The sequence below is a fragment of the Nuphar pumila genome, chromosome 9 (assembly GCF_984573655.1).
Source record: "Nuphar pumila chromosome 9, dmNupPumi1.hap1.1, whole genome shotgun sequence".
Classification (NCBI taxonomy): Eukaryota; Viridiplantae; Streptophyta; class Magnoliopsida; order Nymphaeales; family Nymphaeaceae; genus Nuphar; species Nuphar pumila.
The window spans coordinates 30,112,237-30,184,325 of NC_143257.1; positions in this window are offsets into that span (position 1 = coordinate 30,112,237).

Below are 72,089 nucleotides of genomic sequence, written 5' to 3' on the forward strand. Positions count from 1 at the left end.
AAACATTTGGATTTTGAAGGACCAATTGGGATTTTGAAGGACCAATTCATAGAATTGGAATTTGGAAGGACCAATGAAAACATTGGAATTTGATGAAGGACCAATTGGAATTTGAAGGACCAGCGTGAAACTGGAATTTTGAAGGACCAATTTGTGAAAATTGGAATTTTGTAAGGACCAATGTAAACATTGGGATTTTGAAGGACCAATTGGGATTTTGAAGGACCAATTCATAGAATTGGAATTTGGAAGGACCAATAAAAATATTGGAATTTGATGAAGGACCAATCAGAATTTTGAAGGACCAGCGTAAAATTGGAATTTTGGAAGGACCAATTTGTAAAAATTGGAAATTTTGAAGGACCAATGTAAACATTGGGATTTTGAAGGACCAATTCATAGAATTGGAATTTGGAAGGACCAATGGAAATATTGGAATTTGATGAAGGACCAGCATAAAACTGGAATTTTGGAAGGACCAATTTGTAAAAATTGGAAATTTTGAAGGACCAATGTAAACATTGGGATTTTGAAGGACCAATTCATTGAATTGGAATTTGGAAGGACCAATGAAAATATTGGAATTTGACGAAGGACCAATTGGAATTTTGAAGGACCAGCGTAAGACTGGAATTTTGAAGGACCAATTTAAGCAATTGGAATTTGGAAGGACCAATGTAAACATTGGAATTTTGAAGGACCAGTATAAAACTAGAATTTTGAAAGACCAATTTGAGCAATTGGAATTTGGAAGGACCAATGTAAACATTGGAATTTTGAAGGACCAGTGTAAAACTGGAATTTTGAAGGACCAATTTGTGAAATTGGAATTTTGGAAGGACCAGCATAAAACTGGATTTTTGAAGGACCAATTTGAGCAATTGGAATTTGGAAGGACCAATGTAAACATTGGAATTTTGAAGGACCAGTGTAAAACTGGAATTTTGAAGGACCAATTTATGAAATTGGAATTTTGGAAGGACCAATGTAAACATTGGAATTTTGAAGGAGATAGGAATCCGAGTTAAAGCTCGGATGTTTAAAAGGAAGATGGAATATATAAAAGGGGAAAACCTGAGTCAGAACCTGGATTTTCAAGATAAAAGATAAAAGAGAGAATGGAGTTGAAAAACTCGAATTTTCGACGCAACGATTGGTTCCAACACGAGCATTGGATTCAAAAGAAAGTCTGAGTCGAAACTCGAAACTTCAAACGAAAAGATAAAAGGAAGACCTGAGTTGGAACCCGAATCTTTAAAAGGAAAAAAAGAAAACCCGAGTTTTGGAACTCGAACTTTTAAGGAAAACGATTGGTCTAATGCGAGGATTAGAACCAAAGGGAAGCTCGAGTCGGAACTCGAAACTTCGAAAGAAAAGATAAAAGGAAGCCGAGTCGGAACCCGAATCTTTAAAAGGAAAAGATAAAAGAAAACCCGAGTTTTGGAACTCGAATTTTTAAGGAAAACGATTGGTCTAATGCGAGGATTAGAACCAAAGGGAAGCTCGAGTCAGAACTCGAAACTTCAAAAGAAAAGATAAACAGAAGACCCGAGTCGGAACCCGAATCTTAAAGAAAAAGATAAAAGAAAACCCGAGTTTTGGAACTCGAATTTTTAAGGAAAACGATTGGTCTAATGAGAGAATTAGAACCAAAGGGAAGCTCGAGTCGGAACTCGAAACTTCAAAAGAAAGATAAAAAGGAAGACCTGAGTCGGAACCCGAATCTTTAAAAGGAAAAGATAAAAGAAAACTCGAGTTTTGGAACTCAAATTTTTAAGGAAAACGATTGGTCTAATGCGAGGATTAGAACCAAAGGGGAGCTCGAGTCGGAACTCGAAACTTCAAAAGAAAAGATAAAAGGAAGACCCAAGTCGAAACCCGAATCTTAAAAAGAAAAAGATAAAAGAAAGATGATTGGTCCAATCAGAACCAAATGGAAGCCCGAGTCGGAACTCGAAACTTCAAAAGAAAAGATAAAAGGAAGACCCGAGTCGGAACCCGAATCTTTAAAAGGAAAAGATAAAAGAAAACAATTGGTCCAATCAGAACCAAAGGGAAGCCTGAGTCGGAACTCGAAGCTTCAAAAGAAAAGATAAAAGGAAGACCCGAGTTGGAACCCGAATCTTTAAAAGGAAAAGATAAAAGAAAAACGATTGGTCCAATCAGAACCAAAGGGAAGCCCGAGTCGGAACTCGAAACTTCAAAAGAAAGATAAAAGGAAAGACTCGAGTCGGAACCCGAATCTTTGAAAGAAAAGATAAAATAAGATTAAGAATTGATGAAAATTAAAGAATTTATGGAAGATGATTCAGGTTTATCCCTTAACCTGAAAGGAAAAAAGAATAAAATTGACAAATTCGACAAAATTTAATAAAAGGTTGATAAAGATTTAAAAGAATTGATAACAAATGAGAAAGAATCAATAAAATTGATAAAGAATCGGAAATAAAGAATTGACAAAGATTGACAAAGATGGTAAAATTTGGTAGAAAATTAAAGATACTTGGAAGATGATAAAGGATTTCAGGATTATCTCTGATCCTGAAGGAAGAAGGACCTCGCGGGATGAGGTTTAGGTTTATCCCTTAACCTAAGCGGGAAAAAGAAGAAAAAAAGGAATACCTCATGGGAAAGAGGCATCAGGTTTATACCTTATCCTGAAAGGGTAATTAAAAATAAAAATGACAAGAAGAAAAAATGAATGAAAAATCAATAAGATTGACAAAATCGATAAAGATGAATAAAATTGATAAAGATTGATAAACGAAAAATTGATAAAAATTGAGAAAAGAGTTTTATTTGATCCTGCCTGCATGTAAGATCTTTGGAATGAGATGAGAATAGGAAGAAATCATTTTTGGAAAGAAAGATTAACCGCGAGAGCTGATCTTTGAAAGGGGATCATTCACGAGAGATCATCATGAGGGTTAATTTTTGAAGCAATGATTTAAAAACCAATTTTTTAGAAAATATGATCAACACGAGGGTTGATCTTTGAATGCAATGATTCGAAGTCAATTTTTAAAAAATATGATCAATCACGAGGGTTGATCTTTGAATGCAATGGTTCGAAACCAATTTTTAGAAAATATGATCAACACAAGGGTTGATCTTTGAATGTGATGGTTCGAAACCAATTTTTAGAATATGTGATCAACACAAGGGTTGATCTTTAAATGTGATGGTTCGAAACCAATTTTTAGAAAATATGATCAACACAAGGGTTGATCTTTTGAAAAAGGTTGGACTAAAACATGAAAAATTTTCATGATTTTTGAAAGACTCTCACAGGTAATATCATTTCTCTCATGAATGATGTCATGATTGTCCCGCAAAAGAATAGAAATCTAATGGCAAAAGACTATTTTGGAGCGTAAATGTAATTTTAACAATAAAAGGTGCCCCAATATGGTGAAAGAAATAAGAATTGAACAAAAATAGGAAGAAAAATGCCATTTCATTGATAAGTAATGACTGAAAACAAAACTTGGATATTTACAAGTGATAAAAAGATATCACAAGAGACTGGGGCTGACTTGCCCCTACAAGATGACTACTAAGAAAAGGAGAAAAAAACAGGGAAACTTCAGCATCATTTGGAGTGGTCCGGGAAAGGCTTGGTTAGGATAGCGGGTTGTTCTTCTTCTTCGTCCTCTATTAGAAGATTTTTATCGATGCAGTACTGGATGATGTTCTTTAGGACAAAGCAGTGCTCGGTGTCGTGCCCCACTGCTCGGTGGAACTTGCAGAACTTGTCCTTCCATTTTCCCAGGGCGACCGGAGGATCAGCAACTCTCGGAAGTTTAATCATATCTTTACTCAACATATACTCCAAAACTTGTTCGAGGGACTGTTCCAGAGCAGTGAATTGGCAGTCATAACCCCAACCTTCACGTTTTATATTTTCCTTCTGCTTGGCCTGAACCAGCTTGTCATTCTTCGTAGAGGGTTCCTCTCGCTGCCCCCATCTGCTTGTTTGTGCTATCCTTACTGCTACTGTCCCCAGAATTAGCTGAGAATGTATAATTCACCTTCTTTTTGAGGTGTTGGCCACCCTTGATGAGAGTGATACCCTCATAATTCCCATTGTCCATCCCCATCTCGAGCCACTCAGCTCGTTCGATAAGCTCTATGAATGATTTAGATGGGTAAGTGGAAATGAGGCTTCTAAGAGGCTGCAAAAAATTGTTCAGGATAACTTGGAGTGCGTGCTCCTCTGAAATGGGGGTTCTCATCTTGTTGCAGGTATCTCGCCACCTCCGAATGAATTCTACGGCCTTTTCCTTATCTCCTTGTTTCAGGTTGTATAAGTGATTGAGGGTTGGCAGTGCCTCAGTATTGAACATGAACCGTTCCACGAACAGATTAACAACTTTATCAAAATTTTGCAGCTCGACGGGGTTGATGTGCTCCACATACCATTTAGTTGCTATGCCTTCTAGACTACAAGGAAAGCACAAGAAGAGGGCCCGATTGTCTTCACTGAATCTGGCACACTCGACGAAGAACATTGTGAGGTGGGCTTTTGGGTTGCCGGACCCATCGAACTTAATAAATTTTCGGAGGAGATCTTCCAAGTTGTTGTCCCCATCTAAACCAAGGTAGAAGTCCTGTCTGGTATATACCCTCTTTCCCTTATCTCGGATCTGTAGGTCTTTGACTATCTTCGTCAATATTTGAACTGAGTCTTCCGCCAGGACCCCATCTTTAGGCTTGTTCACTGATTCAGGTTCCTCTGCCACCTTCTTGACTTGTCGCAGATGTCTCGGGACGAACACAAACTGTTCTTCCTCGGAATCCTCCTCTCCTGACTCTGTACCTTCAGAGGTGTTGTCTTGCTGAATTTTCTTTTTGTTAATCCCGACATGTTTCTTTACTGCCTTCCTCTTGACCTTGGTTTTAGAGGATGTTTTCTTCGAACCTGCCCCAGTTTGCTCGGACATCATTTTTGCCATCATCTTTTGAAAGATCTTATACATCGCTGGGTCAACATCATCTTCATCAGAATCATGTTTTCGGGACATCCTGGAAGAGTTCATCTCTTCCACTTCGCTGTCATTGTGCTGCTGAGCTGCCCTTCTCCCTGCTCTCGTTTGAATCATGATGGAATGTTGGTATTTTCTGTAGAATGAAGGAAGGATTAAAACTCGAGGAGTTTTTAGGAAAAAGAGACGATGAAGGAGACACTTAAAAGGTTCCGATAAGAGATCTCTTTGATAAAAAGGGGTCTTGGATGGGAAGATAGAGATTAAAAGACATATTTTTGAAGATAAACGACAAGACCCGAATATTTTGGAGAATTGCAAGCAGGATCAAAAAGAATTAGAAGAAAAAAGTAGAATACACCTGGGTTTTAAAAGCAAAGAGAAAATTTTGAATAATATATACCTAGGGCTTTTAGAAATATAAGAAATATAAAATATCATACAATCACAGATGTACAAACAAAGATGCAAAAACAGCACTCCCTAAAGCTGACTCTAAATGCAACATTTTGAAATGGCTTGTAGGACATTAATCCTAACTCTAGGGTTCAGATCATCTGATTCCCATCAAGATACGCCAATATACTCAAGCCAAAGCTCGAAGTATGTGGCATAGAAATATTTCTCCGGTTCTAAGGTAATGGCTTCCCAACATCCTTGAGCACCTACCGATATACCTCGGACTATGGCCCTTAGGTACGTGGTAGGGGGGTGCGAACCCAAATAAGTGGTCCAGTTGTGAGGCTCTCTCCCAAACTATGGTTCAGTGAGACAGCCCAGCAACGTGAAGATCGGGACAATATAGGTAGGGATGTTTTTGAAAACATGTTCAGCATGCAAAAAATCAGAAGGCTCTAATGCAAGTCCTAAAAGAGATAGATTAAAATGAAAAGAAGCATACACTTGCATACATTGTTTTGCATTCAATCCCTAGAATTGAGGAGAGTTGTGTTTCAGACCTAAGTCTAATGTGAGCATAGAATAATCTCCTCAATATGGTCCTACCAAACCATACTTAAATCCTATATGCAATGATGTCAGCTTAGGACAGAGTCTAGGATCCTAAGGTTTGCATGAAAATGAAGCTGACATTTGAAGAATAAAGACTTAGATAATATCAAAGCAAAGGAACAAGGCATAGATTCAACCGGACGAAGACGAGTCCCATCACGATCGCCAAAACTGTAATCATCGCAAAAATTTTCCTCTCGTAATGTTCTCTCTCTTCCTTCTCTTTTCCTTTCCAACCTTTTATTTCCTCCTTTTTGAAGGGAGAAAAATAAAAGACGAAAAAGAAAGAGAGAAGAGAAAAGAAGAGAAAAATGAGAGAAGAGGAATTCTTTTGCGGGGTCTCACTTGACCTTAATTTTGAAAATATTTAAGGAAATAACTCGCCTCTGTTTTGAAATATTTGCGGGAAAATTGGGAGACGGGATTCGCTCGTCGGTACGAGGTTCAACCGTTCCTGGCGCCTTTACCAGGGGTAATCGAACCAAGGATCGAATTTATGTCTTTTGCTTTGCCTAAATATTATCTAAGAATTTATCCTAAGTCTAAATGCACAAAGAATCATGCTTGTGCGAATGCAAAGATGTATGCTCTTTTTGAAAATGATTTGAAATTTTCCAAGTGTTTCTGAGATGAAACTGATAAGGGAGTGAAGAAATGGTTTCTAACTTAGAAATTAAGATTTAAAGTTCTAAGTTTTTGGAATAATCGGAGTTTGGAAAAATGAATCTAGACTTTTGAAAGGAAGGATCTTGATTTTGGGATAAAGGAGAAGAAAAGAAACTTCAAAGTCATAAATGGACTTTGAAGTAGAATAGAAATAAAATGGAATTGAATTCTAACTTTGAAGTTTTGAATTTAGAATGAGATTTGAGAAATCTGAATAGATTTGAGAAAATAGGATTGGTTTTTGGATTCAAGGTAAACTTGGAATGGAATTCAGATTTGGAGATAGAATTTGACTTGAAATTTAGAATTCAGAATGGAATTTGAATCAAAAGTTTGGATTCCAAATAGAGTTGAAAATCCGAGATGAGATTTGAAGTTTGGATTTAGGAGTCTAAATGGGAATTGGATCTAAAATCTGAGATTTTAAGATGGAATTGGGATCTGGATCCTAGAATAGATTTTGGATCTGAAATCTGAGATCCAAAATGAGATTGGATTCTGGATCCTAGAATGGATTTTGGATCTGAAGTCTGAGATCCAAGGTGAAATTGGATTCTGGATCCTATAGATGGGTTTTGGATCTAAGACCTGAGATCAAAGATGGAATTGGGATCTGGATCCTAGAATGGATTTTGGATCTGAAATCTGAGATCCAAGATGAGATTGGATTTTGGATCCTAGAATGGGATTATTGAATATGGATCTGGGTTTTGAAAACCCAGATTGAATTTAAAAATTTTAAGAAGAGTCAAGTTTTGAGATTCAAAATCAATCTCAACTTTGATTTTGAATTTTTTTGAAGATGAACTTGATTTTGAATGTGAAATAAGAAGATAACTCAGAAGTTTTCAAAGTTAAATTGAACTTTGAAAAAAATGAAAATGAATTGAATTTGAATTTTGAATTTGAATATAAGATGATTTTTCTTTTGAAATTCCAAAGTCAAATTGGACTTTGAACTTGAGATAGAACTAGAATTTGAAATAGAAATTGAAGAAGAGATATTCACAATCACTTGGACTTTTAAAAAAAAGGAATTTTTGAAAATATGATGCAATTCTATCCTAAATGATGAATGAATTCAAATAATTTTGAATTTGGATTTTGAAAATCATATTTCATTCTTTACATGAATTGAAATAAGATGGAAAATATAATACATCCTTGACTATGGTCATTGAATGTATTATATAATAATCTATATTTAAATTCAGGTGAAGAATAAAACATATTTTTGTGCTTTTATAGAGTTTAAAATGAAATTAACTCTCAATATACCCTGACTATGGCCATTGGTATATATTTTGAGCCAATTTTAAGTTAAACTCTAATAAAAGAAAGAAACATTTGGAAATATGATGATTTTTGAAAAAGATCCAGTGTGGATCCAGTGTTATTTTATAAAAGATAAAAATACTAAGTCTTGTTTACATCCCGACTATGGCCGTTGATGTAAATCATCAACTTAGGATTAATTTACCTCTTACGAAATGGTGCACGTGCCATTCGTGTTGCCATTTGTGAGAATTTGAGAAATAAAGAAAAAATGCATGAAAAACAAGTAATTCATGATATTACAATGCTCATTCATTCTATCTAAAAGCTGGAAATGTAAATTTCTCATTATCATCTAGTTATTATAATCTTGAAATTGGGATTGAATTTATAATTTCTAAGCTAAGAAAGAAAACAACATTTCCATGAATTTCCTGCAAAACAGGGTTAGCATAAACAAAATATGGAAGACAAGGGCAGGTATTTACACCAAAAACCCATGTATGCAAATGGGATGTCTACATAGAGAGAGTACATATATACATATGCTCATAAAAAGAATGATGATGCCCATATGATATCTTATGTTTGCATGAGAATGAGTTGAGATATCGTCATACATATGAATCAGCCACCATAAATTTCGGAAAAGAATGCTCAACTACATTGCAATCCAAGTTTCAAAATACATATAATTTGTGACTTAGGTGTTAGTGATACATTGGCTGGAGTTAATTGGAGGAAGATGCTGTAAGTGACAGCAGAGCTGTTATGAAGGCTTGCGCACAATGGTGAAGGCGATGTATATTATTGGGGGAGTGGTAGCATAGGGCGGTATAATGGAGCTAATAACTGACACATATATATAGAAAATTCTGTAGCGCAAGGAATAGGAATGGGACTGATATTGTGCTGCAGGAAATAACAGAGGATTGAGTGCAGGAAACGGGTGCAATGTGGATGTTACTGTGATAGAAGTACAACAGTGTATTATCTGTAGGTGGTGATAGATAACAGGGAAGGGCAGCTATGCCGATGATGGCAGGGCATAGATGGCAAACGCTGGAATGAATGTAAGGAGTGATGACGGTGGTAAAGGTTATGGTAATGAGCGTGCTGTAGGTATAGGTTGCTTGTTCTAATAGTGAAATGGAGATGTATTTGAAAGGTTGCAGTTGGGACAACATCCAGCTGATGGAGGTAGATGCAAGTGGCTAAACAAAGGCGTAGCCACAGGCATATGGGTATTACCGGGGATAAGATGTTTACCATAAGTGTTGTGTGATGGGCTAAATGCATATGGGTGTTGACATAAGTGGAAATATGCAGGGGGTAGTGTTGACTGTTGTGGGTGGCAGGGCGAGACTGGGATTTCAGTGTATTATGGAATATACTATGAAGGTGTTGAGTTTGGCAGGGAGTATGTGTTAAGAAGGATGCTAAAAAATTATATCAACAAGTATGTTATATAAGATGATGGTCATGCTGCTGAACTGTGTGTGGGATGGTAATGATATATATTGCAAAGATAAGACTACAACCACTGTTGGAGGTTATAGCAGGACTGAAGAGTATATTGGCCTGTGCAAGGTGCATGTTTATAATATAATGACAAGACACAATACAAAATGTGATGTGAAACAAAGATCTAAGATTTGTAATGAAGAACAAAATAGCTAGATGCTGAATTACAATGCTGATGGAGCGTGATATGTTGATGCTCCGAATATGATAACATGCAAACAGATTTTCTACAGGGTGACAGATAATATATGAACACCATGCACCCGTGCATAGTGAGAGCGGTAATAATTGCTATGCTATAATGAATATTGCAGGGTGTAAAAGGTGAAGGTTGTGCATGTTGGAACTGACTGATGCTATAACAAGGTGATACTTGTGAATAGTGTCATTTGCAACAAGTGGGTGTTGCGTGATTGAATGAAGTGGGGTGATGTGGGTTTATGGAAAAGCTATGCAAATTGAAAGGGGCTGCTGGGCGCTGCAAATGGGTTGGCAGCAGGACATATATGATGATGAAATGATGACATGTGCATAAATTAAGTGTACCTGTGTGATATAATGGGGGAACGCAGGATGCAACAGGACGGTGAAAGATGTTGGAAGTCAAGTGTTATGGAGTGTTTGTGGTGCTATGCAGCATATGGTGGAAGGGTGTATTGCAGGAAATGGAGGGCAGCAGGGTGTTGAGTCAAGGTACAGTGGAGATGAAGATAGAATGGCTGGGGATTAGGTGATTTGCAGCAAATCACCGCAGCAGTTGTGGACAAAACTTGATGTCGTAGTGGAGGCAATGAAGAAATTGTATGGGATGGTGCCAAAGCAGCGGGTTGCACTTGTGCAAATTGTGCCTGCAACCTTGCCCTTCTATCATCTTTTACCCTGTGCAAGAGCAACATAAAGGGGTTGAAGGTTTATTATACAGGGAAATGGTGGGTGTAAATGCAAGGGTTGCTGCAAATGTACAAGTAAGAGTTGTGCACAGTGGAAAGAAGGTGGCAGAGGCTGTGAGATTGTGGGGTTATCGCAGCTGTGTGAGATGTGGAGTTTGGGACTCAAGTTCAGGTGAACAAACATGCCTTTCAAAATTTACGTATTAGCTCGAGGGCAACACCACACAAATTCTTGTGGTCAATGACAACATGCAATCATCACATGCACACAAAGTACCACCTGTACAGCCACTTCCAATCAGTTTATGACACAGATGCCTCAAGGAATTTCCTAACTTAAATTGTTGATCTTTCTTCCCTTCTAAGAAACTCCAGTTTTGTTGCAGCAACTATCTTTCGTTGCCCCCCTTTTTTTCTCATATAAACATTCTCCACACTAGCTAGAAAAATCTTGTCGATACTTTGCCAGCTCTCAGAAAATTGTTTGCCCAAGCACACATTCAAGGTCACTTCTGAGTCATTCACATAGAATCCCAGTGCAATATCCTTGCCTTCTCCATATTCAACAACAAAAATATGATGTGAATCTAAAGATGATCCACCAACTTCTGGAAAAAAAAACTCTAGACATTAGGCAAACAAAGTCATACATAAGCATGGGTTCCATACCAAAATCATCAAGCACAACTTTATACTTGTTCATTGTATCTGCCTCATTATTTTACATCTGGATTCGTGAACCCATTTTTTTTTTTATTTCTCCACCTCAGCAAGCAAAACATTTCACAAAAACCTGGCTGAAGCATTGAAAATGTATAGATTCCTGGGGAGGGTTCATGTAAGATACTTCTCAAAAGTTTCCTCAGTATTCTTACTGATTGCACCAATGAAAGATGGTACATAGAATGCTGGAAAAAGAAAAAAGAAAAAGAAAAAGAAAAGAAAATACAAACTAAGCCTATAACACCAACCAATGCAAATCACACAAGGACAATGCAATAAGGTATGTTGTAGTGGATTTACAACACTACGAGTGCCATTTTACAATACGATGTTCTCCAGGGAATAGGGAAACATGCTAGGGTGACATATCTATATAACATGATAATGATGAAAATCAGAAGATGCAGGGAAATGAAACATGCTAGGGTGACATATCTATATAACATGATAATCCAAATGAAAACTGGAAGGACTCTTTAGACACCATGATCAACCAAACGTCCTAAATACAGCGAAGATGACAAAAAAAATCATGAGACAAGTTGAACAAAAAGCAATTAGATACTATTGAATATAAACAAACGATCAAAGTAAAACAGAAATCAGAGAAACAATTTAGTAATTTAATAAAATGGCTACTGAAATTGTAAAAGAAAATGAAAGTATAATACTGCAAAAGGGTGAAAACGAGAAGAGTTGACGTCCTGTTGCAAAGATGCAGGTTGATGCTGCTATGGACAGATCAACACTGCATATCGTGCTTTTAATGGAGCAGAGGCGTTGAGCCAATGCCATAGAAAATGAAAAGGGGGAAGTGAAATCCAGAAAACAAAGAGGAAGAGGGTTTAAAATAAAACAAGACATAAATCAGAATTATAACATGCATATATAAAACCACTGAAATTCAATAACGAAAAGAAGAGAAAACAAAAGAAGAAGAGATAATAGAACAATGTTGGAATGTATATTCCGTCAATGTTGCAATCCGTAACTCAATGCTGCTATATGTAGATTGACATTACAGCAGATACTTGCAGAGAGCAAAAACAGAGGAAAATTAAGAGGAACGACGTTTAACAGAAGGAAGAAGGAATAGCCCTTACCTTAGATGTTGTTGGCGAAATCGGGATCCCTTTTGTCGCTCAGAAGGCAGCACCAAAGAGCAGAAAGAGGGGGAATCGAAAGAGGAAATAAAGAAGAGGGAAGATCAGATCAGAGGGGATGATGGGGAGGCGATCATGGATCATGAAGGAGAAGAAGGATGCGAGGGTGAGGACGGACGGATGAGAAGAGGCCTGGATGCTTCTTCTTATAGAAGAGATGGAAGGATCGAGAAGGAGGGAGCGGCCCCTGCAATTTTCTTTGTAACGGAAAGCCGTTAGGCCTATTTTCAATGGAGGTCCGATATTTTTTAGGAAATTTTCAAAAGAGGATTTCATGTTTTAATGTTTTTCTAAATAATGCAAGAGGCTATTTTCTCCTGAGAACCTTTTTTCCATTTTTCTGGGGGGAGTTCTAAAAACCCCAGGGATTTTTTTAGGGAAACGGGACCCAAATAAGTCTTTTTGAAAGTTTCTTGTAAAAGAATATTTGTTTTTGAAGTTTAAAGATTTTCTGAAAATGAGGTTTTTGGCAAATAATAGAGTTAATTTTGGAAATCAAGTTTCAAAAATGGATGTGGGTCCGAGAATTTTGATAAAACATTGAAATTCGGATTTTGAATTGAGATCGGACCATGAACTGAGAAAAACTTTGAGAAATATAAAGAATTTAAAAATTTTGATTTTTTTGGAACAATAAGAGATCTCCAATTTGGATCCAGGATCGGGTCAGATAGGAAAATTGAGTCTAGATTCCAACGAATCTGAGAAATGAATAAATTTTTTATCAAAAATTGACCTGATTATTCAAAGATGGACCCAGGGGCAAAATGGGAATTTTTTAGAATTTTTGGAAAATTTGGGGTGTTCACACCACCCTAATGGCATCGTTAGAGAGTCACCACTCTGACGGCATTACTGAAGAATCACCACCCCAGCAGCATCATTAAAGCATCACCACCCTAATGACATCGTCAGAGAATCACCACCCTGACGGCATTACTGGAGAATCATCACCCCAACAGCATCATTAGAGCATCACCACCCTAATGGCATCGTCAGAGAATCACCACCCTCACGGCATCACTGGAGAATCACCATCCCAGCAGCATCATTAGAGCATCACCACCCTAATGACATAGTCAGAGAGTCACCACCTTGACAGCATTACTGGAGAATCACCACTCCAACAGCATCATTAGAGCATCACCACCCTAATAACATCGTTAGAGAATCACCACTCTAATGGCATCCCTGAAGAGTCACCACTCCAACGGTGTCATTGGAGAATCACCACTCCAATTATCTTCATTAGAGAATCATCACTCTAATGGCATCGCTAGAGAATCACCACCCTAGCGGCATTACTAGAGAATCACTACTCCAGTAGCATCGTTAGGGAATCACCACCCTAATGGCATCATTAGGGAATCACCACCCTAATGGCATCGCTGAAGAGTCACCACTCCAACGGCATAATTGGCACTACCAGGAATCACCACCTGAGCCAACTCACCACAATCCTCCCGACTGTGGTTGGGAAACAAGAATTCTCGCAACGCTCTCTCAAGAGCAACAACACCCTGAAGTCCGGTGTTAAGTTGTCCTCAAGAATGACCCTCTTAGGAGTCAATTGCCATCATTGGCAACACAAAAGCCATAAGCTAGGTGCTCACTATCATACATGTTCTCATCACCGAGAATGATTGGGGATCAACAACATCCTCCAACGAGGAACTCAAAGGCTCAACCAACACAGACAAGGCTTTCGCCTTCTGTCCGAAGATCACACCCGAAGAGATACCCTTTATCCAAGACAAGGTGATGAACATCTCTAACGAAGTTGGAGAAGGAAAAACACGAACTTAGAGCCTCATCCGACGATTCTCATCAAAACCACATCGTCTTTAACACGATTGGTGCAATAGTTCGATATTCGTTATGATTTGTCCATCCTCTCCACTCAAGTAAGATGGAACGAGAAGGTGAAATATGCAAGAGGTCTCTAGGTTAGATCAATGACTTAAACTCTCACAGGAGTTGACATGAACTAGCTTGAGCAACTATATTCGCAAGCATAAAAGCACTATCGTTCATGAATTTCTATACCAACTTTAACTGACACTTAATCTCTAAGTGTCCTCTCAGGCCACCATATGCACGTATACTCAGTTCACCAAGATAGATTCACCTCACAAATCTATCTTACATAATAGTCCGAACCTCTTGGTTCCGACACTCGATACCTTGAACCAAAACATATAAGGCTTTAAACATAAAATTGTGTCTCGTATCGAACAACAATCGCAATATCATACAAATTTATCTAAACATGTATGAAAAGAAATAAAGCAACAAAAACTCAATTCTACTAAATTAAGCATACTTACAGTGCGATGGTCGATGCGTACAGAGACTTGAACCACACTTCTAAAACACTGCTCTGATACCAAAACTTGTAATGCCTCAAAATCCCAGCTTGGAAAATCCTTTAGATTTTCAAAGTAATTTTTTTTTTAATACATTGTGCGAAGCGGAAAAACCAAAAGGAAAAAACAAGTGAAAATTTTGGGTGGGTTATAGAGGAAACAACAAGATGAAACATTTTATTTAATATTGTTTACAAGATAATACAACAATTTAATATTGTTTACAAGATGATACAACATTTCTCTTTTTACAAAAACATCTGCCAAGATCTTTGACGTTCTAGAAGTGTGGGTTCAGTCCTCTGCCGTACATCGAGCTCCATCGCACCACGAGAAGTCAAAACACCTTTATCCCCATAAAAAGGGGTCAGTACTCTTGCAAGCTGGTAAGAAATCGACCATGACAATCCATTTGCACAAATCATAGCATTTATAACATGATATGCATCTAATAACATAATTAACCAGAGTAATAGCACAAATGAATTTATCATGACAGAACAGGTAAAATATCACAATCAATGCATATATATAAGTGAACATATATGTGCATTGTGGTGAGACAATTAACATAATTGAAGTGACTAAATAAGTGTAACTGCAATAAGTAGAGAATAATGCCAAGAAATAAACAACAATGTCAACTACTAACATACTTAGGCAATAACATCAATTATCTAGCAAGTGAGCAAAAAAGATACAGCTCTAGCATTATGATCAAAGATAAGCAGTACGATCATGATCAATCAACTAACATGATTGACATTAGAATTTAACAATGAATATTTCATTAATTATTTAACCAAAGAAAGATCTCTCTAGAATTATATCGCATGAGATATTTATGAGAAAAAAAGTATGGGTAACAGCATATTTCTAACATAAGTGAGATCAACTCACAAGGTGGGTCCATTGCTCACACTAACTCGTTACGGAGTTTTTAGTATTCCATAAAATTTCACCGACAAATGCACCCTTACAAGGTGCCTTGAGTCCCCTTTATACTTACGGGACAGATTAAGTGCCAAAGGTGAATCATGTGATCAATGCAAACATACACGAAACATAATCAAATATTCATTAAAGGCTAGGACACTTGAATTATCAATATGATTCATGCAATTACTCTAAGTTTGGTGACATGATGTGCAAGTGAAAGTACTCATTTGCGTTATAACATTTATGTCACATTGTTCTCATGTAGTATGTAAGTGTACATAAATCAAAGCAATATGAGCATGATATTGCATGTTGTCTAATCTCAATTCAACCATATTAGATGATAAACTAGCATAATTAGGCCATTTGAGTTCAGTGACTTGGTGTCTCAGCTGAGCCGCACCCAACTCGACCCTAAAAGAAGAGATATTTAAAACCGGTTAAAAGAAAATCATAACTTCCTATAACAGCAAGAAGATTGATATTTTTGAGATATTTCAACAAAAATTCAGTCCTGACCCTAAACATAAAAGTTGTAGAGTTATCTCTTAGCTTTTTACAGAATCAAACCAATCAATTTTTCATGGAGGGAGTCAGGAGAAATCTGAAAAATACGGAACACTGTCCAAAACATTTTGGACTGAACAAGGACTAACAAAAATCAGAATGTTTTATATTTTGATAGAGGATTTGAGGGACCTTGCAAACCGAATCAAGAAATGTTCTAAACTATAAAGTGGAAGGACTGTGTCTTGGATTTCTAAAATGTCCAAAAACATAGAAATACAACATGTATCCAAGGAGATACAATTAGTTTATCAGAGGTATCTCTGACAACTCTGCATTCGAGAAAAACCAATATATGCAAAAATGACACTTTTAACAGAGATTTTAGAGGACCATGAGAACCGAATCAGATCACACCTTCAACTAAAAAGTTAAAGATTTGCATCGGATCTTTCCAGAATGTCCAAGAACACCAAAATTGGACATGTATCTAGAGCAATACAATCGATTTATCAGAGGTATCTCTGACAACTCTGGATTCTGGAAAAACCAATGCATGCAAAAATAAGATTTTTAACAGAGATTTTAGAGAATTAGGAGGACCAAATCAGACCAAACCTTCAACTACAAAGTTAGAGATTTGCATTTGAGCTTTCCAGGATGTTTAAAAACACCAAAATTGGACATGTATCCAGAGCGATAAAGTTGAATTATCAGAGGTGTCTCTGACAACTCTGGATTCAGGAAAGATTCAATGCATGCAAAAATAACATTTTTGACAGAGATTTTAGAGAATGTTGCACTCTGAATCTGGAAAAGTCTTCTACATCAAAGTTGGCGGACTCTGTTTGGGCTTTTCATAATGTCCAAGAACATTAAAATTTGACCAGTATCTAAGGAGATACGATCGAATCTTCGAAGGTGTTTTTGATAATTCTAGATTCAGGAAACTCATTTTTACAAAATACATATTTTTTTTTTGAAATATAAGTGTATGTGTTCACGTGACGTATCTCACACAAGTGTTATAAACTGAATATAAGGAACAACACACAAATCTAATACACATGCAACTAACACACATGCATTTGGAAAATTCGGTTTCATAAAGAAAGAAGATACAAATGGACAATGAAAGAAATCTCACCTTCAATGGATTCCGGAATGATGGAGGGGATCTCTTCTTGCTTAGGTGTGTAGGATGGAGTCTCGTGTGGTACCCAACCTTACACACTAGCAAAGTGGAGAGAAAGAAGGTTGGCTATGGTGGGAGCCCCACAATTTTGGGAGAGAGAGAGAGGGGAGAGAGAAAGAAGAGGAGAGAATGACTTTCTCTCTCTTCTCAAAGGTTAAATATGCTAGGGTTTTAAATGAATGGCTGAGATTAAAAGTTAGAAATGAATGATTAGGATGTATGTCACACCCTTCTAGGTGATGGCATTCTTGTAATACTTTAGTTTTACTTTTCCTGCACCCAATAGGCTTATTTCATTTGAATTCTCTAAAAAGTCTTTCAAGAATGCCATTAATTAAGGTCTATTATGCCCTCTTGCCATTAAAATTTTTCAAGAAGTGTCCCATGGCTGGAACCAATCAGAATCATTTCTGAGAAAAGTCTTTCCTTAAATTACAAAATAGCCACCTCCCAGCTTGGTCAACTTGACCAGCTGGTCTCTAGGGTTATCCATGTCCACCTATGGTCGACCATGGGCTAGGTCAACCCCCACCTAGTTGGTCTCAAACCCGACAAAAATTTAAATATAACCTGAATATTAAAATATATTCTAAATTATTATTTTTTATGAAAAACCATCTTTGGTATGACCCATACCTCTTTGAAATTTACATTCCTTGTTAATTTACATACAATGATGAGGTTTTAACATCGTTTAAATTTCTCGATTTGAGATCCGATTGATCTCATGTAATTTGGATAAAACTTAGGGTTTTGATGGCCGATGCATCAAAATATGCATGCATGTGCATTTATTTCAATATGTATATAAACACTTGTCCACATTAGGGTTTTCGATATATATATATATATATATATATATATATATATATATATATATATATATATATATATATATATATATATATATATATATATATATATATATATATATATATATATATATATATATATGAATGCACATACACACATACATATGCATATACATATTTATATACAAATACATAGATAATGACAACTATGAAATTTCATCTTCTATTGGATAATTTTTCTCAGAAAATTTGTGGGTCTTATAGACACGTCTTTTACGTCTAGTACCTTCACAACCAAGAGTGTCTCTTATAGCTTTCGATAAAATGGTGATCCGACAAAGTCTAAACCAAGAACTGGTTTAGACCTAGCTTAGGTCCAATTAGGTTGCAACTTTCGATGAAATGGTGATCCGATGAAGTCTAAATAAAGAACTGGTTTGGACCTAGCTTAAGTCCAACTAGGTTCGAACCTACCTCAACTAGGCTAGGTTTGGTCGGATGGCTTAGACTTAGGCAAGGGAATGGTAGAGGAGGTCAAGCCATTAGGACCAAAGGGTCTTGTCCCGAATGGGTTCGATCTAGGTCAAGTAGGTCTAGACTCACTTCAAGTAGGCTAGAGAGGAGAGAGAAAAGCTAACCTGGTAGGTTAAGTGGATCTTGACCAGTTGGGCTCAGCCTAGGCTAAGCAGGTCCAGGCTAGAACCAAGTGAGAGGAGAGAGGGGAGAGATGCTAGAGAGAGAGGTTAGATGATTTTCTAAGAGGGGTCTCCTCTTATTTATAGGCAAAATTTATGAATCTTGGATCCACATGTGGTGTGGATCCGATCCAAACCACTTACTTGATCAAAGACCCAAACTTAGTGATAAAGTAATAAAATAACTTCTATATCCCTATGGGGCCCACCTCATGATTTCATGAGATATTTTTGTGGGGCCCACAAGATATTTTTGGTGAGATATTTTCATGGGGTCCATCATATATTTTTGTGGGTCTCACGTATTTTTGGGGTTTCGCCTATATTTTTTGTGAAAAAATATGAGTACACCATTTTCTTTGTATCGAAAAAACTAAGCGAGTTGGCTTGTTGAAATCTTCTAATTTTGTTGAGGGAGAAAGTTATGGCTCCCTGACAGTTTGAGCATATTTCTGGAAAGATACGTACATCCAATGGTCATCGCTACATCCTAGCTTCCCCTAAATGCTTCACCAAGTGGGTCAAAGTTGTATCCTTGTCTCGAATAGAAGGTCAGCATGTAGCATCATTCATCTACAATAACATAGTGTGTCATTTTGGTGTACCCAAAGACCTGGTGAGTGACAATGGTTCTCATTTCAAGAATGAAAAGGTTAGAAAGAAGTTTAAAAAATTGGGAATTTCTCAGCATTTCTCAACCCCCTATTACCCCCAGGGTAACGATCACGCTGAAGCCACTAACAAAACCATCATCTGCATTATTATGCAAACCGTAGAAACAGACTGGGATTGACATGAAAAATTGCATGATGCATTTCTAGCATATCGCACCAACATTTGTACTCCCACCAATGTCACTCTTTTCGAGTTGGTATGTGGAACTCAGGTTGTGTTGTCTCTATATACTCAACTTCCCTCATTGAGGATGGTTGTTGCTCTAGAAATGCCTTTAGATGCCCAACATCAACTTAAATTGGCAGAGCTAGATCTCTTAGATGAAAAGAGACTCTTGGCCGTTGAGCACAATGATGAATATTGTAGGAGAATCACGAGGTACTATGCTAAGCATATAATTGAGCGATCTTTCTACATCAACGAGTTGGTTGTAAAGTTCATCTAACATACAAGACTACACCCTTTGGAAAAGTGGTGCCCAAATTGGGAAGGACCCTATGTTGTCAAGCAAGTCCTACCTGAGAACTTGTACTATTTAATCAACCCTAATAGAGTTGAGCTAGCTTATCTGATCAATGTCATGTATTTGAAAGTTTTTTGTTATTGAGCTTTCTCTTTGTCTCTCGAGGTTGTGTTTTTTAAATAGTGAGATAAAAAAAAGGAAAACTATGAAAGCCTGAAATCCTGATGAAAGTTGTCTTGAGAAAAAGAAACTGAAGATGAAGTCGAGATGTCAAAATCACTGTTTGTCAGAATAGGGTCATTAGAGGCAAATCATGAGAGTACATAATTTGAGATTCATAGAACTGAACCATATGGGATTTTTGTAGATGACCAACTTTGTGAGTTCAAAGAACGGAACTGGGTTACCTTCTGCTTGACCTTGCTTCTCAACTTTCTTTGGTCGGTCCTAGAGAACCCCTAGTCACTAACCTAAGGTGAACTCTGACTAGTAGCCAAACTAGTCAAGGGATTATCATGGTTGAAAGTGCTAAAAAGCAAAAAACATGAATTTTAAAGTAGAAAAGTTTAAAATATATATGTAATAAAATAAAAAACCAATATGGCCACAGGCAGAAAAATCAAAAAAAAAATTATGAGAAAATCCTATGCAATATAGAGGTTAATAGTTGGAAAAAACCATGTAAAGGTAAACTGGTTTAGGGTGAACCTAGACTTGTCTCCTATATTCTCTTTCTCTGGGGCATAAAGAAGATCCTTGAGGTACTCTCCATGTTTGGCGACAAATAGAGCTCTAATTGTAACATCCAAAAAATTTCAATGTTAAATAAATTCTGAAAATCGTCTTTATGAATCCTGAATCAGTTTAGATATGATTTGAAGTATAAAAATCCTGATTTGAATAATTATTGTATCTAAACACTGATCTAAACTTTTGACAGATCCAAGTAGAAGTTCAAAATCCATAATTAGAGGACATACTCATAAATAACTAAATTACTAAGGGAAAATGGTAATTTGCTACTCCAATGGCATATTCAGGTAAATTCCTTAACTATAAAGGAGTAAAAAGGTAATTTTCATATCAAGGGTATTTTTAGGGAATTAATAAAATTATCAGGAGTAAATGGTAATTTTCCATCCTAGTGGCAAGTTTAGGTAAATTTTAAAACAACTAAAGGGTAAAATGCTATGTTTGTGTACGCAAGTGGTAATTTGGTTATATGGGATATGAATCAGGATATTAAAACACAACAATTAAGGTATTAAAATATCATTTAATATTTTATTATTTTTTAAAGGATAAAACATGGTTTTCTAAAAACCAGGTCCTTAAAAACCATGGGAGAACATTGTTTTCCAAAACCATGTTCTTTAGGTGTTGACATTTTAAGAAGAGGGTGCCACTCTCCCTCTCTCTCTTGCTGACACTTGGCAAGAGAGAGGGTGAGTCACCCCCTCCCTTCTCAGAAACTTGACACATAGGGTGTGTGTGTGTGGGCCCCATAGGGGGCACCACCTCCTCAGGATCCTATAAATAGCCCCCACCCCTTTTTCTCTCCATAACATTTCCCTCTCCAATTTTTCTCTCTAACTCTCGCTCCTAAATCCCCTACTCTCTCTAACCATAGCACCTTCTCTCTAGAAATTTTAACCCAAACCTTCGTTAAATTTTTGGTTTCTTCCACCAAAACCCTTCGAGCTCCTTGTCTTTATCTAATTAGGGTCTTCAGTTCCTCAAATGAAATGTTAATGGGTTAGAATCGGCTTCTAAAGTCCAGGTAGTGGAAGTTTTGCTCAATTTAGAAGAAATTTCAAAATTTTATTGCAAAAGCATTGCCCAAATTTGTATAAATAAGGTAAGTGCTCGTATTCCTCATCTATACACTAGCATGTGCTTGTAGGACTCCCTATTCCTTCCCTGAACCCTTAGGATTTCTTTTCATATTTAAATTGAGGCAATTTTGCCAAAATTTAATCCAATCCTGCCTCTACACAGGGGAGGTTCTGTTAAAAATTTTAAAAATATCTTTAAACATTCAAAACTATTATAGTAGTAGTTCTGGCAAAATTTTTAAAAATATTTTTGAAAAATAGAACTATTATAGCAGTCATTTTGGCAAAATTTTTATAAATATTATTGAAATCTCCAATTATTATAACCAGATTTCTGGCATAGTTTTTATAAATATTTCAGAAATTTTGAATTATTTTAGTAATAGTTATATAAAAAAAATTATAAATATTTCAGAAAATTTGAATTTCTATTAAGGAAATTTTGTCAAAAAAATTTTAAAACCCTTTCTAGGCATTCAAATCATTTTTCAGAAAAACCTTTATTAAAATTTTCATGACGAAAAGTCATGTCAAAATTTTTACAGCTCGAAATCGAGTTCAGGACCTTTTTTGAATATTCGAGTCATTACAAAGGAAACTCTGTAAAAAAAATATAAGAAATAAGGTCATTTTAAAATAGCCTTTATATTTTTGTATAAATACAATCAAGATTCTTAAAATGATTTTTCTTTTAGACAAGTTCTACCCAAAAAATTATAGGCAAACATAATCTAATATGATGAAAATTCCTGCTAGAGTACTACTAACAATGATCGTTTTGCCCTACCTCGATACCCTTGTTACTACATAAAAATCAAAGTAAGTTATTATATCAAAAACTTGTAATTTAAAATGTTAAATATATTATGGATACTTGTATCATAATTGTAGATGTCAATTATGTTAGCATGAATAGTTGTATAGCTTGATCCATGTTTGCATGCTTTGAACTATGTCTACATACATTAAATCATGTTTGTATGTATCAATTTAGGTTAGTATGCCTTGAATGCTTGTTATAAAAATTATTGTTCAATAATGAGATTAGGGTTTAATGAAACCTTGCAGTCTTTGAATTAAAATGCCTAAAATTATTGTTTATGAAATGAATTATTTTGGCCAGGCAATGGGCAAAGTTTGAGCATCATTTGTTGCCATGGAGCATGTTGATAAACGTGTAGTATGTGATTATTGTAGAAAAGTATCATTGTACAGAAATTTTTCTTATGTATAAGTTGTTAAACGAATCATGCTTACACATAAACTTAAAGTGATTTTCTGCCTTTATAAGTGAAGTGCCTATATATACAAAGCAACATTGAATGGGTTGAAAACCTAATAGAAACACATGACATAATAAAGTTTTGGCTTACCTTGGAGATGGTAGGTGGTACAAGCCTCGAGTGATATATGAAAATATTTTTGAGAGCAATAGATTTCCATGAGTCTACAATCACTCGCAAGTTTTAAAGATTGGGGTAAGTGACCACCCCAACTTCTGCAAAAGTTCAAGATGCATCAGAATCAATGTTTTAGTGGCTCTTGGGGATTTATCCTGGTTGCAAACCGTTTTCCTTGGGATCCATACACTAGTCATTTGGGATAATTAAAATACACATGGCATAATAAACCCCTAGATGGTCTTGGTTGTACGACGAATAATAGCCTACGAGTACCTATAGGGTTAATAAATATCAAAACAAAAGCTCTAATATTTGAATAACTACTTGCTAAAAGGTGGACAATGTCATTATTATTAAATGCATGAATTGTTATTTGTATTAAATGCATGAGTGATTATTTGCATTATACTGAATACATGAGTTTTCATTTGCTAAATATATGTACTCATATAGTCTGAATTTGAATTGCATAAGTAAAGTTAAATCATGATTCTTGAATATGTTTTGATATTTTATGTTAGCTGAAATTGGTATTTACTTAACAGGTTGTCACAAGTTTGACCCTGTGTTATGAAAAAATACAAGTTTAGGTACAAGACACTTTCCACGATAATGAATATTAGACGAGAGTGGCATCGAAGAATCAAGATTTTCAAGATCCTAGGAAAACTTTAGGATTTTTATTTTTCAATCCCAAATATTTAACTGTCTGAACTTTTTGTAAAGGACTTTGTATATAATTCATGTTTGAATTCAATTATGCCTTGATTTATATTGTAGTTCCTAGAATATAACTCACTCGAGGTTTTAAACCGATGTTTAAAATTGTTTTCATTGTTTATTTTAAAAGAAAAAGAAAATTTTTAATTTTTACATATTTTCCAAAAGTTAAAAATCTCAGGGCGTTACAGTTGGTATCAAAGCGGAGTTTTGAAAATTCTGGTTCAAGATCCATCCTACCTCCAGCATCACACTATAAGTACTTGCTTAAATTATATTATGTATTTGCTTATATAAAATATAATTAAAAGATATAGAAAAACATTCATGCTTAAGGTATGTCAGAACATTCATGTAATAAGGGATGCAAGTATTTATGACTTTCTTTGTCATGTATAAGACAAGTCCTAACATTAATATAGTATGGGATGCATGAATGGTGGTGACTTTCTTATCCATTTAGAATTAATAACTGATGTTTGTATAGCTAAAGTCGTTCAGACAATAATGACATTAGAGTAGTGATTCTCTAACCATAGTGACACAAGGTAGTATTGCCCAATGTTTCAACAAAGGGTGATGAGACCTGAAGTTGACTGAGGAATATCTAAGATAGTTCTTTAAATGACCATAGAAAGAGAATAAGGGTTTCATTGGTTTTAAAAATTTGAGGAATAAACACCTATTTAATAGATGTTGATGTATATATTATCCTTTTATTCATTTATTAAATATGGGATGGCCTCTCGAGTATGAAGCAATCCACCTTAAGAACGGAACCAACAACAAGATTTTGTTATTGAAACCCTTAACAATTTAGCCACTACTATAAAACATCAAGCCCAAAATAGGCAAGTACCAGCCATACCTCTGGAAGCCTACCATAACTAAAATAAAGTTTCGTGTATGAGAAATTTCTTAGACTGGATCCACCTATATTCATGGAAAAGATAAATCCAGAAGTTGCTGAAGTTTGGATATGAGAAATGGAGAAGATTTTTCGTGTTTTGGTCATGCCCGAAGATTGCAAGGTAGACTTCGGAGCTTATCGTCTGCGGGAGGATGCAAAATATTGGTGGGCATCCACTTTACAAATCAAATTTGAAAATAGACCAATTACTTAGGAACAGTTTGTAGAAGTCTTCTACACTGCCTACTTTCCCAAACATAAGAGGAGTCGTAAGATAAGAGAATTCCTCGAATTGCAACAAGAAGAACTCACCTTACCAGAATGCATTACCAAATTTAAAAAATTGAAAATATATTGCCCACATGTCTATGATACAAAGGAAGAATGGGCAATGAAATTTGCCAAATGATTGAGACTAATACTTCAAACTAAAGTATTTACCAGTAGAGAAGAGATACTAAATAGAGTTGTTGAAGTAACCACCTTACTTCAGAAAGACTAGGAAGAATCATAAAAGTACCATAGTCTGGATGACAAAAGCGTTGTTTAAGAGGAAGTTTGAAGAAGAGAGGCTTGACCCACATGCCAAGAAGCAAAAGAAACCTAAAGAAGCCTCACTCCAACAACCAAATGCAAGATGTTTGGGATGTAACCATTTTCACAATGGTCAACCATGCCCCCGCAACACTGGAGGATGTTTATATTGCGGTAAAATGGGTTACTATGTCAATGATCGTCACAAGAAGATGGCAAACTGGTTGAGACAGAATATCAAAAGATCTCAACAGTAGAAATAACAACCCAAGGAGGTTATAAACCATATTAATACTAAGTTTTTTTACTCAATATAAATTATCTTTATCATTCATATGAGCTCGTGTTGTCGAATTTGAACTTTATGTGTATGTTGTGTTAATGTCACCACAATAGAACCAACAAACAATAGAAAGTGGGTACGGGATACCAAGCTAGACTTAGATCGAGTTTTCTAAAGATTACAATATTTTTGTCTGATAAATGAATGAATCAATGGAACTGATTTGAGATATGTCAGAATAAGATAAAATCGATTTATACAACAGAGTATTAATTGTGATGATACATGATAGATTATTAATATTGATGAACATGATTGACTCACATATGATCTGTGGTACCGTGTAGGATCTTTTAGTTAACCTTTGTGTTCACTATCGTTGTGTGTATCATATTTTGGCCCCGACCCAAGTACCAGTGTGATACTTAGTAACCCGTAATTATGAGTATGTGGACATGATGTGATTGTGACCCATACCTGAGGGGTATTGGAGTTTTGGCCGTGAGAGCTAGTACCAAGAGGGTACAATGTATGATGGTTGTATGCCATGTGTTTTGTGGGGGTAGTTGTGTCTTGGCCAAGATACTGGTACTGTGATAGTACAATATGTGAAACATTAGCTCAGAGTACCTTGACTATGAGAATATAATGCAATGATGCATGTTGTAAGCCTGTGTTAATTGATTTACTTCATCAGATAGAATGAACCTTTGTAGGTTTATCTTTCCCTGAATTGATATGAATTGTACTTACCTTTATGACCTTAGTTAAAAATTCAAGTTGAGACTATCTTGGCATTAGCAGAATCAGAGTGGTGCAGTGGAAGCATGATTATTGTTTTAAAAATTTTGGTGCCAATACCTTTATGGTGAGAAATTTGTGATCTTCTTTGATATTAAGAACCCTAAATTTCTATTTTCTCAAAATGAATTGAAATCAAGGTAGAAAAGATAGCAAGAATTTTTTAAGGATTATGATACATGAAATACAGGATAAATATTCCTAAATATTTGATTAAGCGTATAGTTAAATTTTGAGGATGATTTTTTTTAAGGGGGTTAGAATATAACATTCGAAAAATTTCAATGTTAAATAAATTCTAAAAATCAAATCTTTATGAATCATGAACCAGTCTAGATATGATTCAAATTCTAAAAATCCTAATTTAAATAATTATTGCATCTAAACATTGATCTGAACTTTTGACAGATCCAAACTGAGAGTTCAAAATCCATAATTCAAGGACATACTTATAAATAATTAAATCACCAAGGGCAAAAATGGTAATTTGTCACTCCAATGGCATATTCAGGTAATTTTCCCAACTATAAAGGGGTAAAAAAAATAATTTTTATATCAGAGATATTTTCAAAGAATTAATAAAATTATTAGGGGTAAAATAGTAAATTTCTACCCTAGTGGCAAGTTTTAGTAAATTTCTAAACCACAGAAGGGTAAAATACGGATTTTCCATACCTATGGGATCTGAATAAGGGCAATTCAGGTATAAAATTTGGGTATTAAAATATGATTTAATATTTTATTAATATTTTGTTATTTTTTAAAGGATAAAACATGGTTTTCTAAAAACCAGGTCCTTAAAAACCATGGGAGAACATTGTTTTCCAAAACCATGTTCTCTAGGTGTTGACATTTTAAGAAGAGGGTGCCACTCTCTCTCTCTCTCTCTTGCTGACACTTGGCAAGAGAGAGGGTGAGTCACCCCCTCCCTTCTCAGACACTTGATACATAAGGGGGATGTGGGCCCCACAGGGAGGGGGGCACCACCTCCTCGGGAGCCTATAAATAGCCCTCCTCCCCTTTCTCTCTCTACAACATTTTCCTCTCTAATTTTCTCTCTCTAACTCTCTCTCCTAAATCTCCTTCTCTCTCTATAACCCTAGCCCCTTCTCTCTAGAAATTCTAACCCAAACCTCTGTTAAATTTTTTGTTTTGGTTGAACTTTTTGCAGTGGTATTTTTAACAAATGCTTTTTCAATAAATATTTAGAAAATCGTCAACTAAAAATAATAAAAACCGACTTTCCACTTTCGTGGCGAGTATGGGTCGAATCCTTAGGGAACGAAAAATATTCACAATTATCTCTAAAAATTGCAATTTATTAATATCAGAATTGTTTACAACTAAGTTAAATACTATAAATCTAATGAATTTATAAACAAAAATTAGAAATTAACTAAAAATAGGTTGCTAAAGCCATCTCCAGATCGCTAGAGGCATTTTCATCTTTTCACCACACGTGCATTCGCACTCGCATTCTGAATACACCTGTTGACTTGAAGTTAACTTATAACCTAACAACATAAAAATAAGCAGTCAGTATGCAAACACTTATAATAGGTTCTAAATTAAAACTAATTCTATTTCTAAAATTAATTACGAAAGCTAAATTACAATTCAAATTCAAATAAACTAAAATGTCAATTCTAATTAAATTGACTAATTGTATTAATTCTAATTAAGCTAACTATTGTAAATACACTAACATTATGCAGAAAAACAATATAAACTACAGAAAATCAATTTACTAGCTAAATGACTATTTTGCCCTCAGTGTAGTGCAAAATTAAAACTGATAGGTTTGCAAAAATAGACTATTTGGATGAACAAACGAAGTCAGAATTTTCTGAATTTTCTTTTGTTATGTTCTTGACAGATTCAAGAATCTGTCAGATTTTACAGATTTCAAAAACTCATTCGGAAGCTCTGGATATAAGCATTTCAAATCTGATAAAATTCTGGAAATCGTTTGTCCTGAAATTTCAAAACCCGGAAAACCTGTTTTTCAAAAATTCTTAAAACTCAAACCAAATCAACTCAAACTGAGTTCATTTTTGGTTTGCAATCAGTTAACACCCAGATGAATGGAATAGAATAAATTTTTTGAAAAAACTTAGAAAAATTGCACATAAAATAACGAGTGCAAGTTGGTGCAAAATCTGGTTTTTACTTCAGTGCACTATTCACTTGAAATGATTCAATGCATGCACTATTAACTATAAATACATATAATAACAGTCACTATCAGTCCTAAATACTAATTGCGTTACTCGAAGAATTGCAAATTACATTGAAAATAAAAGTCTAAAACTACATGCAAGTACAAAACTATTTTAATCGACACTATAACTATGAATTAGAATATTCAATCTAATGCAATTACAAACCTAATGTAGTTAACTTGATATGAACTAACTACTTGACTTGAAAAAGAAAAATTAATTTTAAAACTAACTTTAAATTGAAATTTAAAACTAACTTAACCTAACTAGGGTTAGTTAACCTAACTAGAATTAGTTACCTAACTAAGGTGGTGGGTTTTAGGTTTGACTTGAACTTAGGCTCACGCCCCCCTAGATGGACCCCACTAAAAGACTAAGTAAAAACACATAATACTACAAGAATATACTTAACTAAAATGCAATAATACCATAAAGAAGACTATGCACTAGGTTACATGCCTAACACACACTTACCTAAGTTAGAAAATATGAATTCAATTCTATTAATCTAAATGATTCAAGAAAGGAAGGCATTCAAATAAAATTTATTATTTTGGCATTAGGTGGGCCACACACTACACTTGCCTTAAGAAATGATTTTCCTCTCCTAAAGTCAAATTCGTCAGCCTCTAGTGCCCACACGGTTTTGAGCTTGCCATAAAATTTGATTGCCAATTTGAGATCTTTCCCAAAGCCTTGTAAAATGAATTTTGGAAATACCCACATATTGCCAAACTTGTCTCGCTCTTGAATTTTCCAAGAATGTCCTTCATGAAAATTCAACATTTACAACTTGGATTACACTAAAGTTGATCTAACCCAATCTATATGATATCTAACCTAATGAATGCATGGACAAAAATGAAATACATAATAGAAATCAATAATGCTGGAATTAAACCTAAATCCTAAATTAATCAAGTATTGACTAACCTAAGAACTAACATGCAATGCACCTAGACACTGAAATGAACATTCCTAAAACCAATAGGACTTACCAAAAATGACTAAAGCTTGCTGGGATTGACCATGGCTGTCGTCTCATTGGAGAAGACGACAGCCTCCTAAGACACCCTAAAACGGTTTTGCCTATACTATGACAAACGATTTTTATTGAAATAAAAATCTAACTCTATTGAATTTAACATTGACTCTACACTACTACTGATTGACTCAGACCTAGGACTGACACAATACCTCTTAAATCTGTTGGAAGCAGGACCAACAATATTAGAACTTTTGTTATGCTAAACTAGCAAAAATCGGCTAGACAAAATCTAGCCGATCTTTGTAAGTTGACACATCCAATGACTCAAACCTAAATTGAACATAAAACTAAACTAGACTTCATCTTAGACTACATAAACAATGCTTTTTAACCTACTGTACTGCAAAAAAAATCAGAACACGAAAAAGATGCAAACATCAAAACCGACAATATTACATCTAGCCGATTTTGATATTTGGCTAACACAAACCATTGGAATGGATTGACGCCTAACCTAAGTCCAGACTCGACCTTCAAACTGCAGAAAATACAAAAGTACAGACAGTGGTTTTGTTGTCAAAAATCATAAAATAAGAAATGGCTTGGGTATGAGAAGAATGGACTAATGGTGTACTCGATCTACACTAAAAGAATGGAGGAAGGGAAGACCTACCTCAAGGGAGATTCGACGAGGGAGGGGGTGAGGTGGAGCGGTCAGTTGAAGGAGGTTTACACGCCCAACACATCTTCCAATATGCTGCACTTCTCCCTTGCAAGGCTGCACTCACATTGAAACCGAGTTGAAGAGGGTTCGAAGAAGAAGATGAAACTGCATGGGGGAAGAGACGGCCAGCCAAGTTGATATAAATGACACACCACAAGGCGAAGCTCCCTGTGATCTAGAACCCTGCAAAAAGAAAAGAAAACAACATACCAAAGAATAACACAAACAATGAAGAAATGAACAAAATGAAGAGAAGACCCACGCTCATAAGGAGAGGGGCGTGTGGTAAAGGGAGAGAGAGGAGATGAGAGAGAGGGAGGGGCGGTTTTCGAAGTCCAAAAAACAGCCTAGTTTTTTTTTTTTAAAGTTATTTAAACCTATACCAAGTTTTGCAATTTTCAAAAACAGGTTTTAAATAAAAACAATTGCTAGGCGCCACTTCCTAAGGAGTTTTCTGAAAATTTTAATCATTTGGACCTTGGATCACATGTGGATTGGATTGGTACAATTTAAGCATTGATCCATGATCCAAGATCCAAGATCAGACTCTTGGGTCGGATCTGGATTTGTTTTGCCTTGAAACCCGCTCTTAAAACTTAAAAATGCTATATCTCTCTCATTTTAACTTGGATTTGGATGAAATGTGAATTGAGACCTCTTTGCATCTAAATACATCCATTCATGGGTTCTAAACTATTAAAAACATGTAAAAATGCATGAGTATTGAATAAGAATGATGTGTATTTCATGCATCATCAAATACCCCCATGCTTGAATGTTTGTTAGTCCCTTAACAAACTAAGCTAAACTAAGTTAATATGCTACAAACTAAAAATAGACAATGCATGTAATAAACAAATAAAATAAAATTCCTAACTCACTTTTGTAGGAATTATGGTTGCATTTTGCTCATGCAATAAGCCTTTTAAACCCCTGGGTTACCCAGTGGACGAGTAAGGTCTCGTGAGGGTTTGCAGTGATGCTACTCACAAACATCAATGTCATGCAGGAAATAAAAATTCTTTTTCAAAAATATTAGGCAGTTAAGAAATCAGTTTAAGCAAATATTTCATATAATTTACATTCTAATAACAAATTTAGAATTTTTACGCCTCCACATTAAAAACTTTTTTCTTTTTACCTTTCTAAAATTGCAATTATCTATGAATTTTCTCATAAAGTCAAGTATTATCATGTTATTTTTTTTATTTATCATCACTTGTATGTTTTTTGCACAGTAATTCACAATTATTCCTAAGCAATGAATTTTTCATTAAGCTCATTCTTTTAATTTTCAATTTTTACTTTTTCTCTTTTTCTTCAATTGAGCACTATTTCAAATATCTAATGTTCGTGACCCATGTAACGAGCTTTAGGTCAGTGACTCCCAGGCCAGACGACCTTAGGGCACCAGATACAGAGTATCCCTCAGACGTAATTGCTTGAGCCACTAGACCTTCCATTTTTAATAGTTTATGTATAGTCTTCTTCATGTCATGTGTAATGTCTCTATCTATTAGGCTTTCTATGAAGTTCATGTAATGAGCCTTCGAGTCGGTGGCTCCCAAACCAGGTGGCTTTAGGGCACCAGGTGTAAAACACCCTTCAGACTATACTTGCTTGAACCAAATAGGCCACAAATATCGACTTAGACAAGAAGCAATTTCCTTCATTATCCTTTTCGTCATGAGACTTAAACACTTCAACTTGTGTTTAAGCTCAACTACTGGGAATCACGAAGATATCAACAACTAAACGTAGCTCTTTTTCTTTTAAGCTCATATTTCTAAATATTTTTCATTTGCTTAGTTTTTTTGAAATCTTACTATGCATACTTATACTTTAGTGATTCAAAGCAATTCTAACATTCAAATACTATCTTTTCTTTGAACTTTACATAAATAATCACTCTTTTTAGATTTGTTCATTTTTTTTTTCACATGGGGCTTAAAATTTTCTATATTGTCAGATTATGCAAAAACATTCGTATATGCTATAAACTTGTTTCTTAAAGCCTACTTTTCTGAGTTTTAGCTACCTAAACAGAATTTTTTTTTTGAGTGTGCATCTAAACCATTCCCCCATGCTTGAATGACACTGTCCCTAGTGGCATACAAAAAAATGAAAACATGCAATGCAGATGCACACTAAATAACAATAAAATAAATACGGGATAAAAGATAGATACAACCTGATATGTGTCGGGCCTCTTGAGTTGATGATTGACTTGAATTTCCACCACCACTATGCATATACAAATGCATAGTTTTCTACTGATCCGACCAATGATATGCTCCTGAAGTTGTGTCCTATGTTTGGTACCTATAACTCATATACTAAAGCACAAATAATAAAGTATACCTTCATGACAACAATAAAATCTGAAACAAAAATAAGATCAAAACAAACAATAATAAAAACAAATAATAATTTTATTTCTACTATGTATATATGATACACAAAAGAAATAATTAGTAAAACTAATCTAAGCAAAGTTATAACATATTAGCTAATCTACAAAATTAAAATAACAAAACTCTACACTAAATCACAAAATAAATATAGAAATTCAAAAACTATGTTCTCTAAGACTCACCTGTCTATTCGCTCCTTGAATCATATAATTCAGTGAATCCTAAGACAACAACATGTGAATCCTATATTTACTAACTATGTTAGAACCCATATTTACTAACTAACCCTACTAACTAGAACAAATAAAAAAATAACTAACTAAACAAATATTAATAAACTGAAATATTAGAAATAACATAATATAATCGTCGTTCTCCGGCAATGGCACCAAAATTTGGTTGAGCTTTTTGTAGTGGTATTTTTAAAAGATGTTTTTCAATAAACATTTGGAAAATCATCAACCAAAAATAATAAAAAATGACTTTCCGCTTTCGTGGCGTGTATGGGTTGAATCCTTAGGGAGCAGAAAATATTCACAATTATCTCTAAAAATTGCAATTTATTAATATCAGAATTGTTTACAACTAAGTTAAATACTACAAATCTAATAAAGTTACAAACTAAAATTAGAAATTAACTAAAACAGGTTGCTAAAGTCTTCTCCAGATCGCCAAGGGCATTTTCATCTTTTCACCACACGTGCATTTGCACTCGCATTCTGAATACACCTATTGACTTGAAGTTAACTTATCAACCTAACAACATAAAAATAAACAGCCAGTATGCAAACACTTATAATAGGTTCTAAATTAAAACTAATTCTATTTCTAAAATTAATTACGAAAGCTAAATTATAATTCAAACTCAAATAAACTAAAATGCCAATTCTAATTAAATTGACTAATTGTATTAATTCTAATTAAGCTAACTACTGTAAATACACTAACATTATGCAGAAAAACAATAAAAACTACAGAAAATCAATTAACTAGCTAAATGTCTATTTTGCCCTTAGTGTAGTACAAAATTGAAATCTGATGGGTTTGTCAAAACAGACTATTTGGATGGGCAAACGAAGTCAGAATTTTTTTATTTTTCTTTTGTTCTGTTTTTGACAGATTCAAAAATCTGTCAGATTTTACAGATTTGAAAAACTCACCCGGAATCTCTGTATATAAGCATTTCAAATCTGGTAAAATTCTGGAAATCGTTTGTCCTGAAATTTCAAAACCCAGAAAACTTGTTTTTGGAAAACGCTTAAAACTCAAACCAAATCAACTCAAACTGAGCTAATTTTTGGTTTGCAATCAGTTAACACCCAGATAAATAGAATAGAATAAAATTTTTGGAAAAACTTAGAAAAATTGCACATAAAATAATGAGTGCAAGTTGGTGCAAAATCCGGTTTTTACTTCAGTGCACTATTCACTTGAAATGATTCAATGCATGCACTATTAACTATAAATACATACAATAACAGTCACTATCAATCCTAATATTGTCTAAATAACAAAAAATAACAGTGATTATTCTATGAAAATGAAAGCTAAAATAACTACCTACGTTACTTGAAGAATTACAAATTACATTGAAAATAAAGTCTAAAACTACATGCAAGTACTAAACTATATTAATCGACACTATAACTAAGAATTAGAATATTCAATCTAATGCAATTACAAACCTAATGTAGTTAACTTGATATGAACTAACTACTTGACTTGAAAAAGAAAAATTAATTTTAAAATTAACTTTAAATTGAAATTTAAAAATAAATTAACCTAACTAGGGTTAGTTAACCTAACTAGAATTAGTTACCTAACTAAGGCACTAAGGTGGTGGGTTTTAGGTTTGACTTGGACTTAGGCTCACGCCCCTCTAGATGGACCCCACTAAAAGACTAAGTAAAACACATAATACTACAAGAATATACTTAACTAAAATGCAATAATACCATAAAGAAGACTATGCACTAGGTTACATGCCTAACACACACTTACCTAAGTTAGAAAATATGAATTCAATTCTATTAATCTAAATGATTCAAGAAAGGAAAGAATTCAAATAAAATTGACTATTTTGGCATTAGATGAGCCACACACTACACTTGCCTTAAGAATGATTTTCCTTTCCTAAAGTCAAATTCGCTAGCCTCTAGGGCCCACACGATTTTGAGCTTGTCATAAAATTTGGTTGCCAATTTGAGATCTTTCACAAAGCCTTGTAAAACGAATTTGGAAATACCCACATATTGCCAAACTTGTCTCGCTCTAGAATTTTCCAAGAATGCTCTTCATGAAAATTCAACATTTATAACTTGGATTACACTAAAGTCGATCTAACCTAATCTATATGATATTTAACCTAATGAATGCATGGACAAAAATGAAATACACAATAAAAATCGATAATGCTGGAATTAAACCTAAATCCTAAATTAATCAAGTATTGACTAACCTAAGAACTAACATGCAATGCACCTAGACACTGAAATGAACATTCCTAAAACCAATAGGACTTACCAAAAATGACTAAAGCTTGCTGGGATTGACAATGGTTGTCATCCCATTGGAGAAGACGACAGCCTCCTAAGACACCCTAAAACGGTTTTGCTTATACTATGACAAACAATTTTTATTGAAATAAAAATCTAACTCTATTGAATCTAACATTGACTCTACACTACTACTGATTGACTTAGACCTAGGACTGACACAATACCTCTTAAATCTGCTAGAAGCAGGACCAACAAGATCAGAACTTTCATTATGCTAAACTAGCAAAAATCGACCAGACAAAATTTAGTTGATCTTTGTAAGTTGACACATCCAATGACTCATACCTAAATCGAACATAAAACTAAACTAGACTCCATCTTAGACTACATAAACAACGCTTTTTAACCTACTATACTGCAAAAAAAATCAGAACACAAAAAAGATGCAAACATCAAAACCGGCTAGATTAGATCTAGCCAATTTTGATATTTGGCTAACACAAACCATTGGAATGGATTGACGCCTAACCTAAGGCCAGAATCAACCTTCAAATTGCAGAAAATACAAAAGTATAGATGGTGGTTTTGCTGTCAAAAATCATAAAATAAGAAATGGCTTGGGTATGAAAAGAATGGACTAATGGTGGACTCGATCTACACTAAAAGAATGAAGGAAGAGAAGACTTACCTCAAGGAAGATCCGACGAGGGAGGGGGTGAGGTAGAGCGGTCAGTTGGAGGAGGTTTACACGCCCAGCACGTCTTCTAGTATGTTGTACTTCTCCCTTGCAAAGTTGCACTCACATTGAAACCGAGTTGAAGAAGGTTTGAAGAAGAAGATGAAACTGCATGGGGGAAGAGATGGCCAGCCAAGTTGATGTAGACGACACACCACAAGGTGAAGCTCCCCGTGATCTGCAACCCTGCAAATAGAAAAGAAAACAGCATACCAAAGAATAACACAAACAATGAAGAAATAAAGAAAACGAAGAGAAGACCCACGCTCGTAGGGAGAGGGGCATGTGGTAGAGGGAGAGAGAGAAGAAACAGAGGAGATTAGAGAGAGAGATGGGTGATTTTCCAAGTCCAAAAAACAGCCTAGTTTTTTTTTCAAAGTTATTTAAACCTACTCCAGATTTTGCAATTTTCAAAAACAGGTTTAAAATAAAAACAATTGCTAGGCGCCACTTCCTAAGGGTTTTTTTGAAAATTTTAATCATTTGGACCTTAGATTACATGTGGATTGGATTGGTACAGTTTAAGCATTGATCCATGATCCATGATCCATGATCCAAGATCCAAGATCAGACTCTAGGGTCGGATCTGGATCCATTTTGCCTTGAAACCCGCTCCAAAAACTTAAAAATGCTATATCTCTCTCATTTTAACTGGGATTCGGATGAAATTCTAATCGAGACCTCTTTGCATCTAAATACATCCATTCATGGGTTCTACACCATTAAAAACATGTAAAAATGCATGAATATTAAATAAAAATGATGTGCATTTAATGCATCATCAGGTTTCTTTTGTCAAAACCCTCTGAGCCTCCTTGCCGTTATCTAATTATGTTATTCATTTCCTCAAAGGAGTGCTAACGGGTTAGAATTGGCTTCTGGAGTCCAAGTAGCGGAAGTTCTACTCAACTTGGCAAAAATTCCAAAATTTTACTACAAAAGCGCAGACCAAATTTGTATAAATAAGGTAAGTGTTCATATTCCTCATCTAGACCCTAGCATGTACTTGTAGAATCTCCTATTCTTTTATTGGACCCTTAGGATTTTTTTAAAATTTAAATTAAGGCAATTTTGCTAAAATTTAATCTAATTTTGCCTCTACACAGGGGAGGTTCTGCTAAAATTTTTATTAATATTTTTAAACATTCAAAACTATTATAAAAGTAGTTCTGGTAAAATTTTTATAAATATTTTTGAATATTCAAATTATTTCAAAATTTTTGAATTATTTTAGAAGTAGTTATGTCAAAAATTTCATAAATATTTCAGAAATGTTGAATTTCTATAAAGGAAATTCTGTCAAAATTTTTTCAAAACCCTTTCTAGATATTCGAATCATTTTTTCAAAAAAACCTTTATTAAAAAATTTATGACAAAAAGTCATGTTGAAATTTTTACTACTTGAAATCGAGTTCAGGACCTTTTACGAATATTCGAGTCATTATAGAGGAAACTCTATAAATTTTTTTATAACAAATAAGGTCATTTTAAAATAGCCTTTAGATGTTTTGTATAAATTCAATCGAGGTTCTTAAAATGATTTTTTAGGACAAGTGCTACCCAAAAAATTATTGGAAAACATAATCTAATATAATAAAAATTCCTACCAGAATACTATCAATAGTGATCATTTTGCCCTACCTAGATACCTCGATTAATACTTAAACATCAAAGTAAGTTATTATAACAAAAAACTTGTAATTTAAAATATTAAATATATTCTAGATTGTAACACCTGCAAATTTTGTTTTAACTTTTAAATTCAAGTTAAATTCACCCAAAATTCAAGACTTTAAATTGAACTAGGACTCTAGTTAGGTCCGTTGTAAGCCATAGATCTTGTAGGAAATCAGATTTGGTGATTTCAGTTATGGGTTGGTTCAAAAAATGCAATTTTTAAAATTGATCGGCCTCTATTTTGGGTTTTTCAACTTGGATAAGGTTCATAATTTGATTGATTAAAATTGATCAGCTTGTATTTTTTATTCAACACAATTAGGTTGGATAAAATCCATGACATTTGGATCTAATTATGGATGGATTGAGTTGAATATAATTCAAGATATTTTATTCTAATCTCATTTGATTGGATCCATAGGGTGGGACGCTCCAAAAAAATGTCATTATTGTTTTGACAAAAAAATTTGGTCTATCGGTTCTTCACCTATTAAATCAAAATCAACTTTGACGTTTCTCATTTTGAAGGCATCAAAATCGACTATCTACACACCCAAATTGGTGTTGATTTGAGCATTTTATCATCGATCAAAGTCCAAGCCTAATTGTAAGTCAAAAATTAACTTTTTTCGACATCGACTAAACTTTTTTACTAATCCATGTGTGTATAGTTAAATCTAAGACCACCACGATGATCTACGCTTACAGGGATATTGAATCGATTATTTAAACATCTTATTTTGTTGAGTCTTTGGGTCTCTGAGCCTCCAGAAAAGTTACCATATCATTGAAGCTCAAGCCAAGCTAAGAAAACCCCATATTTCATCTCTAGCTAAGTTAATTTTAAAATTTAATAAGTTAGGACCCATAATTTATTTATTTATTTTATTAACAAAAGAAATTAATATATATTAACCTCTTATAATAGAGATGAGACTCTTACCTAAGCCCATTTATAAATAGAGGTCTTCCTGAGAAGGGATAACAATGTTAGTTCTCTCTCCTAATTGAAGTGTACCTTCTTCTCTCTTCTTCCTCACATCTCCTTCTTCCCCCCAACCTTAAAGGTGGTCCAGACCTCCATTAGAGACTTGCACTTACATTGGTGAAGGTCTAATCTAGCACAAAATGAGCCGAGTGTGGAGAAAAAAGTGACGGTATCGTTGCAGAAAGCGTGTTTTTGGTAGGAAATCTCTACTTTCATGGTGTTTGATTTTGGGATGCATTAGCATACCCTCTTTTTTATCCAGAGCTTGGATCTACATGTAATCTATGCCTAAACATCTATGGCTATTAGATTTACATGAAAAAGATTTTTGAAAACCCAAAACAATGTTTTGGAAGATCGGTTTTGAGAAAATGATTTGGAAAATAGTAGTTTCAAAATCCTAAAAGCAAAAATTGTGTGAATAGATAAATCTGTAATTTTTTTGGATTTTTAAACATGTATAATTAATGTAAAAGCATGTTTTTGAGTGTTTTTTCATAGATCTTGATGCTTTAAATATGTCACTTGCATAGATCTTGGTTAAAAATACGTGAAAATCATTTTGAAGAAGGTTTTATCAAAAACATTTTAGGGTTTTGATGTTTTATGATAAAGAAAGTTAATCTGATCATATATGGTAGATTAGTACATGTGCAGCATGATTAAACATGTTATTACATAAATAAACCATGATTTCATGTTGTTTTTATGTTTCTTGTGATTCTTGCATAGATAAAATTGTATTTGAGATATTCCATGAAGGTTTTATGATTCTTGGATTATGAATATTAATGTTTTAGCAAGATTAACATAAATATGATAAAAATGTGTTGTATAATATGGTAAATGTGTTTAGAGCATCCAAAAATCATGATGGTATGAGTTTCACCATGATTTTTGTTCTTGCTTATGAGATCTTGCATGAGTTTGAATCTTGGTTATTCTATCCTTATATTTTGTTCTGACCTATTTCAGAAAAAAAATTAATCTCTGTATGAAACCGAGGTCAATAAATAAAAATAAAAATAAAAATAAAAATACTGAAGTGTTTTACACATCTAGGGCTTGAATTTAGAATCTTGTTTCGTCCTGTTTGGTTCAGTTTTCAAAAACGTCTATTGCAATAGAGCACAGGTTTTCTGCCCTGTCAGTAGCACTATTCCGACCAAGGATTTTAAAAGCTCTAAAACCCTAATCAAAATAAATTTTATAAAATCTGAGTGAAAGGTAACATGTATAATAAGATTCTGGAAAAAGAATTTTGTCAAAAGATTTTTCTGTAAATCTTGAGACGTTTCTCAAACTAGAATAAATTTCTGCAATTAACAAGATCTGTCTGATATTTTTCTTGAATAGGATTCAGTTCTAGAATATTCTTGATTTTCTTATAATGAATTTTTCAGTTCTGTTTCTTGGATTGTGTTCCTTAGATGATAGGGCAATCCCAGTAAAAGTGTGAGAGTTAAATTCAGTTCTTGAGATTTTTGGAGGGTTTTTCAAAATCAGGTTAACAGGGATCCAAACTGCACAGTATGGCATGTATTGATGTCAGGTTGTATTTTACTTTATGCAACATGTTTATTAATGCTTAATTGAGATATTAGACTGATATGCATATTAACTGAATGCATTTCATTATTGATTGAATTGGGCATGCATAAATATCAATAATTAGCCTACCTTGACTGTGTAAAAGCATAATGATTGCGTTATTGTATTGATTTTATGATAGAGACTAATTGAAAGTAAGCATTGAGTGCTATAAATATTGTTGCATATAAACCCTGAATATGCTTGCATATTTGCATTGGCAGTATTAACAAGGGAGTTAATTAAGAAATCAAAAATAAAATTAATTCTCTTTTGGCTTATTGAGAGAGTAAGCTTGGTATTGATGGTTCTGTAGAATATTGGCTTAGCATGGAAGGTTGCTTTTGTCCCCCATCCATAGGACCCGTAACCGGAGGAACTACCACAAATTGTCTGCAGTGTGGTAGGTAAGATTCATGAGAAAAATCTGATATATCAGATTACAGGAGTTGGGAACTCTCTATAAAATTATATTCTCTCTCTGGAGTATGCACAGTTGGAACGTCACACAACTTAATAAGACACAATTGTTTGAAAATACAAACCTAAGTCATACCTCCATACTGAGAGAGTCTGTGTTGTACCCACAGACAGATATTGGCAAGTGAAACAAGATTGTGAATTGCATATATATAGAACATGACATGCATCATTTAAGTAATAAAACAATAATTGAAGATAAGAACTTATTCATACATAAAAGACTCACAACACTGAAATGGTAAGTTCATGCATCTTGTATATGTTCATGCATTTTGTAAATGTTCATCATGTGCATAATTTATTGTATTATTGTAAATCTTAGCATGAGTGAATGTGCATTTAATTGACCTGCTATTTTGTTATGTAGCATGATTTTATGTTAATTGTCTACTAAAATATGTGTTACATGATTGATATATGACATTGTGTTTAAATGTATTCTGATATCGTGTATTTATTGCAAGTATGTTATTTCCTACCAGGCTTTCATGAGTTTGACCCGTTTTATGGGGTCTTAAGTAAATTATGATGTGCAACTGTGGAGCGGATACAAAATGCTTAGGTGGCATCAAGAGCCAGTCTTTTCCTTTCTCGAGGATAGTTTAAAAAACTATAATTATTGTTAACAAAATCCTCTTATATGTATTTTAAATTATTGAAACTAAATTAAATCTTAATGTTCATATTTTAATTCAGTTATGATGATTGATTATACTATAACCCACCCAGAATGTTTAACCCAAAGAAAAAGGTCATTCTCGTTGTTTTAAAAAGAAAAAAAAATATTTAAAATTTTAGGGTTAAAATTTTGGGGTGTTGCGTGGATACTTGTATCAGAAATGTAGATGTGAATTATGTTAGCATGAACAGTTGCATAACCTAATCCATGTTCACATCCTTCGAACCATGTTTACATACATAGGGTAGGTAGGGAACGATGTTCTTTCTTGCATGGTATGAGTGACTACTTTTTACAAGAGCTCATCCTCACACTAGCGATATATGATCATATTATTTGAAAATCATTTTTTTGAGCTTACCATTAGTGTTTCTCTGGAATGTTTCCTGGAATGAGATTGCAAATTCCATTGTTTAGCCTCATTTTCCTTCTTCCTTGTATCCTAGTTGCTACAAAAATGGCTTGGCTCTCACTATTATCCTCTTACTGAATCTCGGATTTGGGTCAAGACATGACTAGTCATATGGATTCACAATTGGATATTTGTGGTACTAATTGCCACAATTGGTCCTTTCAGAGTTAGTGTAATGCCTCAAGATTTTTAACCTTTGGAAAATATGTAAAAATTAAAATTTTCTTTTTTTTTAAATAAATAGCATAAACAATTTTAGACTTCAGTTTAAAACCTCAGGTGGGTTACATTCTAGGAACCCCAGTATAAATCAAGACATAATTTAATTCAAACACGCGTTATATACAAAGTCCTTTACAAAAAGTTCATACAGTTAAACATTTAGGATTAAAAAATAAAAATCCTAAAGTTTTATCAGGATATTAGAAATCTTGATTCTTTGATGTCACTCCTGTCCAATATCCACTGTTGTGCAAGGTGTCCTATAACTGAACTTGTATTTTTCCATAATATAGGGTCAGACTTGTGACAACCTGGTAATTAAATAGAAATTCTAGGTAACTTAAAATATCAAAACATATTCAGGAATCATGATTTAACTATACTTATGCAATTCAAATTCAAACTATATGAAATACATAATTTCAGCAAATGAAAACTCATATATTCAGTATGATGCAAATAACCACTCATGCATTTAACACACATAACAATTCATGCATTTAATAATAATGACATTGTCCACCTTTTTTCAAGTAGTTATTCAAATATTAGAGCTTTTGTTTCGGTATTTATTAACCCTATGGGTACTTGCAGGCCACTAGTCATCGTGCAACCGAGACCATCTCGGGGTTTATCATGCCATGTGTATTTTAATTACCCCAAATGACTAGTGTACGAATCGCAAAGAGAACGATTTGCAATCAAGAGAGAAATCTCCCAAGGGCCACTAAAACGTTGATTCGGATGCATCCTAAACTTTTGCAAAAGTTGGGACAGTCACTTACCCTAGTTTCCAAAACCTGCGAGTGACTAGAGACCCATGAGAATCTATTGCTCTTAAAGACATTTTCACATGTCACTCAAGGCTTTTACCACCTACTCTCTCTAAGCTAATCCAAAACTGTATTATGCCATGTGTTTCCATTAGGTTTTTCAACCCATTCAATGTGGCTCGGTATATACAGGCACTTCGCCTATGAAGGTAGAAAATCACTTTAAGTTTATGTGTAAGCATGATTAATTTAACTTGTACATAAGAAAAAATTCAGTACAATGATACTTTTCAACAATAATCACATGCTAGAACCTTGGTCAAAGCCTGGCCAAAATAATTCATTTCATAAACAACAATTTCAGGCATTTTAATTCAAAGCCTACAGGGTTTCATTAAACCATAATCTCATTATTGAACAACAAACAACATCTATGGCATCCAAGCATACAAAAAAATTATACATCATGTCATATCGTATAAAAAAATCATGCATAGTAGTTGATATTGTACAAAATAAAAATGAGGCTAAGGAGCATCTTGTGCTTGAGATACAACATGACTATCTTCGACCCCCTCTGTCGACTCTCTAATGGCTTAGAATCTTCGAGGATCTTCGCGTGATTCCCTAGAAGATGAAGAAGCCTCTGACTGATCAGCCTATGCTCGAATTGGTACTGGGGTTCTCCCTCGAGACAATCTGGTTGTTGGTATAAGAGCTTGTCCACCAAGATGCTCTATGCTCAATTAGTAGGATCTTTGTCTATGCGTGGGGCTTCTCGATGAGCTCTAGCTCCCGAAAATCACACCACAACTTCTCGCGGTACTCCATATGCTTTCATGTATGAAAAATTTGTCGAAGGACAACGTGTCAGAATTTCTAGAAAAAAAGTATGTTTTTTTGAAGTATTTGTCAAAAGTGTGAATTTCAAAAAGAACAAAAAAAGGTGAGTCTATGAGCATAAACATGGTATGATTTCTATATCATTACTCTAGGCCTACATTTCCTATATATAAAAAAAGGAGGAAAAAGAGTGACAAAGGCAAGGAAGAGACTATGGTACCTCATAGGCAATAGTGTCCCTCATCTGCTCCAACTCTACATGTACCTTAGTCCATGCAGCTATTCCACCCTCCTCAAAAGCAAAGTCCCAAGACTTTTGAGACTCCTCAAAAGTAGCTCGCAACCCATCAAGTGTGGCATCCCACATAGACATGACATCCTCCAAACTCTGAATCTGTGCCTCATATAGCTCCTCTCATTAAGACAGTCAATAAGTCAAGCGGTAAAAGCAAGAGAAAAAAATGATGAAAGCAAAAGCTTACCTCAAGGTCTTGTAAACACCCCAAATTTTCACTCACCTCTCCGACATTTCCACCAACCATCGCAAATCATCTCCTGAGATCATTGGAGGGCAAAATGGTTATTTTTTGAGCTTGGAACTTACAAAAGTCCAAATTTCAACTGCAACTCTTAAAATTTCTCTGTTTTAGCTCAGATTTTCAAAGGTTTACTTCTGACAGGAGGCTGGAATCTCCAATTCCTAGTTCAGGATTGCATTTCATAAGACATGTCTTTGCATATCATCGCATGAGCATTTCATATCATTTCACTGCACAACATATCATTTCGAGGTCCAGAACTCTCGATTTTAAAATTTTCAATACAGATTCAAATTTCAACTCTTTTTAAAATTGATTTCAAAATCCTGGGTCTTTAAAATTGCCAATTTTTCTCATTTAAACCCTAGGACCTTAGATTGTGAAAAGTTTTCTCAGGAAATCGATCTGGATAGTTTTAATATCAATTTCCAAATTTTCTCAACTGGACCGGCTCTGCCTGAAGAAGGGGACGAAGCTTCGAATTTAGCAATTTTATCCCAAATTTTACCCTTTTGTCAGCAATTTCAAATATCATTCTTTTACAAAATCGCCCTACAGAGGCTACCTACTCTTTTCAAGATTTTCATAACTAGGCCAAGTTTATTTCTTATTTGCTAGTTAGTCTAGGTTTTGATAAAAAATCCAAAAAAGAGATTTTTTTTAGTTTTACCTTTTGCCTTCAATTTCGATTTCCAATCAATAAAGAGCTAGATGTGGGATCACCCTGAGGTGATGCCACATGTCTCATTCCTTCTCATCCTATCATTTTGCCATTTGTCAAGGTGGGGCCACTCTGAGGTGGCGCCACATGTGTCCTGAAATTCCACTAGAGGAGGGGTGAATAGTGAAATATGATAAAGATCGATAAAATAAAATAATCAGGCAATAAGGCACAACACATAAAACACATAATTTATACTGGTTCGGTCAATACTCAGACCTATATCCAGTCCCCAAGCAAACCACTTGAGCTTTCCACTATAACATCCGAGTCACCGGAAAAATAGTACAACACCCTCTTCCTTAGAGGTCTTCTTCTCTCAACAGAGAAGGGGCACACCCTCTTCCACAAAGGTCTTCTTCTCTCAACAGAGAAGGACAACACCCTCTTTCACAGAGGTCTTCTTCTTTCAACAGAGAAGGGCACACCCTCTTACACAGAGGTCTACTTCTTTCAACAAAGAAGGAATACAGTGAATAACAGAGTTACAATACTTCCTATAGAACCTTCAGAATGATATGAATGCACGAATGAAGGATTCTCAGAATGTTCTGTTTGTCACTCAGAGGATACTCTTTGTCAAAGAGCTGGACTTGACTTTTTCTCTTTTCTTTCTTTTCTTTTTCTCTTTCTTTTTCAAGGCTCTTTTTTCAAATAATGAATAGAATTTTTCTCGTTGTAAGCTACACATCTATTCCATTCCCTGTTGAATAGTTTATTTGAGTGTGTTTATATAGCTTTAAAAAAGTAGTCGTTACATTTTGAAATCGTAGCCTTTTTGAAATGTGAAATGTTATGTCATTTCAAAAACATCTTTTAGAGAAATTCGAGAATGCCTTTTTCCATAAAAGTAAAATATAGGGTACACTAGTCGTTGTAATATTTTAGGCAATACATATTTTATGTAAAAAGTCTATTTCTTACAATAGTACATTGAACGTTGGATTGTAGTTTTGTCTTTATTCTAATTAATGATTTGAGGTACATAAGTACTTCTTTACTTTAAATGAGTGTAAGTACAATGAGTGCTTTGAGATATTTATTTGTACATAGTCATGTCAAGTGTTTTCTTTATGTTGTGTTTTTCAAAGTCTTCAGAGAGAATGAGGACTACAAGAAGGTCGACATTCTTGAGAAGGATTTCTTACAGGAGGTATTTAATGCTTGTACAGAGAGAATGATGACTTCAAGTAAGTCGACATTCTATGGGTTTGTAGAAAGGTAACTAGAGTCTTTATCAAAACCTTTATTATATTTGTTTTCTTTGTGTAGCCGATTTTCATGTTTTGTCTTTTACCCATATTTAAAATTATTTCTTTAAAGAAGATAACTAGAGTCTTTTCAAGAAACATATTATATTTATTTTTTTTTATGTAGCCGATTTCATGTTTTGTCTTTTACCCATATTTAAAATCATTTCTTTAAAGAAGGTAATTAGAGTCTTTTCAAAAATATATTATATTTGTTTTTCTTTATGTAGCCGATTTCATGTTTTGTCTTTTTCCTACATTTCTTTTCATGTTGTCTTGTATATGATGTAAGGTACAATTATTACATTTTGAAATCATGTCAAAATACCTTTTTCATAAATGGTTGTAAGAAGGTACAATTATTAGTTTTCAAAAATGAGCTTTTTGAAACTATCGTATACTTTTATGATATAGTTTTTATGAATGAGTATGTAATATGCAATATGCATGTTCCTGAAGGTTCTGTTACATATGACTCTAAAGAAGAAAAAAATCTTCATCTTGAGGTAGCCGATCTCTTTAGTTGAACTTTAGGAATGCATGGCTCATCAAGCTTTTTCTTCAATGAGTATGATTGCACTAGTTGTACTTGAACAGGAAGTCTCCATCCTTTTTGGGTGAGATATCCTTGCATCAAATACTCGTTAGATTTATGGCAAAACATATTCAGTCATAATATAACATTTTTCAAGAGGACATATTATCATATCATATAAAATCAAATATGACAGTGTATCATATTATGTGACATCAAAACAGAGTTTCTCAACATTCTCCCCCTTTTTGATGATGACAAAATATGCTCCCCCTGTCAAAAAGACATTATGCATAGAAATAATAATATGATAAAATATTGAAAAATGTTTAAAGAGAGTATTTCTCCAATAATGGAGACAGGTTTTCTCCCCCTTTGTCATGGACAAAAAGGAAGGGATCAGAGTAAGAGAGTTATTACAGACCAAAAGTAATTAAAAGTTATTACAGACCAAAAAAAATAAGTTTATTTTGAGCCGGAGGAAGGGTGAAACTTGTGGAGTAATGCATCTTGGCCGAGTTGGAGTGAAGCTTGATTCTTCAGAAGGAGATCCTAGGTGTTCTGAATATTGACAATAGTTGTGAAGATGTCAAGGTCATAAGTTGCTGCTTGATCTGTTTCTTGAAGGCCTTCGTCGTCAGAGGAGAGGACTCTTCTTCATGAAGAGAGGAGTCATCAATTATATTGTTTGAGTAGTAGACGACATCGGTTGCAAGAGGAATCTGGAAGAATTCAAGAATGAGTGAGATGAAGTATCCGAAGGGAAGAGACTTAAAAGAACGAAAGTTGATCATGTTGTGGAAGATGACACTGGACCAGTTGATAGGAAAGGCAGAGAAGATGGCATAAAGAATAAGGGAGACTTCATTTGCAATAAATCCTCTGGAGGGCGACTTGGGGACGATATTGGAGGAAAGAATTTTGGACAACAACAGAGCATGAGGTTGGAGATTGCTCTCATGCCATGGGAAGTGAGTGGAGCGAGTGGAGAGGAGGATTTTCTGAAACACAGAGTGGTCGAGAGGAACAACATTGGGAAGTTCAATACCGTAAGAAGAAATATTCAAAATATTGCCTAACTGAGATATGTCAAAGGAGAAAATTTTTCCATGTACCATGGAAGTGATAGAAGAGTGATCATGGTCGATAGAAAGGTTGGTGTAGAAAACTTTGATAAGGTGAGGATAGATGGGCATTTGTTTTGGAGAGGCTAGAACATGAATAAGTTCAGAAAGAGAAGTTTGTAAATCAAATGCTGGAAGGGCTTCAAGGTGAATCAAGCTGCCTGGCAGGATGGTCAAAGATTTTATGGAGTGATAATTGTGAACGAGATCAGAAAATCTCAACTCAGAAGCTTGGAGTAAGTCGGATGTGCCAGAGAATGCCATTGCAAGAGCAAAAAGAAAACGAGCAAGAGAGAAGATCTTGGAACGAGTAAGGGTTTGTAAGTGAATAGAGAAAATTGTGGGAATGAGATATGAATCAATCTAATAAATAGAAGAAGAGAAATAATGGTGACAATAATTGAATGACAATGGAAGTGAATGATTTTTGGATTGTAGTTTGAATAAGGAAATTCGTGAGTTGTAAGTTAAGGGGCTTGTGAATGACAAATCAAATCAATGGTGGAAGATAGTGTATCATATTGGTATGTAAGTTAAGAAGAACATAGATTTGAACAAATATACTATGGGAGAGTGTATCGAGTTGTGAGAAATGTTATGAATGGAGTATGGAGTGACATATTGAAGAGAGTGAAGAAAATAATGGCCTAATAAAACAAACAACTTTTACTACATGATATTACTTGATATGGAAGCATTCCAAATTCGTGAAGAGTGATTTTGGAATAAGACAAACAAAGATAAGAGAGTGAGAGGCAATAATTTGTTATTTAATAAGTATATAATTTGATATGTGTGGAAAAAGAATGACTAGACATAAAGAAGGGTGATACGGATATGTGGTTTGAAAGATATGACATTTTTGAAGGAAAAGAATGCCTTAAAAAAATGTGTCATAATTAATGTGTCTTCACATTTGTATTGTTTTATGAGTATACGTAAAGATGAGAGGGACATACTTTGACTATAAATAGTGATGAGACAAAAAGATATTTATGAATGAAGAGTAATAATTGTTTGTATAAGAAATATTTTTATGGATATGCGTGGAAGGAGTGAGAGTAGTCATAGAGAAAAAGTGAGATGACATATATGGATTTTCGAGTAGGATAAGAGGTAATAAAAAATCATGATTGATAAAAGACATAAAGTTATGATTGATATGAATTATTTTTTATTTGATAAACATATTTTAAAGAAACTCGATTTGAGGAAGTTCATAGTTAAGTTTTAAAAGGAGTCACAAACTCGGTTTGACAAGAATGGAGACTCAATTTGTATGAGAGAGAGAAAGTACTAAAGGTACTCAAGAGAATAAACATAAAAGACAAGATTTTAATGGGTCTCGATTGGAGAGAAATATATGAGAGAGTCATGGTCACGGATGAAAAGGAGCTTCGTATAATGTAGAGAGAGGGAGAGAGATAAAAAGGTGATACAAAACGTACTAATGGGTGGAGTACAAGTGTTTTTACAATACTTTTTGTAAAAGATGTAAAACATGAAGAGATGATAATAGATAGTTCTTTAGGCTATGATATAAAAGATGATATAGTAAAAATGTACGTGAGATATAATAGTGTGTACGTAATATATGAGATATCACATGATATAGTAAAAAGTTTACGTGAGAACATAGTAACTAGATCTTTTGGAAGAAGGTAAAAAAATAATCATCCGATTTTAACTAAAAATTTAAAAAGCAAGATTTTTCATAAACTAATTATGTCATTATGTTGAAGGTGAATCAATTTATCGTAAGAGAAGTTTTCACAAAAGGACAAAAATAATAAAGGAGTTATGAAATGAGTGATGTAAACAATGTCATGATAGCTTTTAATATAATTAGTTTTTATGGATATGAGTGAAAGGAGATAGGACAAGAAGTCATAATGGGTGTGTACTTGACAAGTTGAAAGACATAAAGAATGTGTCTTATAAGATTTTTAAAGTGCACGTGAATATGGAAATCTAGTTTGACTAACAAAAAATCGACAAGAAGAAAAAAACTTTTTAAAATAAGATTTTAACAAAACTTATTATAATAAGTGTGATTAATTTATAAGTCACTTAGTTTGCATATTCCTAGTTCTCTTCTAATTCGTGTAAAGTCCTCATGTTTCAATGGTTTAGTGAAAATATCTGCTAACTGTTGATTAGTGGGTATGAATTCCAGTTTAATTATTTTGTTTAAGACTTGTTCTCTTAAGAAGTGGTGTCTTATTTGAATGTGCTTAGTTCGTGAGTGTAAAATAGGATTTTTAGATAAGTTTATAGCACTAGTACTATCACAGAAGATAGTTGTATTTTCAAAATTTAAACCAAAATCTTTTAAGGTTTGTTTCATCCAGATAACTTGGGTACAGGCTAGGCTAGCAGCAATGTATTCAGCTTCAGTAGTTGATAAAGATACACAGTTTTGTTTCTTACTGAACCATGATACTAGTGAGTGCCCTAACATATGACATGTTCCACTTGTGCTTTTTCTATCAGATTTACTTCCAGCAAAGTCAGCATCGTTGTATGAGATTAGATCAAATGTAGAGGATTTTGAATAGAATAATCCAAAATCAATTGTGTCTTTTAAATATCTCATTATTCTTTTTACAACTTTAAGATGTGATTCTTTTGGATTTGACTGAAATCTAGCACACAAGCAAACACTGAACATAATATCTGGACGGCTAGCAGTTAAATAGAGAAGTGATCCTATCATACCTCGGTATACCTTTGTATCAACAGACTTACCATCTTCATCTTTGTCCAAAACAGTAGTAGTGCTCATAGGAGTATATTTTGAAGCAGTTGAGTTCATGTTGAACCTCTTCAGAAGTTCACGAGCATACTTAGACTGATTGATGAAAACTCCATCCTTGGTTTGCTTAATATGCAGTTCAAGAAAGTAGGTGAGTTCTCCCATCATACTCATTTCAAATTCTTTCTGCATGGACTTAGAGAATTCTTCACAAAGAGTGTTGTTAGAGGATCCAAAGATGATATCGTCTACATATATTTGAACAATTAGGGTATGATTATTCACTATTTTTACAAATAATGTAGAGTCTGCTTTGCCTACAGAAAAACCAGTTTTTAACAAAAAGGTTTTAAGTTTATCATACCAAGCACGAGGTGCTTGTTTTAAACCATACAAGGCACGTTTGAGTTTGAAAACATGATCTGGATATTGTTCATTTTCAAATCCTGGAGGTTGTTTTACATAAACTTCTTCATTTATAAAACCATTTAAAAAAGCACTTTTAACATCCATTTGATACAGTTTAAAGTCCATATAGCTTGCATATGCTAAAAACATTCTAATAGATTCAAGTCTAGCAACAGGAGCAAATGTTTCATCAAAATCAATATCTTCCTCCTGGTTGTATCCTTGAGCTACTAGTCTTGCCTTATTTCTTACAACATTACCTCTTTCATCTAGCTTGTTTTTAGATCCATCTTGTCCCAATGATTGGATGATCCTTTTGTCTTGGTACAAGATCCCAAACTTCATTCCTTTGGAATTGATTCAGTTCTTCAGTCATGGCTAGCATCCAGAACTCATCGATGATGGCTTCATCAATCTTCTTTGGTTCAAGTTGAGAAATGAAAGCCATGTTTGCAATCCGTTCTAGCTGAGCTCTAGTTTGAACCCCCTTTGTCAGTTCTCCCAAAATCTGCTTTTGAGGATGATCTTTGATATCGACAAATGTTCTTTGATGATCATCTTCATTAGACTTAGCTGTGTTATCTAAAAATAAATCTGTACTTTCAACATCATCATCGTTAATTTGCTTATGAACAGATTGATCAATAGATTCACAAAAACTAACATGCATAGATTCTTCAATAGTATTATAACTCTTATTGAAAACTCTGTATGCTTTACTATGACTTGAATATCCTAAGAATATGCCTTCAATGGATTTAGCATCAAATTTATCCAGGCTATCTTTTGTGTTTAGGATAAAGCATTTACATCCAAAGACTTTGAAATAGTCTATTCTTGGAGTTCTGCCATAGAATAGTTCATAGGGAGTTTTATTTAATAAGGGTCTAATGAGAACTCTATTTGTTATGTAGCATGCAGTATTAACAGCTTCTGCCCAAAAAGATTTAGCAAGATTATTGTGTTGGAGCATAGTTCTAGTAGATTCCTGAAGGGTTCTATTCTTTCTTTCTACTACACCATTTTGAGGTGCAGCTCTAGGAAAGGCAAAGTTATGAGAAATACCATGCAAGTTACAAAAATTTTCAAAAAGTTTATTTTCAAATTCTCTTTCATGGTCACTACGGATTTTAACAATAGAACAAGATTTTTCATTTTGTAATTTTTTACATAAAATTTCAAATTGACAAAACGTATCACTTTTGTTTTTCAAAAATATTACCCAAGTAAATCTTGAGAAGTCATCTACAATGACAAAAATGTATTTATTGTGATTATGACTAGCTACTCTAGAAGGACCAAAAAGATCCAGGTGGAGAAGCTCTAGAGGTCTTTTGCTAGAAATGATATTTTTTGATTTAAAAGATGATTTGGACAGTTTTCCTAATTGACATGCATCACAAAAGTAATCCTTTTTAAAAGATATTTTGGGTAACCCACGTACTAACTTATTTTTAGCTAATTTAGACATATACTTAGAATTTACATGATCCATTCTCATGTGCCATAAATGTTGAGAGTCATTATTAGCTATAAGGCAATGTTCTGTGATGTTTTCTAAGTATAGTTCATATATATTATTTTTTCTTATACCTTTTAAGATGATGTTTTCGTTGGTGTCTGCTATGAGGCATGCATCATGATTACAGCTAACATTATAACCTGTGTCACACATTTGACTAATACTTAGTAGGTTATGTTTTAAGCCTTTAACAAGGAGAACGTCTTTGATAAGAGGTTTATCTATGTTACCAATATTACCAATGCCAATTATCAAACCTTTGTTGTTATCTCCAAAGGTGACGGTTCCTCCTTCTTTATGATGAAGAACAGCAAAAAGGTCTGAATGTCCTGTCATGTGCTTTGAACATCCACTATCTAGTATCCATCTATTCTTCTTGTTTGGAGCCTGCAAAACATTAAGTAAAATTTCTTTTTGGTACCCAATCGGGTCCCTTTTTGTTAGACCTTGGAACCCATATCCATTTGGATTTGGGTTTGTTTACAACCTTAGAGGAGTTAAAAAAATTAACATTATAATACTCCTTATTTGGTTCAGACGAACTTTTCACAAAAGTGGTCTTTTGATTCATACAAGAAGGCTTGTTGAAATGAGAGTAGCCAATACCATTCTTGTAGAAAGAGACTTTTTGAGAAGATAGGAGTTTATCCAAGTTCTCTTTTCCTTTAGTAAACTTAAAAACCGTTTTCATAAGGTTTTCAGTTTTACTTTTTAATTCTGAAATTTCTACTTGCAGATTTTTAGTCTTGAAGCTAGTAGATAAGATTTCAGAAGCAATAAGAAGATTTTTCTTTTTCAACTCAGAGTTTTCACTGCTGAGTTTTTCATTTTTCTGAGAAAGCTCTAAATTTTCAGATTTTAATGTTTTATTTTTTGAGCTTAACTTTCTAGATTCTTCAAATAGTTCTTGAAAAGCATCTAGAAGTTCTTCAAAGGAAAAATCAGAAATTTCACTTACAGAACTTTCGTTTGCCATGAAGCACATGTTTGCAGTTTCGGCTTCATCATCACTTGACTCTTCACTGGTGGATGGTTCTGAGTCATCCCATTGAGCATGCAGAGCCTTTTTCTTGAAGAACCTCTTCTTTGGTTCCTCGGTCTTGGATTTTCTTTTAAGAAGGGGACAATCACGCCTTAAGTGACCTGGCTTATTACACTGATAGCACATGGGATCTTCCTTAGGATCTTTTCTTTCCTTGTGCTTGTTTGGAAGCCGGTTCCTTCTCATGAAGCGCTGGAATTTTCTGGTTAGTAGCGCAATTTCGGATTCTTTATCTGAGTCTTCATTCTCAGATAGAGCTGGGAAAGGTAGAGTTTTCTTTATTGGCTGCTCTTCTTCCCTTCTTTCTTTCATGTGGACTTCATAGGCCATAAGATTGCCTATTAAGTCGTCCAAAGTAAGCTTAGATAAATCTTGAGCTTCTTCAATAGCTGTAGTCTTTTTCTCCCAATCAGTTGTGAGAGATCTCAAGATTTTCTTCACCTTTTTTGTCTGGGAATATGTTACACCTAGAGATTTCAGATCGTTGGTGATGTTGGTGAATCTGGTAAACATCTCTGTGATGGGTTCATCTTTGTTCATTTTGAACAACTCATATTTTCTAACAAGAGATGAGATTTTGGCTTCTTTCACTTTGTTTGTTCCTTCATGAATAACCTCCAAAGAATGCCAAATATCATATGCAGATTCACATATAGATATTCTATTGAATTCGTTCTGATCAATGGCACAATATAAGGCATTCATAGCCTTTGCATTTAGGTTTGCCATTTTCTTTTCTTCATCAGACCATAAGTTATAGTCTGCGGATGGAGATGTGTATGGATGCTCAACAATTTTCCATACAGCAAAATCTATGGATTTGAGAAATATAGTCATTCTGCACTTCCAGTATCCATAGTTGGAGCCATTGAAGAAAGGAGGACGAGATGCGTGTTGACCTTCAATGTCACGGGCATAAGAGGTAGATGTCACTTGTGCTGGAAGACTTGTTATGTCGAAACCAGCAGACCTGCTCTGATACCAAATGAAATTCCACTAGAGGGGGGGTGAATAGTGAAATATGATAAAGATCGATAAAATAAAATAATCAGGCAATAAGGCACAACACATAAAACACAGAATTTATACTGGTTGGGTCAATACCCAGACCTACATCCAGTCCCCAAGCAAACCACTTGAGCTTTCCACTATAACATCTGAGTCACCGGATAAATAGTACAACACCCTCTTCCTCAGAAGTCTTCTTCTCTCAACAGAGAAGGGGCACACCCTCTTCGACAGAGGTCTTCTTCTCTCAACAGAGAAGGACAACACCCTCTTTCACAGAAGTCTTCTTCTTTCAACAGAGAAGGGCACACCCTCTTACACAGAGGTCTACTTCTTTCAACAAAGAAGGAATACAGTGAATAACAGAGTTACAATACTTCCTATAGAACCTTCAGAATGATATGAATGCACAAATGAAGGATTCTCAGAATGTTCTGTTTGTCACTCAGAGGATACTCTTTGTCAAAGAGCTGGACTTGACTTTTTCTCTTTTCTTTCTTTTCTTTTTATCTTTCTTTTTCAAGGCTCTCTTTTCAAATAATGAATAGAATTTTTCCCGTTGTAAGCTCACATGTCTATTCCATTCCCTGTTGAATAGTTTATTTGAGTGTGTTTATATAGCTTTAAAAAAGTAGTCGTTACATTTTGAAATCATAGCCTTTTTGAAATGTGAAATGTTATGTCATTTCAAAAACATCTTTTAGAGAAATTCGAGAATGCCTTTTTCCATAAAAGTAAAATATAGGGTACACTAGTCTTTGTAATATTTTAGGTAATACATATTTTATGTAAAAAGTCTATTTCTTACAATATACATTGAACGTTGGATTGTAGTTTTGTCTTTATTCTAATTAATGATTTGAGGTACATAAGTACTTCTTTACTTTAAATGAGTGTAAGTACAATGAGTGCTTTGAGATATTTATTTGTACATAGTCATGTCAAGTGTTTTCTTTATGTTGTGTTTTTCAAAGTCTTCAGAGAGAATGAGGACTACAAGAAGGTCGACATTCTTGAGAAGGATATTTAACAAGGATTTCTTACAGGAGGTATTTAATGCTTGTACAGAGAGAATGATGACTTCAAGTAAGTCGACATTCTATGGGTTTGTAGAAAGGTAACTAGAGTCTTTATCAAAACCTTTATTATATTTGTTTTCTTTGTGTAGCCGATTTTCATGTTTTGTCTTTTACCCATATTTAAAATTATTTCTTTAAAGAAGATAACTAGAGTCGTTTCAAGAAACATATTATATTTGTTTTTCTTTATGTAGCCGATTTCATGTTTTGTCTTTTACCCATATTTAAAATTATTTCTTTAAAGAAGGTAATTAGAGTCTTTTCAAAAACATATTATATTTGTTTTTCTTTATGTAGCCGATTTCATGTTTTGTCTTTTTCCTACATTTCTTTTCATGTTGTCTTGTATATGATGTAAGGTACAATTATTACATTTTGAAATCATGTCAAAATACCTTTTTCATAAATGGTTGTAAGAAGGTACAATTATTAGTTTTTAAAAAGGAGCTTTTTAAAACTATTGTATACTTTTATGATATAGTTTTTATGAATGAGTATGTAATATGCAATATGCATGTTCCTGAAGGTTCTGTTACATATGACTCTAAAGAAGAAAAAAATCTTCATCTTGAGGTAGCCGATCTCTTCAGTTGAACTTTAGGAATGCATGGCTCATCAAGCTTTTTCTTCAATGAGTATGATTGCACTAGTTGTACTTGAACAGGAAGTCTCCATCCTTTTTGGGTGAGATATCCTTGCATCAAATACTCGTTAGATTTATGGCAAAACATATTCAGTCATAATATAACATTTTTCAAGATGACATATTATCATATCATATAAAATCAAATATGACAGTGTATCATATTATGTGACATCAAAATAGAGTTTCTCAACATGTCCTTCAGAAAAGTGAAATCCCTTAGAAATAGTAGCTTTGTTTCTGAATTGGCGCCACTTGGCACTTTCTCTCTCCTTCCATTTATCTACCATGTGTCAGTGTGGAGTTCACCCAGGATTGACGCCACTTGGCACTTTCTCTCTCCTTCCATTTCTCTGCCATGTGTCAGTGTGGGGTCACCCTGAGGTGACGCCACATATCACTTTCTCTCTCCTTCCATCCTCTGCCATGTGTCAGTGTGGAGTTCACCCAGAGGTGGCACCACATGTCACTTTCTCTCACCTTCCATTTCTTCGCCATGTGTCAGTGTGGGGTCACCTTGAGGTGACGCCACGTGTCTTCCTCTCTGCACCTCCATTAGTTGCCACTTGTCCTCCTTACTTGCCACTTGTCCTCCCTACATCTTCCCCGTTTTACTTTTTGACATATGTCAGTGTGGGGCCTATTTAAGGAGATCCCATGTGTCTTCAGTCATCTTCTTTATTTCATGCCACGTGTCACAGGTCCACTCCCTTTGTTTCTCTCTCACTTTCCACATGGCACTGTGGGGCCACCCTGAGGTGGCACCACATGGCCATCCCTCCTTCCTCTAGAACCAACCAAGCTCAAATTTAAAAATGAGCCTGAGGTGGCACCATCTGAGATTCCTCCTCCTGCAGCCAACACATGTCCAGCTCTCCCTTCTCCAGAAAAAGCAAAATCACCCCCCCTTTGAGGTGGCACCATCTCTAAAAAGAGCGCTCCTCAAAAATAGCTCTACAGCTTGCTTTTAGGAAAAGGCAAAACCAAAATTCAAAAGGCTTCTGAGGTGGCGCCATATGCTTCATCTGCTCCTTCCCTCTGACACATGGCAGTATAGAGCCACCCTGAGTTGATGCCACATGTCCATCTCTACTTCCTTCAGAAAAAGCAAATCCCAAAGAGAGCACACACATAGGTGGCGCCACATGAGAAGTTCCTGCAGAGAAAATCAAGCCAACCTCATTTTAAAAATTTTCAAATTCTGCTGAGGTATCTTATTTACAAAATTTGCATTTTATTTATTTCAAAAAATCCAAAGTAGCATCCTCTGAGATGGCGCCACATGGAGGGTTCAAATTCATTTTGCTTGAATTTCAAAATCCTCCCAGAAATCTATAAATACCCTAGTATAAACACCCCAAATTTTCACTCACCTTCCTGATATATCCATCAATCATCACATTTTGGTTCTCTGAAACCAATGAAGGTGTAAGACCCACAATTTTTCAGATAACTCTGAATAAATTCCTGAGGCATTCACCGGTAAAAGTAGCATTTTTTCTCAGAATGCGAAACGAATCAATTCCTGCGAGCCAGTTATACTTAGGATATTCGTCAAATCACGAATATATGCTCAAACACTCTGGAAGCCATAACTTCCTAACTAAACGAAATCAAGAGATTCGTACGAGCCAACTTTCTTAGTTACGTCAATACGAAGAAAATGGCGTACTCAGAATTTTTCGGAAAAAATCATCGGAAACCCGAAATTCTTGCGGGACCCACAGAAATATTGGTGGGACCCACAGGAATATTCCTTAGAAAATATCTGGTGGGACCCACCAAAATATCCCATGGAATATCCAAGTGGGCCCCACACCAAGGAACCTCTTGGCATTAAAAAGAAGCCAAGGGCAAATGGGTAAAGGGGAAACTTGGGGCCCAAGTTTTATTTTCTATAAATAAAGGCCCTCCCCTTTAGAAAAAATCGTCCCCCCCCTTTCTAGCCTCCTCTTTCTCTCTCCTCCTTTTCCAAACCTAGCCTAGCCCACCTGAGCCCACCTGAGCCCACCTGACCTGGTCTGAGCCTGCCTGACTTAGCCTGAGCCTGCCTGACCTGGTCCTAACCCACCTGACCTGGGTCTGAACCCACTTGACCTGGTCCAAACCCAGTTGACTTGACTTGAACCTAGTTGGGTTTAAAGTCAAAGTCAAAGTCCTTTTTAGTCCTGATTCCGGTTTGGGTTTCTGAACCCAGACTTAGCCTACTTGAGCTGAGTTCGAACCTGCTGAACCCAGTTGACTTGGATTGAACCCTGTTTGGTTCAAACCACTTAGGTTGAGTAGCTTGACCTACTCTACCTCTTTCTCAACTAAGTCAGCTTCATCTGACTTAGTCTGACCTCTCGAAGGAAGGCTCGAAGCCAAAGAAGCAACCCGGAGCCGTTTCTTCCACGATTTGAAGTAAGTTCGCTTCATTAAACCATCTCTCTCAAGTATTTGATTGTTTGTATATAGCATATACTTTCTGAAGTAGTATCTTGCTTTAGTTCTTGGTTGAGCCCTCTAGGACACTTCGGTGTTCACGCGCTCGCCTCGTAACTATCGTCGGATATATATGTTCGAATACGCAGTATATGCGTTCTTCAAAATAGTATCTCACCCTAGTTCTTGGTTGAGCCCTCTAGGACACTTCGGTGTTCACTCGCTCGCCTCGTAACTATCGTTGGATACAGATCTAGGTGTATATCTGCTGATTCTGCCGACGCGTCTTATATCGCACAGGCTATATAATTTACCTTTGCCGTCGCGTCGTATGATGCCAAGGCTCCCTGCTTTCTGTACTTCCGATTACTGCACTTCCGATTATGCATTTACTTACGCCGTCGCGTCGAACGATGCCAAGGCTCCTGCTTTCTGCAATGTATTTACTTACGCCGTCGCGTCGAACGATGCCAAGGCTTCTGCTTTGTTATATATGTAGAATATTTCGTTCAGTTACACACCCTGAACAATAGTATATGCATTTCCTTTACGCCGCCGCTGTATAAAGCACAGGCTTCTGCTTATATGACATATATGGCGCGTAAGTGAGCGTTCAAATGGAGATCAACTCCAAAATCGCCCATGCGATTCCCTTACCGCTCCTCGTTCAAGATTCTCCTTGACGAATGAAGCCCCTATTGGAAAGGCTTCGGTTTTTGGCAAAATGCTCTTTACGTAAAGACTAAATCAATTACGTATGGCCTGGCTATGGCCCAAGGTTCCTGCAACCTTGATGGATGCAAAGTACGCACAACGGTGCGCATCCATTTCTCGAGTTAAGCGTAGCGATTTCCCACCAAAGAGGAGAGATGCCGCTGAAATGGATAAAAGAAAACGCACGCTTTCTCCGTTAAAGAGAGGAAGTGCTGCTGAAATTCCTGAAGGAGCTAAGAATGGCTCAGAAAGAACGTAGCAGAAGTGCTACCCAGTTATGGAACGCCTTCTACGATGTAGAAAGGTTCGTCGCACCACTGCCGGTAGAGCAGAGAAGGTGTTGACAGAATGGTTGGCAGAAGAGATGCCAGAACCAGTTAAGTGGCACAACGATGCCGTTTGTTGGAACGACGTCAGAATGACTCGTCTCCCTGACACCTGCAAGGGCACCATACTTGTAAGAGCCGTTGCGCCAAGGTAGTGGTAGCGCCTTGACAAGGTCCTGAGCTCGTTGCGTAAAAATACGCCGAGTAGCCGATCCGTAGAGATCGAGTCATGTGCATGCTCATTGAGAATTATCAGACAACCAGACTCGTAAGGGCCGCTGAGCCGGAGTGAGTTGTTTCCACCGAAAGAGGTGAAGTGCTCGTCAAGGCCGAAGTGCCGAGAGCAGAGTTAAGCATGCATATGAATAAAACCTTTGTTCCACGGTGAAAACCGTGTGGTTGATTGGGGTCGGGTACATACTTCTCAAAGGCTGCCCTATAGGCATGCAATGTTCGTCAAGTAATTGTAAGACCGGCAGGCCCCTTTCAGAATTTCTCACCGAGGAAGACGGTGATGGCGCAGCCTTGAGTGACATATATTTCACCCGAACCTGATAGAGTTCATTGATGGCCTTCGTCACTCAGAGGTATGGAGGTCGTGGTTATCCTTAAATATCTAAGGATTGAACCCAACTACTGCAGTAGCAGAATGCATTCGGATACCTAGTAAGGATCTCTTCTGGTATGCTGTACCGTCCTACTAGGGGGATAGGGTCAACAGGCCTCTGGGGTATCTAAAATACATAGAATAATCAACCCCCAGATCGTCGCGTTGTCGCCCAGATATGAGTCCCCTAAGCCCAGGGGGAGGAGCAATTATCGAAACAAAGCATTAGCTTAGGTACAGCGATACTTTGAATGTATGAGTGGATGACGTTGTTGAGTCAGTCCTGCATAACCTTTGTGAAGGTGTCATGGTCGGTATACTACTGGACCGATTGGGAAAGAACCCCATTGATATCCGTACGACTAAGCGAAGCTCGGAGAGTTGTCCTTAGATTCGTAGGATACGGATGTGCCAAGCATAAAGGCTTGAGCTAGACATCCATTCGTGACTCTGAAGAAGTCAAGGCTAAGTCGTAGAGACTTAAGAGGTTATTCGAACTCATAGCCCTGAAGAGGCTTATGCGAAGTCATGACGACTTGCGTGGATGTTCAACTCATAGCTGTTATCATCGCAAAAAATTTTCCCCTCCCTTGCGAGAGAGAAACGAATTTCGCGAGTCAAACTCGACCAAAGTTTTGAAAATGGTTTTGAAAATTACTCGCCTCCATTTTGAAAATTTGCGGGAAAATTCCGTGGAATGGGATCCGCCTGTCGGTACGAGGTTCAACCGTTCCTGGCGCCTTTACCAGGGGTAATTGAACCAAGGATCAATTATGTGCTTTAACTTGACTCAAATATCTAAATGATGCTCTATTTTTCTTAGAATGCACAAAGAATCAGGCTTGTGCTATGAAATTTTTAAAAATGCAAGTTTGAGAAAATATGATGTTTGCTTTGGAAAATTGAAATGCATTTAGAAAAGGACTGGAAAATGCTTGAAAATGGAATTCCTGGGAAAATCATTGAATTTTATTGGAAATCAGAATTTTGCATTGGAAAGTGATTTCTCAGGAAAACTTGAACTTTGAAAAATCGATTTTTTGAGATTTGGAATTTGCTTTCTCTAAGAAAAATGGATTTGAGAATTCTGAGAAAATCAAGAAATTCATTGGAAAATGACTTGTGAAATGGAAAATGGATTCTCAAGAACATGAGAACTCTGAGAAAATCGATTTCTGAAAACTTGGGATTTTTTTTTGAAATTTGAGAATGTTAACATTGGAGAATCTTGATTTGAACTTGGGAAATGCCTTGAAATCTCATTTGAAAGTTTGGAATTCTGAGAAAATCCAATCCTGAGAAACTTGGAAATTTTGGGAAAACTGATTTATCTAAAATTGAAATTAGAAAAATGAATTTGAAAATAATGCAATTTGAATGATATGAATGAATGAATATGAATTTGAAAAGGGAATTTCAATTGAGAAATTGAGAAATCCTTTTAAAACTTTGAAAAATGCAGTGCATTTTGAAGTTAGCCTAAGTGTGTAGGCTGAATGTGGCTAATACGAAGATCATAAATCTTGGTTTTCTTCGTATTCTGACTATGGCCATAAATACGAATCCCACCGAGTTTATAAACTCCTTAAAAGCTTGTGCACGTGCCATTCGTGTAAACCATAGTGAATTTGAAATAAATATGCATGAATCATACATCACATATTAAAATTTGCATAAATTAAACTATATGCAATGCAGTCCTATTCTAAGCAGAAATGTAACTCTTATTCCAAATTATTACATTTGAGATTACATTGAATTGAAATAAAAAAAAAAAATAAAATCTAAGTCTTCTTCTTGAATGTTCCTGCAAAACTAGAAAACAAGGTTAGCACAAAAATGTAGGTTTTTTTGAATTTATCCAAAAATATGGGAAATTGTCGGACATTATTCAGATATAAACCCAAAATCATACCCCCTTTGATATAAACATGAGAAATAATGAATAAATTTTGAAAATAAACTTGAAAATTCGAAATTGGGGTCAAAATGACCAAAATACCCCTGATGACCTTGAAATCAGGGTTTTCTGAAAGAATTTTTGTAAATTTTGGAAATTTGAAAATCAAATGAAATAAATCAAACATAATATGATGAAATATGATGATATGCATGAAATTTTGGGAGAATTAGAAATTGAAATTTCGAAATTTAGGTCAAAATGACCAAAATACCCCCAATAACAAGACTATGGCCTTGAAACCAGGGTTTTCTGAAATAATTTTTGCAAAATTGAAAAATATGAAATGCAAAGGAGATTAAAATTAACCCTAATATGATTCTACATGCTTATGTACATGATAAAAACCCTAAAATGGCGAAAATATCATAAAATATCGAATTTAACCTGATTTTCGCTTGATTTTCGCTTCTGAATTTAAAGATAAACTAACACATGGAGCAAATGAACTTGGAATTAAACCAAATTTGGCATGGACACCTAAAATAACCCTAAAAACAGAATGAAGCTCGAAAATCTAATTTTTTTGTATTTTTAAATATAGAAATTCAAATAAAAACCCTAAATTTCATGATTTTTGCCTAAAATATTGATTCTAAAGGGGATTTAGGATATCAAACTTCCATAAAAATTTCCAAAATTTTATGGGGTGACAGAGGACAGTAAGGCAAGGATTTTTGCCTTTTACACTTTCTGTTTTTGACCTATGGTCGGAGCTGTACCACTCCGGCAAGTCGGATCGGAATCCGGCGACTCTAGTAAATGAAGGAAACAGACAGGTTTCGGTAGAAAATGCGGTAAAAATGGTAGACAGATGGGAAAATGGCTGAAATTGTGGGAAAATGTCCCTGACAAACAGAGGAAGATTTTATATTTTGACACTATTGGGATTCGAGTTACGGTTTGGAAAAGGCCATACTGTTATCAGAGACCTAAATCTCTGAGATTTCTGGACATTGGAATCTGTTAGACAGAAATAGAAAATCCGGGAAAAATAATGTAACAGATCTAAAAATTCCCAAATTTTGGGAAATGACAGGAAATTATGTTATGAACAACTTTCGTGTTGAAAGTTTTTGCAGAAGGGTTATAGATTGGATGGACTTGGTGCATTAAGGTCTGTCTATACCCTGACGAAAGAAAATCGATATTTTCCCAGGGGTCTGAGAAATCCGATTTTTTAAAGAGGTCAAAACTAATTGGAAAAATCTCAAAATTTCCAGATCATTAGTAGATTCAATCATGAATCTACTGTGATTTTTGGAGAATGATCCGAATCTCCCACGATGGTGGTGCCGGAGGTTTTAGTCTGCTAAGGAAGAAACTGAAAGTTCCAGAAATACAGAATCCCAGTTTGGGATTTGATTGGTTTAGATGGATTCCGAAACACAAAATGAATCAAATTTTCGACAGTACAACAAATACATATAAACCTAGTTACTCTAAAATTTACAGAATTTTTTAAATGCAAAAACTCACATAAAATGATGCATGGACTTTATATATAAATGACAATTTATGAATCCTAAATTAAATAACCATAAAACGTATAAAACGAATGATAGCTTATCCTAAATGCACATTTTAATATGAAATGACATGAAAAATGAGAACCAATAAAGGGCATAAACTATTTTTGTTGTTGGCTTGCAAAACGAAAGATCCAATCCATTGAACGGATGGATTTTATCGCTTATTTAGCCCACGCACATAATAATCATATGTTCGATATAGAGGGATGCTTGAAATGAGACTAAATAAATAATAACGAATCTAAAGTATTAAATCTAACCTCAAACGGAAGAGTTTAGCAGACTTAAGGGTCCTACCTTGGATCGGCAAAGAGGTGGCTGTTTGAAGGTGGTGAGGATGGTGCTTCCAGGTGGAGACCGGCTGAAGCAAGGTGGAGCTGATTTGGAAATGGTGGCTGTGGCTGAACCTTGATGTGTTGAAGGAGGGGCTCGGTTGGAGCTTCACCAAGGATTCAATAGTGATGGAGGTTGGGGCAAATAGGGGAGTAGCTGGGGCGTCTTGTTGCAAAGGAGCCGACTGGAGGTGGTGATGATGAGCAATGGAAGGTGTCAGCTGCAACAATGGTTGGAGTTGCTCCTTGATGGCTGCAAGCTGTGTGGAAGATGGCTGCACCTTGGCGTGGCTGTTGGCTGGAGCAGTGAGAGTGGAACCGGTGGAAGAAGCCGTTGGCTGGTGGCTGTTGGCTGGAGCAAGTATCTTGGAGGTGGGCTGCGGCAAGGATGGTGGCTGGAATGGAGAGCTGGCTGGAGCTAGAGTATCTGAAGAAGATGGTTGAATGTTGCTGCAGCTGCAAAGAGGATGTCGGAGGTTGAAGATGATCTGGAGCTGCTGGGCATGGAGCTTCAAAGAGGTTGGAAGGCTGCTGTGGCTGTAGCAGCTAAGGAGAGAAGAAGGGAGGTAAAGAGAGAGAATATGAGAGAGAATAGGAGAGAGGCGTGAGATGGGAGAGGAGCCGTTCTTTCTCTTTTTCCCTTTTGGTATTTGCTAACTTAGGTCTTAATCAACTAAGACCTAAGTTTCTAATAATATCAAATGACCTTTATGAAAAGCCATACGTGAATGGCTGGAGGCTAGGGAAAGGAAGGGAGGAAGGAAGGGAAGAAGGAAAGAAAGAAGGAAGAAGAAAAGAAAGAAAAAGAAAGAAAAGGGAAAAAGAAAGGAAAGAAAGAAAAGGAGGGAAAAAGGAAAAAAAAAGAAAGAAAGAAATGGGGCTGGAGGTTTGGGCAACCACCTTGTGGGTCCCACCTCTCTAAAAAAAATAATACTAATAATAATAATAATAATAAATAAAAATCAATAAAAACAAATAAAAAGAAGCATTTTTTTTGAATAAAATAGAAATGCAAATGAATGGGCCATCTCAGAGCGGGTCCAAATTTTGATTTTGAAATTCATTTTGACGATTAGAGGGGTAAAATAGTCTTTTTAGAAAATTTTTAGACGAAACGAGCTATTTTTGGCAGTTTTTGAAACGAGCTCGGATTTTGAAGTTCAATACCCCGTTGCGAAGCAAATCCAATGTAGAATTTGAAAATGTAATTTTGAAAGAAATCCAAATTGTTTTTCTCGAGAAAATGCTTCCAACAAAACGAGCTATTTTTGGCAGTTTTTTAAACGAGCTCGGATTTTGAATTTCAATATCCCATTGCGAAGCAAATCCAATGTAGAATTTAAAAATATATTTTTGAAAGAAATCCATATTGTTTTTCTCGAGAAAATGCTTCCAACCGAAATGAGCTATTTTTGGCAGTTTTTGAAACGAGCTCAAATTTTGAAGTTCAATAGCTCATTGCGAAGCAAATCCAGTGTAAAACTTGAAAATTTGATTTTGAAAGAAATCCAGATTATTTTTCTTGAGAAAATATTTCCAAATTTAGACTCCCGGGGTGAAAATGTCAATTTTGGAAACCCGAGGTTTGAAATTGATTTCTGAAAACTTTTAAAACTCAATCTGGATTGAAATTTATAAAACTGGAGTTCTGGACTTCGAAAATGAAATGAAATGTGATGAAATGTTATGAAATGCTAAGAAATGATATGAAATGATGAGAAATGACATGCGAAATGCAGACCCTGAATGGAGAATTTTAGATGTTAGACCCCGATTGGCAGCTGTACCAGTTTAAAAAGCATTAAAATTGATAAAATTTGCAAAATAGCTCAAGAAATGGTTTTCGGGACTCTACTGGATCAGAGTGACACTGAAAATTGAGGTTCGAGCTGGATTGAACTGAAATGAGCTGGATTGAGCTGAGTTTTAGAGTTTCAGAACTCAAATGAACTGACCAGGCACTGACTTAACTGACCTTTCCGACTGAATTTTCAAGAAAAGCTGTCATTTTTAGAGAAATGGTACGGAATGGTCACTGGAGTGAAGTGAATTACGAACTTGAGCTGACTTTGAGCTAAAAAAAAAGGTCAATAATACTGACATGAACTAAAATCGAAGCTCGAACACTAGCTCAATTGGCTGAACTCAGCTCAATTTCAGCTGAAAGAGCTGAAATGGACTAAAATGGGCTCCTAGACACTTGGAAAGGCTTTTGAACTGAAATTGGAGCGCTTGAACTCGTGGTGAGCTCAAGTTAGACTCTGAGGAGTATGACTGACTATGAATGACTGACTCAGAGACAATTGGCCTGGATTTGAGTGAGAAGTAAGCTCATTTCTGAAGAAATGATCCCATTTTGGCAGGAATGGTCAGAAATGAAAATGGTTTATTCCTTATGAGATCAGATGAGCTTGAGATGACTGATATTCTAACTGTCTTGAACTGACCAATGAGCTTGGTTGACTCCGACTGACTGGGGTCTGGGATGACCTAGGGGTAAAATGGTAATTTTCCTAATAAAAATGGGTATAATGGTGATTTTCTGAAACTGACTCGGGGTTTGACTCCTACACTGACCTAACAGGGTTGGCACTGAACAAGGAGGATTGTTTGAGAATGAGTGAGGAAAATTTGGGGTGTTTACAATAGCCCTGATGAGGCTTTTGCGATATACGCTAAGTCATGGAGGCTTGAGCGTCGTATTACGAACTGCGACCCTGAGTGGTCTATGCATTTACTTGAGTTGGATAGATAGGTGTTTGCCTACTTACCAAACCATCAGTGGTTCTGACCCCGTTTAATGGGGATTTCAGGTGTTGGACCTGCGTGGCGATATGCGGAGCAAGGCGGCATCGAGTTCCAAGGTTTCTCTAGACAGAGTTGTACTGCTTCCTTTTTATTGAACCTACACTGCTCTCCTAAGCAGTAGTGTTGTAATAAACATATGTTTTCGATAAAATGGAACACTTTGGTGGTCAATGAGTTGCTTGGCCACATATCTGCAACGTGCTCGGAGTTTTCTAAAACTGACGACTCATTATCGTCTGATTCCGCTGCTAAAAGCTTTTCTAAGTTCCGCTGCAAAGAAAAAAAAAAAAGAAATCAATGAAAATTTTAACTTAGCTTTGTTTTGAAAATCCGGGGCGTTACAGAATTGGTATCAAAGCATGAGTCTGAGAAACCTGGTTCGAGATCCGACTTGTCCACTATATCGCACTGTAAGTATATTTTATACTTTTTGTTCTGATCTGGGTGCATCTTTGTATAGATGGCAACTCACGACTCCCGAGGATACTGCTATCGTTGCGGGATCATGCACGATGAGTGGGTATGGTCATCTGGATAGATATGTATCCTTGCTCTGTAAAGTAATTTTGGATTTGTCAAATAAAAATCTTAAGTGCTTATGCCCAAAATTTATGGCTATAGACCCCATGATTGAAAAATTAAGTTTGCGTAATTAGAACGTTAAAACTTACTTAATAAAATAAACCATCGAGGAATTGTTCCCAAGAAGAGAGTCCTGTGAGGTTTTACATATTCAAGATCAGATCGTCTAGCCAGAGTGAGCCTGTGAGGGTATACAGCTCCGTGCGAGTGTATATGTTCCAAAATCAGTAGCTTAGCTAGTATGATTCTGTGAGGGTGTACTGATCCAATATCAGGTAAGTCTGACGAAGGCGAACCTGTGAGGAGGTACGTTTCCAATACCAGGTAGTCTGATAGTGGACTTATTCCAATATGGTTAATCTCTAGAAGAATGATCTGTGTGTACAAAATAGTTACACAGGATGGCTATGATAATAGCCGGTTGGAAGAACATTGATTCAACAAACTATCGTGGTTGTAGCATAATTTGAACTCAGATATGAGAAACATACCTCATTGATCAGGAATCATGATATGAGGTAATGATTGGAATAAATACGATGTTGAACTAAGTGAACAACATTATGAATCTAACATATGGGAGAAATATCCCGAGTTACGCACTTAGTACTCTTAAATGAATTTCGCGGACGAAATTCCTTTAAGGGGGTAATGATGTAAGACCCATAATTTTTCAGATAACTCTGAATAAATTCCTGAGGCATTCACCGGTAAAAGTAGCATTTTTTCTCAGAATGCGAAACGAATCAATTCCTGCGAGCCAGTTATACTTAGGATATTCGTCAAATCACGAATATATGCTCAAACACTCTGGAAGCCATAACTTCCTAACTAAACGAAATCAAGAGATTCGTACGAGCCAACTTTCTTAGTTACGTCAATACGAAGAAAATGGCGTACTCAGAATTTTTCGGAAAAAATCGCCGGAAACCCGAAATTCTTGCGGGACCCACAGAAATATTGGTGGGACCCACAGGAATATTCCTCAGAAAATATCTGGTGGGACCCACCAAAATATCCCATGGAATATCCAAGTGGGCCCCACACCAAGGAACCTCTTGGCATTAAAAAGAAGCCAAGGGCAAATGGGTAAAGGGGAAACTTGGGGCCCAAGTTTTATTTTCTATAAATAAAGGCCCTCCCCTTTAGAAAAAATCGTCCCCCCCCTTTCTAGCCTCCTCTTTCTCTCTCCTCCTTTTCCAAACCTCCCCTACCTAGCCTAGCCCACCTGAGCCCACCTGACCTGGTCTGAGCCTGCCTGACTTAGCCTGAGCCTGCCTGACCTGGTCCTAACCCACCTGACCTGGGTCTGAACCCACTTGACCTGGTCCAAACCCAGTTGACTTGACTTGAACCTAGTTGGGTTTAAAGTCAAAGTCAAAGTCCTTTTTAGTCCTGATTCCGGTTTGGGTTTCTGAACCCAGACTTAGCCTACTTGAGCTGAGTTCGAACCTGCTGAACCCAGTTGACTTGGATTGAACCCTGTTTGGTTCAAACCACTTAGGTTGAGTAGCTTGACCTACTCTACCTCTTTCTCAACTAAGTCAGCTTCATCTGACTTAGTCTGACCTCTCGAAGGAAGGCTCGAAGCCAAAGAAGCAACCCGGAGCCGTTTCTTCCACGATTTGAAGTAAGTTCGCTTCATTAAACCATCTCTCTCAAGTATTTGATTGTTTGTATATAGCATATACTTTCTGAAGTAGTATCTTGCTTTAGTTCTTGGTTGAGCCCTCTAGGACATTTCGGTGTTCACGCGCTCGCCTCGTAACTATCGTCGGATATATATGTTCGAATACGCAGTATATGCGTTCTTCAAAATAGTATCTCACCCTAGTTCTTGGTTGAGCCCTCTAGGACACTTCGGTGTTCACTCGCTCGCCTCGTAACTATCGTTGGATACAGATCTAGGTGTATATCTGCTGATTCTGCCGACGCGTCTTATATCGCACAGGCTATATAATTTACCTTTGCCGTCGCGTCGTATGATGCCAAGGCTCCCTGCTTTCTGTACTTCCGATTACTGCACTTCCGATTATGCATTTACTTACGCCGTCGCGTCGAACGATGCCAAGGCTCCTGCTTTCTGCAATGTATTTACTTACGCCGTCGCGTCGAACGATGCCAAGGCTTCTGCTTTGTTATATATGTAGAATATTTCGTTCAGTTACACACCCTGAACAATAGTATATGCATTTCCTTTACGCCGCCGCTGTATAAAGCACAGGCTTCTGCTTATATGACATATATGGCGCGTAAGTGAGCGTTCAAATGGAGATCAACTCCAAAATCGCCCATGCGATTCCCTTACCGCTCCTCGTTCAAGATTCTCCTTGACGAATGAAGCCCCTATTGGAAAGGCTTCGGTTTTTGGCAAAATGCTCTTTACGTAAAGACTAAATCAATTACGTATGGCCTGGCTATGGCCCAAGGTTCCTGCAACCTTGATGGATGCAAAGTACGCACAACGGTGCGCATCCATTTCCCGAGTTAAGCGTAGCGATTTCCCACCAAAGAGGAGAGATGCCGCTGAAATGGATAAAAGAAAACGCACGCTTTCTCCGTTAAAGAGAGGAAGTGCTGCTGAAATTCCTGAAGGAGCTAAGAATGGCTCAGAAAGAACGTAGCAGAAGTGCTACCCAGTTATGGAACGCCTTCTACGATGTAGAAAGGTTCGTCGCACCACTGCCGGTAGAGCAGAGAAGGTGTTGACAGAATGGTTGGCAGAAGAGATGCCAGAACCAGTTAAGTGGCACAACGATGCCGTTTGTTGGAACGACGTCAGAATGACTCGTCTCCCTGACACCTGCAAGGGCACCATACTTGTAAGAGCCGTTGCGCCAAGGTAGTGGTAGCGCCTTGACAAGGTCCTGAGCTCGTTGCGTAAAAATACGCCGAGTAGCCGATCCGTAGAGATCGAGTCATGTGCATGCTCATTGAGAATTATCAGACAACCAGACTCGTAAGGGCCGCTGAGCCGGAGTGAGTTGTTTCCACCGAAAGAGGTGAAGTGCTCGTCAAGGCCGAAGTGCCGAGAGCAGAGTTAAGCATGCATATGAATAAAACCTTTGTTCCACGGTGAAAACCGTGTGGTTGATTGGGGTCGGGTACATACTTCTCAAAGGCTGCCCTATAGGCATGCAATGTTCGTCAAGTAATTGTAAGACCGGCAGGCCCCTTTCAGAATTTCTCACCGAGGAAGACGGTGATGGCGCAGCCTTGAGTGACATATATTTCACCCGAACCTGATAGAGTTCATTGATGGCCTTCGTCACTCAGAGGTATGGAGGTCGTGGTTATCCTTAAATATCTAAGGATTGAACCCAACTACTGCAGTAGCAGAATGCATTCGGATACCTAGTAAGGATCTCTTCTGGTATGCTGTACCGTCCTACTAGGGGGATGGGGTCAACAGGCCTCTGGGGTATCTAAAATACATAGAATAATCAACCCCCAGATCGTCGCGTTGTCGCCCAGATATGAGTCCCCTAAGCCCAGGGGGAGGAGCAATTATCGAAACAAAGCATTAGCTTAGGTACAGCGATACTTTGAATGTATGAGTGGATGACGTTGTTGAGTCAGTCCTGCATAACCTTTGTGAAGGTGTCATGGTCGGTATACTACTGGACCGATTGAGAAAGAACCCCATTGATATCCGTACGACTAAGCGAAGCTCGGAGAGTTGTCCTTAGATTCGTAGGATACGGATGTGCCAAGCATAAAGGCTTGAGCTAGACATCCATTCGTGACTCTGAAGAAGTCAAGGCTAAGTCGTAGAGACTTAAGAGGTTATTCGAACTCATAGCCCTGAAGAGGCTTATGCGAAGTCATGACGACTTGCGTGGATGTTCAACTCATAGCCCTGATGAGGCTTTTGCGATATACGCTAAGTCATGGAGGCTTGAGCGTCGTATTACGAACTGCGACCCTGAGTGGTCTATGCATTTACTTGAGTTGGATAGATAGGTGTTTGCCTACTTACCAGACCATCAGTGGTTCTGACCCCGTTTAATGGGGATTTCAGGTGTTGGACCTGCGTGGCGATATGCGGAGCAAGGCGGCATCGAGTTCCAGGGTTTCTCTAGACAGAGTTGTACTGCTTCCTTTTTATTGAACCTACACTGCTCTCCTAAGCAGTAGTGTTGTAATAAACATATGTTTTCGATAAAATGGAACACTTTGGTGGTCAATGAGTTGCTTGGCCACATACCTGCAACGTGCTCGGAGTTTTCTAAAACTGACGACTCATTATCGTCTGATTCCGCTGCTAAAAGCTTTTCTAAGTTCCGCTGCAAAGAAAAAAAAAAAAAGAAATCCATGAAAATTTTAACTTAGCTTTGTTTTGAAAATCCGGGGCGTTACAGAAGGGCAAAATGGTCATTTTCTGAGATCGAACCTTGCAGAAAGTCCTAAATTCTGTTCTCAAGTCTCAAAACTTCTCGATTTAAACTCAGAGACATCTTTAAACTACAACCTTTCAAAATCTCATGCTTTACCAAAAGTCAGAATTTTCAAATTCAAATTCAGAGTGGCAATCTTGTAGAACCTGTCTTTGCA